Source organism: Vicia villosa, unplaced genomic scaffold (assembly GCF_029867415.1).
Source record: "Vicia villosa cultivar HV-30 ecotype Madison, WI unplaced genomic scaffold, Vvil1.0 ctg.001287F_1_1, whole genome shotgun sequence".
Classification (NCBI taxonomy): Eukaryota; Viridiplantae; Streptophyta; class Magnoliopsida; order Fabales; family Fabaceae; genus Vicia; species Vicia villosa.
The window spans coordinates 285,688-357,776 of record NW_026705561.1 but is presented as its reverse complement, the minus strand read 5'-3'; the positions used below and the strand labels follow the sequence as shown (position 1 = coordinate 357,776).

General features: G+C 36.7%; 5 protein-coding genes across 7 annotated transcripts; 1 reads left to right on the top strand and 4 right to left on the bottom strand.

The window, feature by feature from the left end:
- Positions 1 to 3,975: 3,975 nt before the first annotated feature.
- LOC131634392 (syntaxin-121-like) lies at positions 3,976 to 6,093 on the bottom strand. Its single transcript, XM_058905056.1, has 2 exons — positions 5,413 to 6,093; positions 3,976 to 4,686 (listed from the first exon to the last, which is right to left on the bottom strand). The coding sequence occupies exons 1-2, from the start codon at positions 5,978 to 5,980 to the stop codon at positions 4,244 to 4,246; spliced, it is 1,011 nt and encodes a 336-aa protein (XP_058761039.1). The 5' UTR covers positions 5,981 to 6,093; the 3' UTR covers positions 3,976 to 4,243.
- A 9,506-nt stretch (positions 6,094 to 15,599) lies between these two features.
- LOC131634396 (DExH-box ATP-dependent RNA helicase DExH1) lies at positions 15,600 to 35,409 on the top strand. Of its 2 annotated transcripts, XM_058905061.1 has the most exons (16): positions 15,600 to 15,978; positions 16,088 to 16,233; positions 27,045 to 27,144; positions 27,231 to 27,440; positions 27,557 to 27,652; positions 27,933 to 28,208; positions 28,782 to 28,985; positions 29,094 to 29,249; positions 29,991 to 30,083; positions 30,775 to 30,989; positions 32,991 to 33,150; positions 33,389 to 33,662; positions 33,744 to 33,936; positions 34,049 to 34,235; positions 34,444 to 34,812; positions 34,910 to 35,409. In XM_058905061.1, the coding sequence occupies exons 1-16, from the start codon at positions 15,691 to 15,693 to the stop codon at positions 35,036 to 35,038; spliced, it is 3,096 nt and encodes a 1,031-aa protein (XP_058761044.1). In that variant the 5' UTR covers positions 15,600 to 15,690; the 3' UTR covers positions 35,039 to 35,409. The 2 variants fall into 2 exon arrangements, with proteins under 2 accessions (XP_058761044.1, XP_058761045.1); XM_058905062.1 differs by lacking the exon at positions 15,600 to 15,978 and having other exon boundaries at positions 16,094 to 16,233; positions 27,041 to 27,144.
- Positions 35,410 to 40,158: 4,749 nt separating this feature from the next.
- On the bottom strand, positions 40,159 to 42,967 carry LOC131634393 (uncharacterized). Of its 2 annotated transcripts, none has more exons than XM_058905059.1 (2): positions 41,631 to 42,967; positions 40,159 to 40,530 (listed from the first exon to the last, which is right to left on the bottom strand). In XM_058905059.1, the coding sequence occupies exon 1, from the start codon at positions 42,786 to 42,788 to the stop codon at positions 41,643 to 41,645; it is 1,146 nt and encodes a 381-aa protein (XP_058761042.1). In that variant the 5' UTR covers positions 42,789 to 42,967; the 3' UTR covers positions 40,159 to 40,530; positions 41,631 to 41,642. The 2 variants fall into 2 exon arrangements, with proteins under 2 accessions (XP_058761042.1, XP_058761041.1); XM_058905058.1 differs by having other exon boundaries at positions 40,159 to 40,525; positions 41,631 to 42,966.
- Positions 42,968 to 47,091: 4,124 nt separating this feature from the next.
- On the bottom strand, positions 47,092 to 47,454 carry LOC131634388 (uncharacterized). The gene has a single exon (XM_058905054.1). The coding sequence runs from the start codon at positions 47,452 to 47,454 to the stop codon at positions 47,092 to 47,094; it is 363 nt and encodes a 120-aa protein (XP_058761037.1).
- Positions 47,455 to 50,443: 2,989 nt separating this feature from the next.
- LOC131634387 (uncharacterized) lies at positions 50,444 to 51,279 on the bottom strand. The gene is made up of 2 exons (XM_058905053.1): positions 51,163 to 51,279; positions 50,444 to 51,046 (listed from the first exon to the last, which is right to left on the bottom strand). Exons 1-2 carry the CDS (start codon positions 51,277 to 51,279, stop codon positions 50,444 to 50,446), a joined length of 720 nt encoding a protein of 239 aa, XP_058761036.1.
- Positions 51,280 to 72,089: the final 20,810 nt, after the last annotated feature.

The window sequence follows — 72,089 nt, the reverse complement described above, 5'->3', positions numbered from 1 at the left end:
ATTGTTGGGTCAGGTTTCCGAAGCTCCAAAATCGTGAGAGAGAGAGAGGGAGAGAGAGAGAGAGGGAGAGAGAGAGAGAATGAGATTAGGACAGATTAGGTTTCCTCTTTAGCAAATGTCTTATATATGCCTAATTTTCACCGTTAGATTAAGATGTTGATCCAAGGGTCCATAATAATCTATGAATGGTGCATAGATTTTTATCTATGCACAGTAACTCGACCCATTAAAAAGATTAAATTTTAGCTTCAATATACATTGGAACCCTATAAAAAATGCTTACACACAGTCAAAAGAGCAACCAAAATTCTGCAATTCAAAAGGCAAATTTAAAAAAATAGATAAGGTTGTAAACCAACTATTTACAAGTTAAGTTTCGTAGAACTATACCAATACTGGCACCAAAAGTGTAGTTGTTCAATTTCAAATCTATACTTTTCAACTATTTTATAGCATTCATAAGTTGGGTAGCCAAAAAAGCATCATGCAAACACATAAACACTATTTTATAACCATCCTGAAATATTAAATAGTAGAATTTAAAAATAACAAAATAGGGAATGCTAAGTTATTACTATTACTTCTATATTCACCATTAATGGAATGCTAATGTTAGGTTTCTCACCCTTTTTTTCACAGTAATTATTTACCAACAGACCAGAATATTTTGATTTCTTAAAGTCTTTGTTAACCACAACTCAAATTTTGATTTCTTAGGGTCTTTGTTAACCACAACTCAAATTTGTATACATTATACATGAGTATCTAGATCTACCAATTTCAAATCAATAACTCCAATAATTTAACACTACCAATTTCAAATTTAATATCATACTTCTTAAAATATGTTCCATTGTGAATTGAAACATGCTGAAACATGTTAATTGACATGATAAAAAAAGTTATCATGCTAAAACATGTTAATTGACATGAGAAAAAAAATCTATCAGTGAAGTTATAATCAATAATGATTTAAACACATATAATCTAAAGAAAAAAATTTCAATTTTCACATAAAAACATTTCTACCATATCAATCCAGTTAAACAACAAAGTTGAATATTGATCCAAACACATAAAAACTTCACATTGAATTCAAACACATACAATCTAAAGAAAAACATTTCAATTTTCACAAAATAATTAGAAAGTCAGATAAATCAGTAACATCATAAAAAAACTCTGTAAGAAATAAAAAAATAGAAGAACAAAAGATAAATAAGTAACATCATAAAAAGATACTATACATACAAGCAACTAATTTAGCTATAAGTTAGGGTTTGATTACCTTTGGATAATCTGAAGTAAAATGAATCAAAACCAAGAACACACAACCTGAATGGATGGCCTTGAGTAATATTGAACTGAAACCAAGTAAAAATGCACCAGATTTGAGTGTAACTTCGCAGATCTATGAATCCTGACATGAACAACAAACAAAAAAATTGGGATTGCAATAGTTCATGTCCTTGTTGTTGTGGCTTTGCTGGTTCTCTTTCCATCTCTAACGATTTTTGTTGGTCGATTTTCCCATCTCTAAGGATTTGTAGGTTCTCTTCCCATCGCTAACTATCCTTCCACAACAACAAACACGAGATTGCTGGTAAGTTTGGAGTTTACCTATAGTGAGAAAATCATGGAATTGAAGATGGTGTTTAGGAATTTTAGAGTTACTGTTGAAAGGAATTTAGGGTTAGGTGAGAGATGGAAAGAAAGAAAATGAATTTAGGGTTCTGTAATGGTGAGGGATAGTCTTGAGCTTTGAGACAGAGATATTGTAAAAGACAAATCACATAATAAAATGTCACATACGCTAAAGTTAACATTTTCTCCCAACATTTAACGGAGAGGGTTAAGTTGGATAACGGAATTGTTGTTAAAGGACCAATACGTAACGTTTGTTAAATAAGGGACTAACATGAAACTTTAAATTAAGTTAAGGGACGAAAGGATGTAATAAGCTTTTATATATATATATATATATATATATATATATATATATATATATATATATATATATATATATAGTCTCACATGATTGTCTAATATTGTAAAGGAATAGCAAGTGAAAAAATCTCGCATATGAACTCTAGTCGTTGTTACAAAATGTGCTAGTGATGAATACTTTGAACTTATATTTAATTTTTTCGTTATAATATACTCATATTAGAGTATTGTGATGTGTAGTTAAATATTTATTTTAAAGAATGGGGTGTATTAAAATCATGAGGTGTTAGAGAGTAGATTATATATTATACTCTATTAGAGTGTTGTGATTGCGTTTTTTTTCTATATGTCAATTTTTATCGACATCTAGAATAATAACTTTTTTGTTCGATCTAGGGATTTAGGTTCTTAATGCTCTAGGTTTCAGTATTGTCTAATATTCCACATCGTAAAAACATGGTGGTGTTGTGAAAGTGTTGCAGTAGAAAGGTTTGTGCCATGAAAATATTGTTTTAGAAAGATTTGGGTAGGAAATATTGTACCTAAGTGAGTATATTGTGACATCACCTCTCTTTTTTAATCTCTCTAGTGCATGTTTTACGATATAGATATAGATACAGTGAAATCGCAAGTTTCATAGTGAAGGTTATAAGTTTGAGAAAATTGATGAAGAAATTATTTTTTTACTTGTATAAAATTTAAATAAAAAAATGTTGATACAATCATGATTACAAAAGTGTTTATTAGTATATATGTATTGATCGACATTGATGCAAGATATACTGCAAAATTATGTTGGCGGTGGAAGATCTTCTTGTCAACATGAAAGTTAGACCATAACTTTTCAACCTAATTTTTAACATAAAATTTTTTTAGAGCGATTTAACTTTAAGTGAAATATACTCTTTTAATGGAATATGATGATTCTTTTATATTGTGATTGTCACTACAAACATTGTGAAAAATTTTAAAATAGTGTAACTTCAAATAATTAAACTCTTTATGGTGAAATATGGAGTAGTTCTTTCAAACTATGATCGTTAATTAGGATAATAGAAACAAATGTATTATTTTCAATCGTGAAGGAAATTATTAGTGTTGGTTGAAAATGTCTCAAATCGCCTACAGGTTATATATGAATTATTATTATTCTAATAGAATATATATCAATCATAATTTAATATCACGTTCTTTATACTTTTTTAATGGTGCATTTTAAAATTGTCGATATTAAATTATACCGTTTTTTATAAAGACGGATATCTTTGAAACTATACGGGCATTTTTAAAATTCATGGTATAAAATACATGAGTTTTTATCAGAAATTTTAAAATTTCTAATAAAAATTCATGAAAGTTAAAAAAATTATCAAAAAATTTCGATCAATTTACAAAAGTTAAGATTTTTTTACCAAATATTTTAAAATTCTTGATAAAAATTCATAAAAATTATGATTTTAAAATTGTAAAAGATAATCTAATCAATTCACATAATAGGTAGGAGTGTCAGATATAACTGGAGTGACGGGTTAAATTCAGTTCTAGATTTTATGTTATGTCGTGTTTTGTGTTGTGGTGCTATGATTTTGTATTTTTGAACTTCTATACTTTTTTATTATTATTTGCATATCTTGTGTATTGAACAGATTTTTTTTCTTAAAGGAAAACATTTTAATATCTATTTTTTTCTGGGGTAATAGCTAATAAAAACATAGATATACAACCGATAAGTCTGAAATTTGAATTATAATAATGGCGTAAAACCTATCACTATCCTCATTCCCCTTGACCCTTTTTACATCTGCACTGCCAGTGACAAAATAATTACATTGATGAACACTGTCATCTCATAATTTGTTAAGTTCGATATGGTTTAGCTCATAATTGCAAATACAGTTATGAAGTGCATAATTAATCTATTCATCAGTCGGGAACAGTTGCAATATTGCTCCACCTCTTAGTTCAATCGAGCCTCATAAATTGTAAAAGCAAAGATAAATTATTTAAAGGGATTGTACTACGAAAAGATTCCATGAAAATATCAGTCAGCAAGGAAACCAACTGATTAAAATTCAGACCAAACATGATACTTACAGAAAAAGAATGATATTCAAACTAATGACTTCCAAAAAAATAACTCCTCAACAAATCCATCAACCATTTCCTTTCCCAATTACAATATCCAAATTCATCATCCAACCTTTCTATAGACAGACTCGCCCTTCCTAGATCCTTAGAACATAATGAAACCAATGTTCATCGCAATCTATAGACAGACACTCTTAATCCCTAACATTTAAGTAGTAGCCGGAGGCGAAGGAGGGGGAGGAGATGGGGTTGTCTGCGCTGGAGCAGGCTGACTATCCCCACCGCCGCCATTATGTTGCCACGGTTTCACAACGGCAAGAACAACAATCAAAACAATGATCAGAAGAAGTATAATCAGATAACAGGTCCATTTCCTTGTGTTTCTCTGGTGCTTCCTTGCAGTCACTAAATGTTCAGTTCCAGTATGCACAAACGAGCTCGCCCTTGCCACATGGCTCTCAATATCATCCAACTGCTCACCTTGAAATTGTACCAATACCGTCATGTCGAGAAACACTTGGTGCAACGCCAGTAGATTCTTCTCCAACTCTTTCACAGCATCATGCCTCTCTTGAATCTCATTGATTGTGTCAATAATTTGCCCCCTGCCTTGTTCTTGAATGGCTTTCTGAAGAAAAGTCTCACTCTCACCTGCATCAGAGTGAAACTCACGTCAAATTTGATGGCAAACTTAATTAAAACTTAAAATCACTAGAAACATATACTCACACTAGTAAACTCCATTAAGGAGAATCACCAGCACATGCAGAGACATGGACACCAAACACATCAATATCTATAATAATTTTAAAAAATAATAAATGAAAATCACATATGTTAGACACCAGACACATCGTCTTCGAGGCGGTAGTAGAGAGATATTCTCCATACTTGCATAGCTATAAACTAATTCTTTACTAATTCAATTTTTGTTTTTCAATCCAAACACTTATACATGATTTAACCCATGGTCAAGGTTTTAAAAAGAGTCCAGGACCGCGAAAATGGTATCTGCATAGCAGAACAAATTATAGTTAACAATGACCGCATTCAATGATGCAACACCTATATCGATTAATGTAGTGACACCTATATCGACCAAAATCGCAAAGGCCTTAACGCGACCGGACACTGTCGTTTTTTAAAATTCTGCCCATGATTATCTCCTTCCTAGAAATTACACTTGAATTTGAAACACCAATTGTTTTTTTCCGATAAAAAATAAATTGTAATTAATTTATACTGCGACCGCCACAATCACAATCAGTGTCGCAATATTTGTACTGAAATTGCGAAAACCTTTGATGCATATCATGCTAAGAGTTGAATCAAACATGAAGCTGCCGTAAACACGATTTTAAAATTTTAAAAAATTACCAGTGGAGATCAACAGATCAAGCGTCTTATCATCGGGATTCTCGCCGGTAACGGTGAAGTAACGCCGTTGAACAGTCTCTCTATATTCCGAAGAGATAACTTCACGGAGACGGTTAAACGTCTCCATAGAATCCCTAAGCTTCTTCTTCAAACCGTTGACCACAGAACTCCTCGTCCGGTCTGAAGACGAACCCGGTCCACACCCAGGCAAATTCCGGTTCGCAGCATTAGATCGTTCCAGCGCCTCCAATTTCAGCTTCACCATCTTCGCTTTCTTCAACGCCACCGAAACGTCTTCGTCCATACGAGAACGTAGCTCTTTCACTCCCTTAGCATCGTGAACCGTTTTGCTCTGTTCGTGACTCTTGTTTAGTTTTTGTGAGATTTGTTCGAGCTCTTTTAGATCGTCTTTGACGCCTTCGACGTCGTCGAAGAATTTGTCGAGGTTTACTCGGGTGCCGGTGCCGGGACTTCCGGCGTCTGTCATCTCGATGACGTGGTGGCGATCCGGCGAGGATACTTCCTCGCTGTGGAAGCGGGAGAATGAATTGGTGAATAGATTGTTCATTTTATTTTTTAGAGATTGAATCTGAAAATTTTGATTATAAAATTGGTTGTGAAAGTGGGGAGAAGAAGTGGAAGAAAGACTTTGGAGTCAATGGAGTTTAAAATGATGGAGTTAGGTTGAATGGGTGAACTGTGGGTAATAGTAGCGCGTGCGTGTACGCGTGGCGTGTGTTTGGTTGTAAGTGGTAAAGAGAGGAAACTTCGTAACATGTTGAAACTTGAAACGGTTAAACTGCGGACGGAAGCGCGTGGAATGGTCTGTGTGATGAATGATCTTATTGATTTGTCTCCGTGTGATATAAACCAATTTGTTACTTTTTGATTTGGCGTAAAGAAAACTTTTCAAACGCGGGTTAATAAGGTGGGGGAAAAAATCCTTTTAAGGTAAGATTATTAATTCATCTTTATTCAAATGGATTTGGATCTTTTCTTAGACCATTTACAATATTGGTGTTGAAAAAATTATTCAATAGTTGAATAGGTGCAATGAGGTGTTGAATAATGAGTTGAAAATGATTTGGATTAATATGTGTTGAAAATATTCAACATGTTGAATGAGAAAGTGTGGGTCCACGTATATTACTTTGCAAAATTTTATTGGTTGTTGTGATTGTTTAAAATGGTGGGATTGGATGTTGAATTTTATTAAACAAAACCATTGTAGTGAGTAAAAATTAAATGAGTGTTGAATTATTATGTGGAAGAAAGAGAAGATGATGTGGAGAATAAAAAATGAAAAAAGAGGGTGTTGAATATGCAAATCATTGTACATAGCCTTAAGTAGTTCAGAATTTTTATAAGAATTTTGGTGTTTAAATCAATTCAATTGAATCATTCAATTCAATTGGTTGGACCAACAACCGCATGTGACTCTGGTCCGGTTAATTTTATAAAAGCGCAGATAGGTTAAAATTTGAGTAAAATTGAAAAAATCAGATTGAACTGTTCAAACCGTTTGAATCTAAGAACTCGAGTCAATTTTGTAAAACGGTCTGATATAAAGAAATGAATGTCATTCGAAAATTTTAGTTTTTTTGTATAAAAATTAAAAATTATTATTATGTTAACATCAATTGTAACGACCCGATTTTATTTTCCGTATTTAATCATTAGATGTTTTATTTATTTAATTATTACTTATGTGGTAATTAATTATTTAGTGTGTTTTGTGAGTATTTGAATACGTGTGATATTTGAATAAGTGAATAGGTGTGTTAAGACTAATAATGTGTTAATGGGCCTAGCTAATTAGAATGAGAAGTTTGGTGGGTTAAGTCCAATATAACAAGAATAGAGTTAGTAAGGGGTTATGTTAGAAAAACCTATAATTAGATAATAGAAAGAAAGAGGCTAGAGAGAAAAGAATAAGGAAGAGAAAGAGAATAGTGGAGTAGATTCTTGAAGAGGAAGGACTGGAGATTCAAGGTAATGGTGTGAACCTAAGCTATTATAGGTTTATATAATTGGGTAATGGTTGTTGGGTTAGTAAATGCATGATTTAGGATTTGAGAATTTTGCTATTTCATGAGTTGTGTTGTGAAATTGATAGGATAATCCATAAATGATGTGAAACCTAACTTGTATTTATGATTCCATGCATGGTTCTATGAATGGATATGAGAATAACATGTGAATTGGTGAATATGTGTTGATTTTGGTGAAATCCTAACTTTGTAGAATTGGAAGTTGTGTTCTAAACATGTTTTTGATGATGATTGTTTTAATGGATGTTCAATACTAGTTATATATGGCTTAAATTGTTGTTTGAGAATGCTTTTGAGTGGTGGAAATGTGGTTACGCAAGTCTGATATCTCTGTTATTTTTCTGCATAATCACGCGTCCGCTGAGCGGAGCCGCGAAAACTGTTCACTTCTGGATTTAGTTCTGCGAAGCGCGCTTGAGCCCGCTAAGCGAACTTTGTTGTGCAGAATTTTATGAAACTTCTATTTATGATATCTTTTGATTTCTAACTCCTTTTTTATGCGCGATTTGAAGCATTAGGAAGCCAATGTTAATATCCATGTGATAAGATAGAATTGGGTGGCACTTATCGAATTAAGTATGATGTTGTTGTGTGAATAGCATGTAATTAATGTATATGTGAGTTATGAAATCGATTTGAATAACTTCGAGAACTTTCTTGAATTGGATTTTCTGATATTGTGATGTATTACGAAGTGAAATAATGTTGTATGATGAAACAACATAGTGACGTGATTGAGAAGTGACGAATTACTATAAAAGTAATGATGTTGTTGTTGCCATTGAATCTTGGCATTGAATTGATGATGTTTAGACGGTGTTGTTATGTATTATGAATGTTGTGTTTGTGGATGTGCATTATTGGGTCGCATTCATTGCATAAAAGAGATGATGGCCTGAGGCAAAAGCGACGATGGCCTGAATATGGCAAAGTGACGATGGCCCAAGAGGCAATAGCGACGATGAGAGTTTTACTCCAAATGGTACCACATGCATATGCATAGTATTGAGTTGCATATCGAGTTGCATATTGAGTTGCATTCGAGTCATTATGATGATGAAGTGATTGTTATACTGTGTTGATGATATCGTTGCGAAGTTGAAATCAGTTGATATGAATGGTTGAATTGTTATGGATGTGATATATGTGATTGAAACATATGTGATGTAGATGTGAATATATATGAATTAATGATATATGTATATATGTGGATATGTGAATCATGTTTGATTGATGATAATACATGTGGTGAGAGATGTGATTACTTGTATACCATGATATAATCAACATGATTCCAATGATATAAATATATTCTATGATATTTTATGAATTGGGATAGAGATGAATAGGTGCATTTGGTGATATATGTTCATACTTGCGATATGTCGGTGAATTATGTACATGCATATACAATTGGAAAACGTGTATACGTGATTATGTGAAGATAACTTGTATATTTGGAATATGGTTATGTTTGTATACAATTGTTATTTTATGAATGTTGTTGGAAATGATATGTACATAGAATCTATATGTTGGTGAAATATGATTATGTACATTGTTTAGTAATCATGTTTGATCACTTGGAATTGAATGAGCTAAACATGTGGATCTTGATATATTGTATATGAATGCATGTTTATGTGAAGAGTGATGAATTCTTGAAATGTATTCTTGTTGTGTTTTACATTTCCCACGTTATGTTTATTTATAATGATTTGAATTCTCACCCTTCTTTTGAATGTTACCCTTTGTTGGTAATGTGCAGGTATTCGAGAATTGAAGGTTTAGTTGTTGTTAGTACAAGTCGGGTTGTCGCTCTGATACGTAACACTCGGGGGGGGGGGGGGACGAACGCTAGTTGTTTGGTTGTTTGATTTTATTGTTGAATAACTATGTTGATACATGAAAAATAATTGTTGATGTTAAAATGGTTTTAAGCTGAAAGATGCTTTGTCATCAAGTTGATTAATGTAGTTCCGCTGCTTAATGTTAATAAAGTTGATTCATGTGGTTTTAGTTCATCCGAGTATTTGTGTTATGTATCTATGATGGCATGATATTATTGTTAAGTTGAATTGTAATACTTCAATCGTTTGTCGAAAAAGAATTTTATAACTCTGATTTCCTTGATAATTACCGGGGTAGAATTGGGGTGTTACATCAATACTTAAAATATTTTCACTTTACAAAAAAATTTCTTTAACACAAAAGAGCATCACAAGTTTCTAACCTATAACACCACATTATAGTTATGTTTCTTTAAGCGTACTATTATATTGTATAATTATTTCTATGATTGATCTCTAAGTTTGTAATGAATTTTTAAAATATTTAAAATAAATTTGTAAACATATGATTATGTGACTTATCTATAAATTTTAACTTTATATTCTTAATCTATGATATAAGAAAAATTGTTGTTCTGGAAATAATAAAAATACTCTTTTGTTATCTTAGTCTAAATTAATAATTTGGGGGCAAAAAATATGTTTTGTTAGTTTTTTCCAAATCACTTTACACTTTCCAATTCACTTTTCACTTTTTATTACTTTATTATTATTATTATTTTAAATAAATTACTAATAAAAAAATTTCAATAAATTATATTTTAATAAAAAGATTATTATGATCATCTTAAATGATTTTTAATATACATTTAAAATAATATTTAATTTTTAAAAATTAACTTTAGTAATTGAATATTAATAACAAAGAAATATTATTTGAAATGATTTTTATTTTAAGATACAATATTTTTTAAGAAATTAATAATAATTTTAGTTTTAAAAAAATTATTTCAATTAAAATGAATTTAAAAATATACTTGAAAAGGTATGTTATTGGATAAAATATAAAAATGTGTGTCAGTTATCATTAACTTTAATTTATATGATTCAAAATATTATTATATTAATATATGTCATTAATGAAGTTTATACAATTAAAATAATATTTGCACAATTAAATATTAGAAAAATTATTTGTTATTGATGTCATTTCACAAATTTATGTTATCAATATAAAAATGAGAAATATATATATATATATATATATATATATATATATATATATATATATATATATATATATATATATATATATATATATATATATATATATATATATATAATAATAATAATAATAACCCTACGATTTAAAATCAATGCTCAAATATGCATTTATGTGATATGTAATTAAACCAGAATTTATTTATTAATTATTGTCTCTTAAAATTTAAGTGAAATTTGAGACATTGATTTTAAATCGTAGGGTTATTCAAATATTTTTGTAAATAACCAAACACTTGGGCTCCAGTGGTAAAGGAACTCCTCCAAAGGACGTGTCCATACCTCAGTTCACAACTCTTGATTAATAGGGTCCCTTTCCCCTAGGAACCAGAGAGCTATAAAGCAAAAAAAAAATTGTAAGTGATACCTAAACAAAAATAATATTTGTATACGGGAAAAAATATATTATTGATCTAAATATTTTTATATATGAAAAATGGTATTTATGATCCAAAAAAAATTTATTCATAAAAGGTATACGGGAAAAAAACTATTATTGATCTAAATATTTTATAAACGATACCTAAACATAAATAATATTTGTATATGGGAAAAATCTATTAATGATCTAAATATTTTTATATATGAAAAATGCTATTTATGATCCAAAAAAAAAATTATTCAAAAAGGGTATATGGAAAAAAAACTATTATTGATGTAAATATATACAAAAATTTACAATTGATTAAGATATTTTTGTAAACGATACCTAAACATAAAAAATATTTGTATATGGGAAAAATATATTAATAATCTAAATATTTATATATATATATATATATATATATATATATATATATATATATATATATATATATATATATGTGAAAAATAGTATTTGTGATCCAAAAATTTTTTGATTCAAAAATAGTGATCTTACCTGGTAAGAGTGGATCGTCACAGTCAGATTCGATGGACTTGAAGAATTGGAGGGGGTGTACCTGCAAGACACTCCGATGTCAAAGTGAGAAAGCAAACAGAGAGAGCAAGCACAAGGTTTATGAGAGAGTGAAAGAATACTTGACCCTCTATTGAAAGAGGGTATTTATAACCCCCATCACTGGGCCAAGGTTCCCTAATCGGGCCAAATCCAATTGGAGGCCCACGTGCTAGGAAACTATCAGAATCCCCTGTGTTAGGACGAGTCAGCAAGTAACTTTGCGTTCTGGATGAGCATGGCGTAGGGTTCCGATGGAGTTGCCCGAATCCCTCGCAGTTGGTTTGACCACGTGGACTTACGTGGAGCTGACTTCATAACGGCTACTGGAAGTGTTGTTAGGCTTTGAGTGATTGGGCTTGTTCGGCCTGGGTAAGGGATTGGGCCTGTTCGGCCCTAATGTAAGCGTTGGGCCTGGTCGTCCCATACCAGAACAGGAGCCCCTCAATTCGTTGTTCCTGGTAAGAGCAAATTACTTTATCAGGTGTGTGGCCGAAGAGGCGTTCGTGGGGAACTTTCGCTTCCCACTGAAATGTTTAGCCGAGAGTATGCTCGTAGAGGGTCTTAGTCTCACAATTCTGAGAGCGTCCTCAGCGGATTTGTATCTGTGTATCGACCGGGGAGAGGGAGACCTCATTGGGCATATGGAGGTTATTATTGCCGAGGAGGTCAAGCATCAAACGTCGTTTCAATTAAAGAGGTGTCAGTAATTAGTTGACATATGGCAGCTGTCTAGAACGCCATCATTGCCTAGAGCCGCCTTTTGACCTAGGCAATAATGACACCCTTTGCGTTTCCCCGAATCCTTGCTATATAAAGGAGAGAAAGGCAAATCATTTTCAATTATTGGCAAAAAATCTCCAACCTCTCTGTTGTCTTCATGCTTTCGTGTTCAACAATCTTTATCCAAATTTCAACCGCAGTCAACATTTTCTCTTCACCAAGTAAGTTACTCCCTACCTTCTTCTCGTAGCTTTGTTGATTCGAATGTTTTCGTAGTTATTTCTAGGAAGTTAGATAATTTAGTGATGAATTTGCCGGATAGGGTATGAATACGCAAACATTACTCATATGCGTTCACCAAGCATTTCGTGAGTGAGACAAGGAAAAAATTTAATGGAAGCATAATTCTTCCGAGCGTCGCTTAAATTTGCCAGGGATAGCTGATGAAATCCCCACGAAGACACCAAGCGTTCTTTAAATTTGATGGGGATAAATGATGATTCCTCATGCGCGTCCCGAGCGTCTCTTAAATCCTCCGAGGTTAGCTGTTGGGTTTTCCACGACTATTCCGAGCGTCCTGAGACCATTGCATGATTTCCCTCGTGTTGCTTGTCCTCCTTGCCGTTTCACTTGACCTGCAGTGGAAGGGTGGATTTGATCAGTCGAATTCACTATTTCCTCTCCTTTTTAGGTAAATGGCCGATGACGCTCGGGAGGATGTCGTGCTCAAGATTTCAGAGGAAGACCAAAATAATGCTGGCCCTCCCGTCGATCAGGAGGTTCCCTATGTCGAGGTGGTGAAGCTGAGGAAGTTGGAAGATTGGGTGGCGGCTGGTCCTTTGAACATAGCCTCGCGCTTCTCGATGCATACGAAAGAGGCATTTAACATTGTCGAGGATTTTGACCCGCTAGAAAGGCCTCGTATTCGGTTGTTGGATGTGGGGAAAGAAAGGATGAGGGAGACTTCTAAAATCATACCTTCAGAGTTTTCGAGAATGATTCCTGTTCCGCTTCCTGTCGAGCTAGAGGCTCCGTTGACGAAGATCGTCCACACGTCGCCTGTCGTGGTGGAATGGTCGATGGTTGTCATTTTGGCGACGAAGTCGGCTAGGACTTGTTCTTTCAACGCTCTTTTTCTCTCATACTGGATGTCGAACTCGGATATCTCGAGGGACCATTTTAGCATCCTTCCCGCCATGTCAGGGCGGCCGAGTAGCTGTTTGATCGGTTGGTCAGTCTTGATGATAATGGTGTGAGCTAAGAAGTAATATCTTAATCTTCTTACGGCGTTGACTAATGTGAGGGCAATCTTTTCAATTTACTGGTATCTCACCTCGGGTTCTTGAAGGGCTTTGCTCGTGAAGTATACAGGCCTCTGCCCGTCAAGGGTTTCTCTTATTAGAGCTGTGCTAACCGCTTCGGCTGACACAACCAGATAGAGGTAGATCGTCTCTCAATTGTCTGGTTGGCTGAGCACCGGGGGTTACAAAAGGACTTATTTGAGGTGCGACATAGCGTTCTCGCATTCCTCGGTCCATTCAAACGTTGCCTCTTTGCGCAGGAGTTTGAAAAGGGGGAGTGCATGTTGGGCGGACTTCGCGACGAAACAGGATAGCGCTGTGAGCATGCCATTCAGGATTTGGATGGGTTTTTTGTGCTTGATGTAGGGAGTTTGGAGAATGCTCGGCACTTGTCATGGTTGGCCTCGATTCCTCATTCTGTCAAGTAGAAGCCGAAGAACTTTCCGGTTCGTACCCCGAAAGTGCATTTTTCTAGATTAAACTTCATTTTGCACTTCCTTGCTCGGTCAAAAAATCGTTCGAGGTCGTCAGTGTGGCTTGTTTATTCTCGGGATTTGACAATCATGTCGTCCATGTACACTTCGAGAGTGTCCCCGATTTCTCCTCGAAACACCGTGTTCATCATCCACTGGTAGGTGGCCCCGGCATTTTTGAGTCCGAAGAACATTACATTGTAGTAGTTGTCCGACTCGGTCAGGAAGGCCGTGCATTTTCTGTCGCATTTCGCCATGGGAATTTGATTATAACCTGAATAAGCATCCATAAAAGATAAGAGTTTATAGTCGGCCGAGTTGTCGACCAGTCTATCAATATTAGACAATGGATAAGCATCTTTGGGACAAGCCCTATTAAGATCAGTATAATCAACACACATTCTCCATTTTCCATTAGATTTTTTGACATGTACAACGTTTGAGAGCCAAGTTGAATACTTGGCCTCGGAAATAAAATTTGGCTCTAGGAGGTCTTTTACAGCTTTTTCGGCAGCCTCCGCTTTCTCGGGAGATTGCCTACGCCTACATTAAGCTACAACCCTAGTGGCCGATTTTATGCTAAGCTGGTGACAGACGACCTCAGGGTCGAGTCTGAGCATCTCCGCTCCGCTCCACACGAACAAATCAACATTCTGACGAAGACAGGCTTGCAGCTGCTTCTTGGCAAGATCGGAAAGTCCTGCTCCAATCTTCACTTTCCTGTTTGGGTCGTCTCCCAGAGGGACGAGCTCGAATTCGCCTTATGGGATTGGACAGACAGGATGGATGGATTTTTTTGGCTTCGGGGATTGCTTGGTCGTTTGCTGTAGCTTTCAGTTCATCCTCGGAGAAACAAGCATCCAAGTCGATGGAGTTGACGTTTGGCTTTGTCTTCTGCTCTTCTTCTGCAGTCTTGCCTGTCAATAGGGGTGGAAATAGGCTAGGCTTTATAAGGCCTGAGTCTGGCCTGCGGTAAACTTGAAAGGCCTGAGTCTGGCCTGTGGCCTATAATAGGCTCTCTTTTTTGGTCTGGCCTTTTTAAAAGCCTGGCCTGACCTGAAAGCCTATTTTTCATTATGGTTTTCAATTAATCAATATTATTTAAGAAACCTTATAAATCGTCTTATATATGCATATATATAGGCCGACCTATTTAGCCTTTGTTCTAATATATATACATATATAGGCTTGCCAATTTAGTTATTTTTTCCTAATATACATGCAAATACAAGCCGATCAATTTAGCCTATTTTTATTATAAATGAAAATATAGGCCGACCTATAAGGTTTCGTAGGTTTTTTTAATAGCATAAGTCTGACCTATTTTATTAAATAAGCTTTTAAAAAAGCCTAAGCCTGACCTTTTTGTTAAATAAGTCTGGTCTGACCTTATATAGGCTAGAACATAGACCCCTGTAGGCCGACCTGACCTATTTCTACCCCTAAAAATGAATAAGTGAGATGTTGCAGATTCGAACCTGCAATCATGCACCTAATATCTCTGTATAACTATCGATTGAGCTGACTTAATAAAAGACGAGCGGTGGTTCACTTTAGTAGATAGTGCATTTAACCATTTATTTTCAAGTTTCAACATGTAATGATCAATCCCACTCATTGAAGCGTTACACTATACTATACTTAACACGTTGCAAACAACACTAGCGAAGTGTGTCCACTTCCAAGTTCCAAGTTCCAACCATAACATTGTCTCTGCTATAAATGCTTCACTGCCTTTTCCGCCCTACTTTTCATTCCCATCACTTCTTCTCCATACACCCGCACGCACCCAAGCATTTCCTCTCCAACACTCTAATCTCCACTTCCGTCATGTCCTACCGCCCTAACTACCAAGGCGGAGGCCGTAGAGGCGGCGCATCATCCTCCGGTCGGGGTGGAGGCCGTCGTGGAGGAGGCGGCGGCGGGGGCCGTGGTGGTGGTGGACGCGGTGAGCAAAGATGGTGGGACCCTGTTTGGCGTGCTGAGCGTCTTAGACAACAACAAGCAGAGGTACATTTCACATTTGATTACAAATTTTGAAGATGAAAGTTCAGTACTGCTTTAGATTGTACTTTGATCAATTCCATTGCTAATAATTAGGGTTTTTATTGTGTTACAGAAGGAGGTGCTTGATGAGAAAGAATGGTGGGATAAGATAGAGAAGATGAAAAAAGGAGGGGAACAGGAGATGGTTATAAAGCGTTACTTCAGTATTGCAGACCAGCAAGCCCTAGCTGATATGGCTCATCAACACGAGCTTTATTTGTAGGTTCATTTAAATTCTTTATTGTTAATGTGTTTACAAGTCTAATTTGAAGCGGAAATGATGAGTTATATTTTTTATTAGAAAATTAATCAATGATTGTTGAATTAAAATCCTAATATCACAACCATATTCATCATGATGTACATGTTTCATGCATGTGTATAATAAACAATTTTGCCTAGTGGGAGAAAATCTTTGCCGTATCTTCTAATGAGTTCACTAAGGCTTTGTTTGGGAGTTTGAAGGGGAGGGAGGCGAGGGCTTTAAAAAAAGGAAGAAATTGAGTGAAAAAATAGAAGGGTTTTGGTGGGAAGGGTTTTAGAGGATTTATTTTTATTCAAAAACCAAAATCTCATTAGTTTGGAGGAACTACAAAACTGTAATGGAGGAGGGTTTAGACAAATGGTTCAAATCTAATTTATGTTGTTATATTATACCAAAATTTAAAAATATGTTAATGATAAGCACTCTTTTATCATTCTATGCAAAATATATATGTATTTTTAAAAACGTTAAAATTTCTCTATGTAAAAAGAAAATTTGTTTTTCGAAGCCTTCTCTTTCCCTCTCCTCCAAACTCCCAAACAAAGCCTAAGTGTTCCCTTCCCGTCCGGGGTAATGTCTGATTCCACTTCCTAAAGTTTTTGGCTCTAGTTTGCTGCAGCGTTACATTAGTTTTGTTGGGTGAATTAGGGGTGATCACATAAATTCTTCAGTCGGGATTTTCCTAAGGATCAGCCTCGAACCTCACCATACTTTACATTTTGGTGTACATTTGAGTGGCACTGTTATTTGATTGGCCATTCACAACTATTCCTATTCTATTTGTAAGTATAAGTCTATCACTCATGTTGATTAGTTTGTGATTGTTTCACTTGATCTTTCTACGGAGACATTCAAACAGTTGCTAGTACTGCCTCAAGGTTTTGATGAGTGCCATTTATTCAGCCAGTTCCTAAGGTTTTGATGGAATGTTTTTTATTTACTCATGATGCCAAGAAAAGTGAATTTGTTTTATGGCAGATGAAGAAGTATGGGATTCAAGAGTCTTGGACTAAATTATTTAAGATTAGTTACAAGAGTCTGCAAATGCATATATTGAAAGGAATGGTAAAAAAGCTATTGTATTTTATTCTTCAGTAAAGTCGGAAAGAATTGTTCCGAATGAATTTTTTTATTTCTGCTGAATATGGCTCATATAAATAGTGTTTACAGTATAACAACTTTACATAAATAGATTCATAAAATTAGCAACAACTTAATTAGCTTGATACTATCTAATTAAAATAATTAAATCTAATAACTACCGGAATAAAATAATTAATTAGCAATCCTAATAATATCTTCGACACCCCCCCTCAAGCTGGAGAATAGATATCGATCATTCCCAGCTTGACTAGAAATCCTTCGAACATCGTAGTAAACAGTCCCTTGGTGAGAACATCGGCGAGCTGCTCTGATGATGGAACAAACGGTATGCAGATATCACCATTTTCCAGCCTCTCCTTGATGAAATGTCGATCTATTTCAACATGTTTGGTCCTGTCATGCTGTACAGGATTCTGAGCGATACTGATTGCTGATTTGTTGTCGCAGTACAACTTCATCGGTTTATCTACTTCAACCTTTAGCTCCTCCAAGATCCTTCGAAGCCATAACAACTCACATACTCCTTGCGCCATGGCTCTGAACTCGGCCTCTGCACTGCTTCTAGAGACAACCGGTTGCTTCTTGCTCCTCCAAGTAACTAAGTTGCCCCAAACAAAGGAGCAATAACCGGTGGTAGATCTTCTGTCTGTAGAACTTCCGCCCCAATCAGCATCAGTGAAGATCTCCACTCTTCGACTTCCATTCTTTGAAAACATGATTCCTTTACCTGGACTTCCTTTCAAGTAATAAAGAATCCTATAAACAGCCTTGGAGTGCTTCTCTGAGGGACAATGCATAAATTGACTCACCAGCTTCTGATACCGATTTTTGTCCACAGGCTCAGCACCATCTTCTTTTTCAAGTTTTTGATTCGGGTCAATAGGAGTCGCCACTGGTTTACATCCTAGTAAACCGGTATCTTTCAAGAGATCGAGGACATATTTCCTTTGCGAGATAACTATACCTTTTGAGGATCTAGCCACCTCCATTCGAAGGAAATATTTGAGTTGTCCTAGATCCTTGACCTCAAACTGGTTGGATAAGAATTGCTTCAGCGACTCCAACTCTAGTGTGTCATCTCCTGTCATAATAATGTCATCTACATACACAATTAGAATGGAAATTTTACCATTATTGTGTTTGTAGAACATAGTATGATCGGACTGTGCCTGAGTGTAACCATGTTGTTTCACAGCTCTCGTGAATCTCTCGAACCAGGCTCTCGGAGATTGTTTCAATCCATATATGGATTTCTTTAGCTTGCAGACCTTGCCATTCTTCTTCAATTCATCAAAGCCTGGAGGAACTTCCATAAATACCTCTTCCTCTAGCTCACCGTTTAGGAATGCATTCTTCACATCAAACTGTCTGAGAGGCCAATCCAGATTGGCAGCTAGTGAAAGTAAGACACGTACAGTGTTTAGTTTGGCCACAGGAGCAAAGGTTTCCTCGTAGTCAAGGCCGTATGTCTGAGTGAAGCCTCGTGCTACGAGTCTTGCTTTGTATCTCTCGACCGAGCCATCTGCATGGTATTTGATGGTGAACACCCACTTGCTGCCTACAGATCGTTTCCCCTCAGGTAAAGGGGTTAGATCCCACGTGTCATTCTTCTTAAGGGCCTTTAACTCCTCAAAAACTGCCTCTCTCCATCTCGGAACCTCTAGAGCTTCATGTATCGACTTAGGTAGTTCATCATCCATAATCCTGGTTAAAAAAGCTTTGAAATCTGGTGAGAGTTTATGATAAGATACGAAATTGGATATTGGATGTTTTGTAGTACATGATCTGACACCTTTGCGCAAGGCTATGGGTTCAAATAATTCTGTACAAGGCTCTAAATTTGGAATAGAAATAGGGGAAAGAGGAGTTGTACCTTGGACCGTAGTTGAGTCTGATGGTTGGCACACCTCGAGGGTCGGTGGAACATTACTTGGTCGAGTCCGCCTTCTAGAATAAACACGAAGTTCAGTAGGTGGTTCCAAGTTATTTACAACCGATTTTGGCAAAGATATTTGTTCCCAAAAATTTATTTCATAGTCATTCTCCACTGGAAGAGAGGTTTTGTCAAAAAAAGGTTGTTTTTCAAAAAAGGTGACATCCATACTCACATAATACTTTCCAGATTTAGGATCAAAACATTTATACCCTTTTTGCGTTGGTGAATATCCTAGAAAAATACATTTATGTGCTCGGGGATCAAGTTTTCCTCTATTTTGGCCGTGTATATGAACAAAAACAATGCAGCCAAAAATTTTAGGTGTTAAATCAGTGAAAGATCTATTTTCAGGAAACATATTCTTTAGAGCTTGCAAAGGAGTGATATAATTAAGAACTCTTGTAGGCATTCGATTTATCAAATAAGACGCTGTTAGGAGTGCTTCATTCCAAAAACGATTAGGAACATTCATAGCAAACAGTAAAGCCCTAGCCACCTCTAATAAATGCCTATTTTTTCTTCCTGCTACTCCATTTTGTTGGGGAGTATCAACGCAAGAACTATGATGAATTATTCCTTTTTGTTTCAAAAAATCACCTAAGATAGCATTAAAATATTCTCGACCATTATCGGTTCTAAGGACTTGAATATTTGTTTGAAACTGAGTATTGATCATTGTGTGAAAATTTTTGAAAACAGTTGCTGCCTCAGATTTTTCTTTTAGTAGATAAATCCATGTGACTCTAGTGTGATCGTCAATGAATGTGATGAACCATCTAAATCCTGAGGCTGTTTTTACTCGCGAAGGACCCCAAATATCACTATGCACAAGAGAGAAAGGTTTTGATGGCATGTACTTTAAAGATGGATAAACAGATCTATGATGTTTTGCTAATTCACAAACTTCACACTGAAAAGAAAAACCATTTTTATTTTTGAAAAGATTGGGAAATAAATATTTCAAGTAATTAAAATTAGGATGGCCTAATCTATAATGCCACAACATTATTTCATTCTCACAAGACAAGGTAGTAAAGCATCTTGGTTTCTGAACTTGTTTATCTGAAGGATTTTCCGTGACCAGGTGATACAGTCCATCAACCTCCTTAGCATTGCCAATCATCTTCCCCGAACAAGGGTCCTGAAATTCAAATCCAGCAAATGTTATTGTAGCAATGCATTTGCAATCATGAATAATACGACTAACAGAAATGAGATTGCAAGAGAGTTTCGGGACATGTAGGACATTTAGTAATGTGAGAGATGGAGAAATAATGATAGAGCCTTTTCCAGCTATAGAGGTTAGGGAACCATCAGCAAATAAGATGAGAATATGGATGAACTACCGGTCATGTGATCTGTTGCCCCTGAATCTATGATCCAAGGGTTTGATTTAGAACCAGCTGTGAAAGCTGTAGGATATGTACCTTTCTGGGCTAATGATGAAGAGGCAATATAAGATGATGGGTTAGAAGTGTTGGATATGGAATGAGAACTCATTAGTTGATACAATTGCTCTAGTTGTTCTTTGCTGAAGGCAGACGGTTCTGAGGCAGGTTTCGGCTCTGCAGAAGCATCTTCAGATGAGGCATGGAATCCCTTTGCATCACGAGGATTCCGATTGGCTGAAGGGTACTCGGCTGGCTTCCCGTGTAGCTTCCAACACTTGGCCTTAGTGTGTCCTGGCTTATTGCAGTGCTCGCATATCGGCCGATCTCTGTCGTTCCGACGATCATTGCGACGTGGTGGCTGTCCCGAGAACAAGGCAGAGGACTCGGTGGGGGCTGTTGATTGGCCTCCAAGCATGACTGTCCGCCGACTTTCTTCTCGTCTGACTTCGGAGAAAACTTCTCTGGTGTTCGGTAGTGGATCACGACCAAGAATGCGCCCTCTGACTTCATCCAATTCCTTATTAAGGCCGACAAGGAATTCGAAGACGCGTTCTTTTTCCACCATCTTCTGGAATAGAGTCCTGTCCTTAGCACAACTCCATTCGTAGTCGTTGAACATGTCAACCTCTTGCCACAAGGTCTTGAGGTCGGTGTAGTATTGAGTGACAGTTTTCTCTCCTTGTTTTAGCCTCCATAACCGAGTTTTTAGCTCAAACCATTGCCCTGTGTTTCCGAGATCAGAATAGGTCTCATTCACAGCATTCCAAATGTCATGAGCAGTAGGTAGGAAGAGATAAGTTCTCCCTACACTTGGATCCATGGAATTTATGAGCCAAGACATAATCATCGAGTTTTCTGCCTCCCATCTTTCAGATTCATCTTCATTGGCAGGTTTCTTAGTGGTACCTGAGAGAAAGCCGAATTTTCCACGGCCACGAATAAACAATTTCACAGATTGTGACCACTGTAAGAAATTATTTCCATTCAACTTGTGAGAAGTGATGGATATGTTTTGGAAGGATTCATTGTGTAGGGTGAGAGAGCGAGTAGAACTCATAGAATCGATACCAGAGGTATCATCATCGGATGGTTTGGCCATTTAGGCTCTGATACCATAAAGTCGGAAAGAATTGTTCCGAATGAATTTTTTTATTTCTGCTGAATATGGCTCATATAAATAGTGTTTACAGTATAACAACTTTACATAAATAGATTCATAAAATTAGCAACAACTTAATTAGCTTGGTACTATCTAATTAAAATAATTAAATCTAATAACTACCGGAATAAAATAATTAATTAGCAATCCTAATAATATCTTCGACACTCAGCTCTAGACTGGTATATATAATGGTAATACAATAATGATATTAATTCTTTCTTTAATGGAGAATAAAGGGAAATAATACAAATAGAAATAATATATTCCAACACCCCCCTCAAGTTGGTGTATAGATATCTATCATGCCTAACTTGTCAATTAAATGCTCAAAGGTTGGTCTTGCCAAACTTTTGGTAAGGATATCCGCAGTTTGCTCATTTGAAGTCACAAAAGGGAGACATATGATTCCAGCATCTAACTTCTCTTTTATGAAGTGTCGATCAATCTCAATATGTTTGGTTCTGTCATGTTGAACTGGGTTATGAGCTATGCTAATGGCAGCTTTACTGTCAGAGTATAATTTTAATGGAAGCTCAATTTTCATCTTAAGTTCTTCTAGGACTCTAAGGATCCATAACCCTTCACAAATACCTTGAGACATAGCTCTAAACTCAGCTTCTGCACTACTTCTTGCTACAACTCCTTGTTTCTTGCTCCTCCATGTCACAAGATTACCCCAAACATAAGTACAATATCCAGAGGTTGATCTTCTATCTGTGACTGAGCCTGCCCAATCAGCATCCGTGAAGATACACATTTCTTTCACTAGTTTTCTTAAAATGTAAGCCTTTACCAGGCTTTCCCTTCAAATATCTCAGTATCCTGTAGACTGCCTCAAGATGTTCCTCGTAAGGAAAATACATAAATTGACTTACTACACTAACTGAGAAAGCAATATCAGGTCGGGTGTGTGACAAATAAATCAGTTTTCCAACCAATCTCTGATATCTTCTAGTGTCAACAGGAACACTACCTTCTCCCCAAAGTTTAGCATTAGGATCCATAGGGGTATCTGCAGGACGACATCCACTCATTCCTGTTTCTTTCAATGTCTAGAATGTATTTCTGCTGTGAAACCACAATACCATTCTTTGACCGAGCAACCTCCATACCAAGAAAATATCGCATGGATCCTAAGTCCTTGATTTCAAAGTCTACTGCTAATTTCTCTTTTACTCTTGCCATTTCAACTGTATCGTCTCCAGTAAGGACAATATCATCAACATATACAATCAGGGCAGCCAATTTCCCATCATGGGAGAACTTTGTGAATAAGGTGTGATCAGTCTGTCCTTGAATGTACCCTTGTTTCTTCATGGACTGAGTGAATTTTTCAAACCAAGCTCTAGGATACTGTTTTAATCCATACAAAGACTTATTTAATTTGCATACATTTGATCCAAATTTGTCTTCAAAGCCAGGAGGAATGTCCATGTATACTTCTTCTTCTAGATCGCCATTAAGAAAGACATTCTTAACATCTAACTGACGTAGGGGCCAATCCAGGTTAGTAGCAAGAGATAAAAGAATTCTTACAGTGTTCAGTTTTGCAACAGGAGCAAATGTCTCTGAGTAGTCTATACCATAGGTCTGAGTAAATCCTTTAGCCACCAAGCGAGCCTTGTACCTTTCAATTGACCCATCTGAATTATACTTCACAGTAAACACCCATTTGCATCCAACTGTCTTCTTGTCATTCGGTAGTGTCATAACGCTCCAAGTTTTGTTCTTTTCTAGAGCTTTCATCTCCTCAAGTACAGCTTCCCTCCACTTTGGAATTTCTAGAGCAACTTGTACATTTTTTGGAATTTCTACACTAGACAATTTTGAGGTGAAGAAAGACATAGATGAAGACAAATTTGAATATGATATAAAATTGGACATGGGGTGTTTAGTACACGATCTAACAGGTTTTCTAATGGCAACAGGATCATCTATATCAGGATACAAAATACGACTTTCAGAAACAGAGATGGACTTACCTTTCCTATTCTTAGGAGGTTGATCATTCCCCGATTCAGATTCCTGATAGTGTGGAGATGTGGACTCATCCATTCCTTTGTGGTTCTTTTTCACAAAAATCTTCCCTTTCCAAATCCCGTTTCCTAATTCAAATCTGTTTTCCTGAAGTGACTCATTATTCTGTGGCATTTCAATTAGATCATCACTATCATTGTTTTCAGGAATTTCATTGTTTTCACATGAGAAAATGTAGGCTCGGATTCGCTAGGATCGTTACTCATAACAGGAGTAGGATTAGATACAGAATCATGACCATTTTCTGTTGGTGCAGAAGTATAAGTCTCAGAACTTTGTAATACAGGCAAAGATAAATTATTTAAAAAACTCATGTCCTCAATTTGAAACAAGTCTTCCTTTATATCCCCCCTTGATGAGTGTCATCAAAAAAAGGTTTTTTTCAAAGAATGTAACATCCATAGTGACAAACATTTTTTTGGTTTTTGGATCAAAACATTTATATCCTTTTTGGGTTGGGGAGTATCCAACAAAAACACACTTTATAGCACGTGGTTCAAGTTTTCCAACATTCTTATGTTCATGAACAAAAGCTGTGCAACCAAAGATTTTTAATGTTAGATCAGTTAAAACACGAGAACTAGGAAAACATTCTTTGAAAGTATTAATCGGAGTTTGAAAATTAAGAATTTTGGAGGGCATTCTATTAATTAAATATGCAGCTGTTAAAACGGCTTCGCCCCACAAATATTTTGGTACTTTATTTGTGAAAAGTAAAGCTCTAGCAACCTCCAATAAATGTCTATTTTTCCTTTCGGCAACTCCATTTTGTTGAGGAGTATTAGGACATGAACTTTGATGTACAATCCCATTTTTTAGAAAAAAATCATCCAGGATAGTGTTAAAATATTCTTTGCCATTATCACTTCTAAAGACTTGGATATTTGTTTGAAATTGATTCTGCACCATTGTAACAAAATTCTTTACAGCCTGACAAACATCTGATTTCCCCTTTAACAAGTACACCCAACATACTCTTGTATGGTCATCTATAAATGTGATAAACCATTTTTTGAGAGAGTGTACTTGTACGGTTAGGGCCCCAAACATCACTGTGAATAATAGAAAAAGGTTTTGATAGTTTATAAGGCTGTATTGAAAATTGGGAACGATGATGTTTTGCAAACTCACATGCTTCACATTTAAACGAAGAAAAGTTCTTATTATGAAATAACTTAGGAAACAAGTGTTTTAAGTAACGAAAACTAGGATGACCTAATCTTAAATGCCATGTCATAATGTTGTCATCTTTATTATTCAAAACAGAAAAAGACTCAAAACAGGAACTTATTGTTTTTGAAAGTAGTTGTGATGCAGATCCAATGTCAAGGTAGTAGAGTCCTCCACTCTCCTTAGCACTGCCAATCATCTTCCCCGAGTTCAAATCCTGAAAGACATAAACCTTTTGGATTTTATTAACCAAAGAAATACGACTTTGCGCTAAAGTTAGCTCAGCACCAATCAAGAATCCCCAAGGAATGCCGAGAATTTTTGTTATACACTCGTTACAGTGAGATCGGAAAAAATTAGTTTGACAATTTATATCTTGGGCTAATTTACTGACGGACATTAAATTACATGATAAATTTGGAACATGAAGGACATTTTTCAGAGTTAACATTGGAGACAAGACAACTGGCCCTTTACCTGCAATGGCTGAAAAAGAGCCATCTGCACTTTTTATTTTTTGGTTACCTGCACATGGACTATATGAAGAGAAAAAAATAGATTCACCTGTCATGTGATTAGAGGCACCTGAATCTACTATCCAAGTATGACTGGGACTGACACTAATAAATGCAGAATTACCTTTTGTTGCTATAGAGCAAGAAGGAGTTGGAGACTCGAGGAGTTTGTACAGTCTGTCTAGTTGTTCTGTAGTGAGTGGAAGCTGAGGTGAAGAGATTTGCTGCCCTTGATCAGAATTACTAGCATGAAATGCACGACCACCTTTCTTCTTCCAGTTAGGAGGTTTTCCTTTGAGCTTCCAACAGGTTTCACGCGTATGCCATTCACGCTTACAGTGGTCACACCAAGGAACTTTGTCTACCCTTTTTTCCTCGTCAAGGTTCCTAGTAGCCAAAGCTACTGTCGGTTCAGCTACTGCTCCTGTTAAAAAACCTAACTTCCCTTTGCTATTCAATACCAAGCGAACTGTTTGGGCCTATTCATTATAGTTATTCCCATTCATCTTAGGAATATTGACCTTGAGGGAGTATGAGGAACCCTCTTGGTCATTGCTGCCTATATTGAAATAACTGCCATTGTCTGTGACACCCGATGTTTCGTTGCCGTTTCCGCCACCATTGCCATTTCCGCGGCCACCACCGTTACCGCGGCCGCCGCCATCACCACGGCCTCCGCCATCACCACCATCACCGCGGCCACCGCCACCGCCATCATTGGATCCGGTGTAGGCAAAACCTAGAGCGGGCCAATTCGTGCTGTGATTCGCCATAGGTGATTAAACGGGTATGTCAATCAGAAGCTGTTGTGGAAGCTTTACAGTAAACCTTAACCCAGAGCTCTTGATACCATATTGAAAGGAATGGTAAAAAAGCTATTGTATTTTATTCCTCAGCTCTAGGCTGGTATATATAATGGTAATACAATAATGATATTAATTCTTTCCTTAATGGAGAATAAATGGAAATAATACAAATAGAAATAATATATTCCAACAAAATTGATGATGATTTTCAATTCGTATGCCTTTATAAAAATGGTGATACTGTTAACCTTTGCAAAAGTTTGGCCATTCAGCAGTGATATTTAATTTTAGAGATAAAATAGTCCAGAGAATTAGATTTCCTGACTATAAAGTCATATTTGGTGTCGGTACTACAGACTGGTACTATTATCCAAATGATTACGTAGAAAGCTTGGTGCTGGCCAATCTCTAATTCTAATAGTTAGCACCTAGAAGGGTCATGCAACTGTATTGTACAGCATAACTTTCTGAGTTGACAGCAATGTAATTTGTGATGATAAAAATCATTTGTCAGTGTATTGCAATACTATCTGCATTTATTGATTCTACTTGTGAACATCTTAAACTTAATCTGTTATATATACTTTTATATTTCCTAACATTTTAAATTCTTCATTGCCTGATTTTTACTTGCGCAAAGAAAGCCATGCATATAATAAGGGAAAGACTCTTGTTGTTAGCAAAGTTCCTTTGCCTGATTACCGTGCAGACCTTGATGAGCGTCATGGATCAACACAGAAGGAGGTGGAGTACTACTTATTCTATTTCAATGTCTGATTTCCAATTTCTTGTTGAAAGTTAGCTAAAATTTTAAGTTCTGTTTTCTTCAGATTAAAATGTCCACAGACATAGAGAGGAGAGTAGGAAATCTTTTAAATATGTCACAGTCAACTGGGACATCTGCTGCTAGTCTGGCTTCTGTATCAACTGATATGGAACATAAAATATCAACAACGGCCATAAAATCTGCTTCACAGCAGACTGGTACTTCAACAGAGAAACTCAGTGTTGCACTCAAGGAAAGGCAGGAACTGGAGCAGGTACCAAAGCATATAGCAGGATTTTTGTCCATTATATTTTGTTTGCATCTACTATGCCATATATTTGACTGCTTTATGCTGTATTTTAAACTTATGCTGGGATTGGAAACATGCAGACACGGGATATTGTGCAGGAAATGAAATCATTTAGGGAGAAGCTTCCTGCATTTAAAATGAAGTCTGAGTTTCTGAAAGCCGTTCAAGAAAATCAGGTGCTGAAAGCTATTTTTTATCATTCGTGAAAAAATGACTTATTTACCATAATTTTTTTGCCAGATTCAGTTTGCTTTTCAGAAACTATATCCTTAGATCTCTATGGCATTTAAAAGAGGGCAGACCTTGTTGCTTAATATTTAACTGGATAAATTGTCAATTATAATATGATGCACAAATTGTTTGAACTCATTTTGATGCTTTGCTCATGTTCAGTCTATGGTTCTAGTTGTAGTTTCCAATCTAGAATAGAGTAAAATTTGGCTGGTGTTTGTGCAGGTATTGGTAGTTTCAGGAGAGACAGGCTGTGGCAAAACAACACAGCTGCCACAATTCATTTTGGAAGAAGAAATATCTCGTTTGCGTGGAGCTGACTGCAACATAATTTGTACTCAACCTCGACGTGTATCTGCAATTTCTGTTGCAGCTCGTATATCTGCCGAAAGAGGGGAAACTCTTGGCAAAACTGTTGGATACCACATCCGACTTGAAGCAAAACGTTCTGCGGAAACACGCCTTCTTTTCTGCACCACTGGTGTATTACTTCGGCAACTGGTATTATTAATTTCCCTAAAACTGAATATCCTGTTTTTAAGACATCAACTCCTGCATTCATAAAAGTTTAGATATGAACTGGAGTCTCCTCTCACAACTTAAGCTGTTGGTGATCAACATGGTATTGAAGCCTGAATAATGAACCAACTAGTCATGACATCATTTCTTGCCATAGCCATTGATCACTATTAAAAGTTGAATTTCAATATAAGTTGGAGTTGACACTTGCACTGCCGATGCATTGGTCCCATAAGGATCTTGTGTCCGGGTCATGTTAGTTAGATATAAAATAAATTAAGAGCCTTCACTTAATAGCTTCAGATAGTTGGTGGTTAACACTTTCTTCCCTGCAGATTGTGGTAGCGATGCTTGCATAGATATAGAATAGAGTATTAAATTCATACAGTGAAGAGGATAGGATGAAGTAGTTAAGCATTTAAAAGATTAGTGCTACTAAATTTCTATTTTAAATATGAAAGAGGAAAAATATGAAGTTAAGAACATCCTAGCATTATGTGGGATACTCATATCCAGTGGTGTTCACTTATCTTTTCTATCTTTGTTTTTGAATAGGTCCAAGATCCAGAGTTGACTGGTGTTAGTCATTTGCTGGTGGATGAAATTCATGAAAGAGGCATGAATGAAGACTTCTTAATTATAATTTTACGTGACCTTCTTCCCCGTCGTCCCGATCTGCGCCTCATTCTAATGAGTGCTACAATCAATGCTGATTTGTTCTCTAAATACTTTGCCAATGCCCCAACAATGCACATACCGGTATTGCATTCTTTTTAAATTTCATGTTATTGGATTCTATCTTTTTTATTTATTTAAATGCAAATAATGTTCCTTTATTTTATTTTATTCTATTCGGACATGTGTCAGGGATTTACTTTCCCTGTAGCCGAGCACTACCTAGAAGATGTGTTGGAGAAAACTAGATATAGCATCAAGTCGGAGTTTGACAGTTTTGAGGGGAATGCAAGAAGAAAAAGGAAACAACAAGATTCTAAGAAGGATCCTCTGATCGAAATGTTTGAGGCATGTATACTTTATATATTAATCCATGTATTTATAGTGTGTGATTTATAAGATACTTCGAAGTTTGAACTATGAACTCATATATTTTCACCAAACACGTTGCATGGAATTAGGACTCATTGACTGTTGTATACCATAGTATTGCAACCTTTGTCTGGATAATGACACACTCATTATTTTTCAAGGTTCTGTATTCAGTTCATGATAGTCCCCACTTAGTGGGATAAGACTTGGTTGTTGTTGAATTCAGTTCATGATAGTTGCACATTCAATATGGTGCTAATGTTGGGATCAATAAGTCACACTTTGATAATAGACATGTGACTTTGGTGGGAGTGATGAAATTTAGATGACAGACACTTTTGCGAATCATGAAAAAGGGTAATTTAGCTGTTGAATGTTAGTTGGGTCACTTGCTTGATTTTTGGTGAGTGATCTGTTTTACTTGTTTGACAGTGCTTCTGATGAGGCGTGGTGGGTTGGAGATTTATGGAGTGAAAGGCCTTCGTATAATATGCTCCTCTTTCGCTGCAACAAATCTTTCTTCTAATAACATCTTTAGTCATAAAAAATAGTAGTGAAAACTGGATAGAAATATGTTTAGATTTAAAAGTCTAGCCTGTGTAGCTAAAAATCTTAGTAGTCCTTTTTTGCAGTTTGTGATATGCCTTACATAAGTTTCTGTTTTCGTGCTGCTTCCTACAAATGAGCTCATCCCTTGCCATCTCTTTGTTCTTGCAGGACCTTGATGTGGATACTCATTACAAAAATTACAGCTTGGGTGTTAGAAAATCCCTTGAAGCTTGGTCAGGTTCACAAATTGATTTGGGTCTGGTATGTATTCTGTGCATTGTATTTTTTTGAATTAGCGGTATTGGTTGTTGGGCAAGTATCTTAGCTCAGTGGATAATTATCCGGTCTAAGTTTCACAATTTTGTCTGCAGCTAGTGTAGAAGTCTATAGGAGTGTGTTTTCTTACAAATAGATCATCTTATTTATACATACAATGAACACATTGCATATAGGAGCTAACCATGCACTGAATATAGAGGTAATTAATAGCCACTGTTGAAGTTATGGGCTTGTTTGGTGACCATAATAGAATAAAGATATATAGAATAAGATAGTTGGATTGGATAAGAGTAGGAAAGATATTCACATCCTCTAACCAAACTACAGTAGTTTAATCTTCTAAGTTGTGCTAAATATGCTAATGAATCTAGATTAGCATTCTAAGAGTTTGCTATTCGACTTCCCTCTTTGTCAATGAATTGTGTTTTTTATGTTCTCGGTTGCCATTTGTTTCATTTCTTTCTATCTATGCTAGTGAGAATCTAAATTATTGTAGAGAGAATCTGAATTTGTTAGGTCCTACGGATAGTGTATGCTAAGCTATTGTGTGCCAAGTGTAATCACTCCTATAGTACTTCCTTACTAGTGTGGCTCTAAGCTTTTAATGAAGTTTTCTAAGTTTGTTGAATCAGTTAAGGATGTTTATTTAATTTTGATTACTACGATGTTTCAGGTAGAAGCAACAATTGAATATATATGTCGGAATGAAGGTGGTGGAGCTATTCTTGTATTTCTTACTGGCTGGGATGAAATCTCTAAGCTACTTGACAAACTTGAAGGAAATAACTTACTTGGAAACCGTAGCAAGTTCTTAATCCTTCCAATACATGGTTCAATGCCTACCATTGACCAATGTGAAATATTTGACCGTCCTCCCCCTAACAAAAGGCAAGCATGTTTATCTTTGCTTATTTTCTCCATAGACAGATTTTTAATGTGATAATATGTTTAGGAACGATTGTGAGAAATTTATGTAAATAATGCTTTTGGCATATATTAAATATGAGACTGATGGAGCCTGAACTTAAACAAACATGGGGGATGTGTGAATGGAAACTCGTGAGTCGAATCACTTGATTATGTTTTCTGGAATTTTCTCTGTATAAATCAAACTATTGAACTACTGCTAAGTGCTAGCTTTTGAAAGTTCCAAAGTAGCTTAGCAAGTGAACCTCTAACGCATATAATTTATTTTATTTATTAGAAACTTAGTTGGAAAGAATTCTATGGTTTCAGTTCACCTGTCTTTGGTATATAGTAATTTGATAGAAGGCTGCAATTTTTTCAGCTTGTTTATTTATATTTGTCTGATACTGAATATCTTTAGGCATTGATTGTTGATTTTCAGAATTTAATGGCTAGTTTATGAAGTTCTGAATATATTAACTGCTTCAGGAAGCTTGTTCCCGAAATCCTTCTTTCAAAAAGTAAGAACTTGAGAATTGAAAAGGAAGAAAAACATTTATTATTGAAAACTGAAAGAAAATAGAGAATAGAAATCCCTCTAATGGTTTCCCCTTCAGTAAGGATCCTTCCTTTCAATCCGAATATGAAATGTACTCACACCTCAGAAGTCCTACATTATCAAAAGGAGTTCACTCATTGGGTTATTACCCATAGGTGATCAAAATCTTAATGTTAGGATTCCTTGAAGTGCCAGAAATCTAGTTCTGATTCCTCTTGCTCCATCTGATTGAACCATAATTATGTCCCTCAGATTAAATGCCGCTATTACTCATCTTATTTTCTACAATTCATTGATTTGTAAAAAAATTCATGGCGGTGTTTCAATCACCCTAAGGAATCTTCAGTGCCGTCTTAAGTGAGAAATTCCATTTGGAGTTTTGTTGAACAATGGATCCCCCTGACTGCGATTCACTTCTGTCTCCCGAACCTCAGTTATTTCCTGGATTACCACTGCTTGTCTCTTCTAAATTCTCTACTGTCGGTCCCTCATTTGCTTCTCAAATCACCTTGGAAAGGCCGAACATCTGTTCTTTCGGTGCATGTGGCCTGATAGCCATATGATGTGTCATCAAACGCGGGCTGCCAATACCAATATGTTGCACCCCAGGTGTTGGACAAAATCACAGGCCTACGCATAGAATGCTCTGTCGTTCGACCTATAGTGAAAATAAGAAACTGACTTCTTCTTGAGAGATACCCTCCTAAACTAAAACACATTTCTCAGGATTTTTCTTCCAATTCAAGTCTGTATTTTAAAAAAGCTACAGATAAGAAAAAGGATCCTAATTGATAAGTTCACAAACAACCATTATTCTAACTGACAAAAATCAAAAGTAGCAATTAATGATAAGGATTCTGTAACACAATCTTATCATGACAAAAAATTCAAATTAAAAAGAGATAAAGTGCATGTTTGGATTTGCTGTGAGATTGATGGAATTACAAAAATTCAAATAAAAAAAAACAGATAAGGTGCATGTTTGGATTTGCTGTGAGGGAATTACGGGGAAACACTAATTTTGGTTAACCCAACACTTTGGAGCTTCACAAAATCATGGCACGTTGCAGACATGATTTTGTCAAACTCACTTCTAATCTATGCAAACATAAAAGAACCTTAATCAGCAAGAGGCTCATTTGATCTAAAAACCTGCATGCGGCTGTTTGCATGACATGAATCTATTACTTCTTACAGTAACAATTCCAACCATTTCAACAGGGCTCTTATTCATGTGACGGATATATCAGTATCACAATACTGAGTGTTTTAATACATTGACCTTACAATTGACTTTATGTTCAGTAATTATTATATGTTAAAGTAAAGATGTGGTGTTTTGCTTGTATATATGTATATATATATTTGAGTTTGGTATCATTTTAGCATCTACATTTTTAATCGTTGTTATTTTGCCATTGCAGAAAAATTGTGCTAGCAACAAATATTGCTGAGAGCAGCATCACCATAGATGATGTTGTATATGTCATAGACTGCGGTAAAGCAAAGGAAACCAGCTATGACGCTCTAAATAAGCTTGCCTGCTTGTTGCCATCATGGATTTCAAAGGCTTCGGCACGTCAGGTATTAAAGTCGTGGAACAAACCTTTTTAACAACATAAGGTTTATTGCTCTCATTGAACATGTGAATCTTCAGGAAAAACTTGCAATATATCTTTATTTTTATATTTGCTGAATGATTAAATGTTGTTTGAGAGACTCTACTCCCCCTCTCATCCCCACCCCAAATCTATTTATAAAATTCAATAACACAGTATGAACATACTATGTTTTATTGTCATTAACGGGCAGACTATTTCAGAGACGTGGACGTGCTGGTCGAGTTCAACCTGGAGTTTGTTATAGGTTGTATCCAAAACTGATTCACGATGCTATGCCAGAGTATCAGTTACCTGAAATCCTCCGAACACCTTTGCAAGAATTGTGCCTGCACATTAAAAGCTTGCAGCTGGGAACTGTGGCATCATTTTTAGGAAAGGCACTTCAGCCACCAGATTCTCTTGCTGTTCAAAATGCTATAGAACTTCTGAAGACAATTGGGGCGTTAGATGACAGGGAGGAGCTTACTCCACTGGGTATATTGTGTTGGACATGCTTGTCTCAAGCTTTTTATTTTATGTCGTGGATGTTATCTGAGCTAATTTGATCTTTAACAGGTCGGCATCTTTGTACGGTACCTTTGGACCCAAATATAGGGAAGATGCTTCTCATGGGCTCTATCTTTCAGTGCCTTAGTCCTGCCTTAACTATTGCTGCTGCTCTTGCTTACAGAAACCCATTTGTCCTACCTATAAACAGAAAAGAGGAAGCTGATGCAGCAAAAAGATATTTTTCTGGCGACTCTTGCAGGTTAGTTGGTCATTGATATTGTATGAGAAATTTCCCTTCTCAATGCTCAGTCAGATTTTACTCCATTACCCACACTTGTGATTGCTTAATTATAAGTATATTTTTTATTCAGTGATCATATAGCCCTTCTTAAAGCTTTTGAAGGATGGAAGGAAGCAAAAAGTAGGGGGGCTGAAAAGGAATTTTGTTGGGAAAATTTCCTATCCCCGGTGACCTTGCGGTTGATTGATGATATGAGAACGCAATTTCTCAACTTATTATCTGACATTGGATTTGTTGACAAGTCGAGGGGTGTCCATGTAAGCCCTTGTCCTCGTCCTATCTAATTTTAGTTGAAGCACTTTCCTCCATATCCTCTTCTAACTTAGTCTCTGGAGATTTGACTCTTACCACTGAGCTCTCATCACATTTTTCTGTTTACTTCTGAACATAAACATCTATAAAGTTAATGGCAAAATTTTGAACAAGGGCACGGATGTTTATCAACCTTGTTGTATATCTCTGCAGGCTTACAACCAGTACAGTCACGATTTGGAGATGGTTTGTGCAATTCTTTGTGCTGGGCTCTACCCTAATGTTGTGCAGTGCAAAAGAAGAGGAAAACGGACAGCATTCTACACTAAAGAAGTTGGGAAGGTTGACATCCATCCCTCTTCTGTAAATGCTGGGATTCATCTCTTCCCTCTGCCTTACTTGGTATATAGTGAAAAAGTTAAAACAAGCAACATCTATATTAGAGACTCTACCAACATTTCAGATTATGCACTACTTCTGTTTGGTGGTAATCTCGACCCTAGCAAAAATGGCGAGGGTATTGAGATGCTTGGAGGTTACCTTCATTTCTCTGCTTCCAAGAGTGTCATTGAGTTGATAAAGGTAATTAATTTCCTTCAATCTTTTCCCAACCATTATAAATTGTTTCTGAGCTACATGCTTATACAACAAAACAATCTCATGGTAACTGAATATGCAGAAATTACGCGGGCAGCTTGACAAGCTTCTAAACAGAAAAATTGAAGAACCAGGGTTTGACATTTCTGGTGAAGGAAAAGTAGTGGTTGCTGCTGCTGTTGAATTGCTTCATAATCAAAACATGCGATAGTTTTTATTCATTTTTTTTTCTTACAGGATTTTGATAGTAGTTTTCTTTAGTAAAAAAGGACTTACAATACTCGACAAGGAAAGGAGGAAGGGGGGTAGAATTACATCAGATTTTTTCAGTTCATTTTTCTGTGCAGTATAGCTCTTGAAAAGTAGCCCGTGTTGCATGAAGGCTATATTTTGTAAGTTCCTTGACTGAGGCATTTGTATTGTGTTTGGAGTCACTTTTGAACAACTTGCCATTGTTTTGGATGTGTTTTCCACTGGTATCCGTTAGTATTACTGACCAGTTTTGCATTAAGTATATTATTATAATTAATTTTGTATTTTATACTTCCTCCGTTTTAAAATTACTGACCAGTTTTGCATTAAGTATATTATTATAATTACTTTTGTATTTTATACTTGCTCCGTTTAAAAATGATTGCCGTTTTATCAAATAATATTTGTTTCAAAATGACCGCTGTTGAAATGATTACTATTTTTTCAATTATGTTCCTTAATTATTATTCTATATACTGCCTCTAATATATTAATAAAGTTTAATAAAGTTAATTTAGGAAAGGTGTAATGTCTTTTAGAACAATATTATTACTACGTGAGTAAAAATTTTAAACGACAATCATTTTGAAACGGAGGTAGTAGGATATTTTAAATCGTTTGAATTTTATTTTAAATTATTTATTTTTGTTTTTTTTACTTGAAATAAAAATTAGACAGGACATTGAGGATCCAATTCATTAAAAATAGATAAAATATAACTTATTTGTGTCCAAAACATAGTCTGTTTAAATAGAATTTATTTGTGCACAAAGTTATTCTTCTAAAATTATTAACTAACATCCATTATTTATGTACAAAAACATTGTCATTATTCATTTTTATTCAAGAACAATATTTCACCTACGTTGACATTTGTTTCACAAGAAATTCATCAAAGGGGATATTGATTATCTAAAAAAAAATCATGAACAAGTAACTTGTTAAGGTGGCTTCAATAAAAAATGTACCAAATTCTAATAGACCAAAAGGAGCAGTTGTGTGCTCATATGAAAATGATAATTCTGCATATAGTAATTATAGTTATATGTGTGATGATACTTTTTCTCTGTGGTTCAAAAAATTTTACTTGTTTTTAAGCTTTTGGTGTTATGGTTATGTTATTTTGTTTATATTAAAGAATGATATTAACATTAAGATTTATTGAAGTTCATTGTTAAAAAAATATTTGTCGGCCTCTTTGATAATGATTAAATTTTTTGTAAATTAAGTAATAAATTAAATTGTAAAAAAGAGTTTGACAGACTGATCCGACAACTCTCCAATTTGTTAGTAAACGAGTGTGTTTGACTTTTGGACGCCTAAGCTGATCTGTCCGACCTCACTTTTGGATGGGCTTAAATGAGGCCGACCGCTTGATTTGCCACCCCTAATTCTAGCTAGATAAAAAAGATGGGGGTTGCTTATCACATCCTTAGTAGTGCTCCCACACCCCTGTGAAAAACCAAAATGCCCCTATAATATAAAAATTGCATTTTCAAATGCAATTCATACAGACCATATCCATTCGTAAGTGAGTCACACTATTAATTTATCAAAACTTAATACGGAGATACATCTCCATAAAAAATATGAAAGTGCACTTTCGTATTTTATCATAATTTGATTTTTTTCAAAATACAGAAGTGCACTTTCGTATTATGTTTGCATTGTTTAATTTTTTTTTACTTTATTTTGTTTCATTATAGGTATAATGGCTAACAACCAAGAACGATTAAGGTACAATAGAGTATTCCAACATGCATCTGTTTGCAGGGAAAGAGCCTGACCATCGTAATTATCGGTTGACGTCAGTTCATTTGATGCAAAAGCGTCCACTTTTGGAGTTCAGGTGTCTTGGACTTCGTTTTCCCTAGAGGCAAGTGTCACCTGCTGGGTAACCCCATCAGCCCATGTTGATACACCTGCTGCCGATGCTGCCCTTCCTAATGTCGTTTTATTTATGAATTTGAAGGATACCTTTTGACATGTCACTACTGCCTCGGCGTGTAAATCATGTTGCTAGACACATGTGAGACGGAGAGGTAAAATTTATCTGTATTTATTCTTTGAAACACATGTGTTCTAATATTTAAACTTTCTGATGATGATGTATTTTTTTTTAGTATTGTGATACTTTAAAATGCATCAACCATGGTAGGGAGATTGCGAAGCTGCACCATCCTGAGAAGCAATGGTTTCATGATCTCAAGTAGTTATATGGGCTGTAAAAAATTTGCATGACTGGTTATTAACCATGATATGCTGTCAGCTTTCGTTGCGAGATAACACTCATAAACATCATCTTTTCATCTTTCGCATGGTGAGAGGTCCATTATACTAGATGATGTGTCATCTATGGCACATCTTCCGACCAGGTGAAGATTATTACACCATTTTAGATGTAATAGATCTGAAGCACTGGAGATGATAGTGACTTATTTGGGAACTGACTCAGGTGATGCCCTGAAGAAGCTATATACATACCACTTGGTTGGGGCAGTGGAGGCCAATGGTGATGATGAATAAGTTTTGCATCATAGAGCATGTGCATTGAGATCATACCTCGTGTATTTAGGTGACACATCCATATTTGTACACAAAAGTGCTTATTACGTTGATAAGGTTTATCATATATACTTCATTAACTTCAAGAAAATTCATGAGTACAATCGAATGTCGTTACCTGTACTCGAAGTTAGTTGAAGCTTATCTTTGGAAGACCAGACAGATGACAAGAAGTTGCACGCTGTTTACGGTAATATATTTGCACATTTATTATCAGTAACATTTCATAAAACTTATGCTACGTCATTACTAATATTTCATATGTACCTTTTTTTAGCCTTGGATCCTCCAACACTTTCCTTGCATCTTTGGTTGGTCATATGTTGATGACTATTATGATGATCAGCCACGTGCTTGCGCATTTGTACTGCTCAGAGGAAATCAGGTGATCGAACCCTTCTGAGTGTTTCTTGACCATACTGGAACAGATGATACATGCTTTCCAAGCGTATGAGGATCATCGACAGACGTGACCCTTGGATGACATAGCCTTTTACCCATGATGGTTGGTTTGTCGATCACCTCTGATATATCCACATCTTCCTAAGCGAGTCATGTACCAATTCGAATCTTTATAGAGTGTTTTCAGAGTATGGTTCACAGAGATGTTGACACAATGTTTGATTATTTCTATAATCATCTGGTACTAGAAGAAGCACAAAGTATGTCAGCTTCTCAACCCCATGTAATAGTGCATACAACTACATGTAAATAGTAATGGTTTTTCAAAGTGTCACATCCTTACATTATACCAAATGCCCACAGAGATCCACCTAAAGCAACTCATTAGAAGATATTAGAGGAGAAATAAGTTAGGGAAGATCATGTCGTTGATGTTCTAGATTAATTATAGATTTTTTCTTTACCCACCTCCCTATGGGGGTCACCCCCAGCGAAAACCCCATTTTACCCTGCTTCGGAAATGTATTTCCGAAATATTTTTTTTTCTAAATTTTTCCAGACTTCGGAAGTGCATTTCCGAAAAAATCCCAAAAATTGGGATTTTGACTAATTCGGAGATGCATCTCCGAAACAACAAAAAAAATCTAAAAAAATCCCAAAAATTAATTTTAGGATATTAATTAATTCACATATCATAAATTTGATATAATATATGAGTAATGAATAATAATAATTATATATTTTGATATAATTTATGAGTTATGAATAATAGCTATTATATATTTCTATCCTGATTCATATTTTAAAATTTAAAATAATTTTAATTAAAAAAATTAAAATAATTTCACTTACAAAATAGGTTATAATTTTTTATTTATATATTTATAATAATTGTTATATATTTATAAAAAAAATAGTGTTTTAATTTATATATTTATATAATAATTATAGTAATTATTATATATTTATAAAAATTATTATATATTTATATATTTATATAATAATTATTATATATTAATTATAAATATATTTATATATTTATATAATAATTATAAAAATTAAAAAAATGAGTGTTTTAATTTATAATAATTATTATATATTTATATATTTATATATTAATTATTATATATTTATATAAGTTAAAAATTATTTTTAACTTTAAAATTGTTTAGGAAATTTTGATTCACCTTGATTTTATTGATTAACCTTCATTTTATTGATTTACCTTGATTTTATACCTATTAATTGTATTGATTCACCTTGATTTTAATTTTTTAAATAATTATTGAATTCTTTCGGAAGTGTATATCCGAAACATTCCAAGACCAATTTGGTCTTGGAATATTTCGGATATGCATCTCCGAAGACACCCCCTCCCAAAAAAAGTGTTTTCGGAAATGCATCTCCGTTTCGGAAATGCACTTCCGAAAACCCAAAAAAGGGGTGTTTTCGGAAATGCATTTCCGAAAACACCTTTTTTTTTTGTATTTTCGGAAGTACATTTCCGAAATAAGACAAATTTTGAAAAAAAAGCGTTTCGAAAATGTATTTCCGAAGTGAGGGTATTTTGGGTTTTTCACCAGAGGTGATCTAGAAAAGAGGGAGGTAGGAAAAGAAATTTCCTTAATTATAATATGTCATTTTAATCTTATTACCCGTGTATGATTTAATAGATAACAAATTTATTTTTATATAGTATACTTATTATAAATGAGCTATTACATCAATATATTTATTACATCTCTATATTTCTCAAAAAATGTCAAACCTTACATCAGTATACTTATTACATAAATATACTTCCGTAAATCTTACGAAGATAAATCTCTAGACTAATTTTTGACAATAAAAGTGTCACTCATTTAGGAAGGAATTTGATGTATATTGACTACATATGAAAGTATACTTTTGAATTCATGAACAATTTTGAATTTATAAGATGACTCTTCACCTCTAAGGATGGAAAGAGCAATCCAAAATGATAATACACCAAAGTTGGATCCTATGAACTTGTAACTCTTCCACGAAGTTGAGGCTTTCAAACATAGGCATAAATCCAAGAAAGCAGCCAAATACCTAAAGAGAAGTACTTGCAATCACACATCAAAGTCATTCAAAGTAAATCACTATTCTCTTCATTTTATTAACTCATCAAAGCACAACAATACACAGAATCATCCTCTTGAGTGTGTTGAATCCTATGAACTTGTAACTCTTCATATTACATTGCTTACTCAAACAATTCACACACATCATATTTTTCTAATCGTTAGAAAATCCAAGTACCAACAATCCTTACTCCATGTCCTGCACCTTCTTGTCATGCTTCATTTCACTTCAGTGATGATTTAAATTGGTCCTTTGCATCACCGTGCTTTTGTATTACGGCTTTGTGATTATGTGTTGATCGAAGAGAGAGACCCTCCATACCACGAGGCTTTGGATTTACAGTGCATTAACAAAACTTTTTAGGCACAAGCTGCAATACATCAAGAAACCAGTCATGAAGATAAATATTTTTGGCAAAGTTATGGCATATCAGATTTTTTTATAACATTCGGTACTAATACAAGTAAAAATGAAGGGAAAATTCAAATATCAATATGCTGGAAGAAAATGATGAAGGAACTGGATCATCATCATCTCATGCATGATCAAAAACAACAAAGTGAAAAAAACAAGTATTTGAAACCTTAATACAAATCGTTGAAGGTTAGGTTATTTTCATTGGTTAATTCAATTCAGTTGCGTATCTCAAGAAAATCTTAAATAGAACAAGCAATCAATCGAAACATACCAATTATTGTTCTCTTTATTTTTCCTTATCCTAATTAAAAGTACTTCTCACGTCTTTTGCAACATCTTGTAAAATGGTTTTGTTGCATAGGATCCAAATTCTCTTTACATTGCATAGTTTGAGGAATTTATCCCCAAAATTCTAATAGCTGATAATGGTTTGAGGCTGCAATTAGCAGCCACTACAACTGCTATTGTTGACAGCAGCTCGCAGACCAATAGCGTCGCGCCAAACCATATCCCTGCTACACTATTCTGTGCTATAGCGTGCTATTGACAACGTACGCCAAAAGGTTCAAATAACAAGCAGCAACCAAAATATGTGACAAAGCCAAATGCAACAAAATGATAGACTATGTCTTAAACCTCACTTCAAAATATTTTGAATAACTACAGTTCACAACCACAGTTGTAATCTAGCCTAAAACAAAGGCTTATTAGCTCTTGACAATTACACAACTATCATAATTACGACTGTATTTGTCACCAATATTTGCACTCTTGGTATTTGCAAAGTAACCACAACTCGAGCCACTGGTTGAAACTATTTTGAATCCAGCAAAGCAACCTATTCTAGTATATTTGAATGTATGCAATAGATTATTAGACTAAACAAATATGGAGAGAGAAATGACACTATCACAAAAAGAATTCATGTAGTCAAATCAAAACAAAATCAACATTTCTGCAAGTAGGAAATGAAACGAGTTATCTAAACTAATCAAACTGACTCTAATCAAGTATTCAAATCGAATAAGGAACGGAATAGCAAATTAAGAGTAAGATACCTGTAAATTTGTTCATATCATGCTAGCTTCGTTGTCCTTGTCGTGAGCAAGATTCAGTTTTTCTTCATAAAGCTTTAAGAGATAAGAAGACTCCTCCTTAAAAGGTTTTATATATTTGTCAATGAACGTTTCATCGGTGATTAGAAATGGAGAAGTTAAACTTGCTTTCTTTTTTCGCAAACCTTTCTTTAGAAGAAATTCCACAACTAAGGCCCTTGGTATGATCTTTCTCTCCATACTGGCCCCCAAAATCCTTGGTACTTTGGCAATGGCTATAGCATCCCAACCCAACCGATTGACCCAAAAGTTCATCACTAAATTTATTTTATCAACAGATGTCAACATACAATGAGGCTGCTTTCGAAATGCTTCTAGAACATCTTCATCCGACCAACCCCATTTCTTAAAGACATCAACTTTCTCTTTCCACCGGGCTTTCATTACCGTTCTTTTGGCATGCAATGCTACTGAGAAAATGGTTTGAGAAGGATTGAACCCCAAATCCTTTAATTCCTGGACCAGCTTTAGAAGGCCATTTGTGTTGAGTACCTTGCTATCCACCCGAAGCAATCTTGAAATGCTAGAGTCTGGAACTCCATTCTCAATCAACATTCTAATGTTATGCGACACAACATGGTGAGTAAATAAAAATGGATTTCGAATTGCATGAGTAACAATGCCCTTGTGAGATTGCAAGAATCTACTTAGAAATTCATAGGTTGGGATTATATGATTTTCCAGGCTTGGAGAGAGGAGCACGGGGCACCTACTGACAAGGTTAACAACGTCAGAGGTAGAAGCGCCTTTAGAGAGAAAAAATTGAAACTTTGGAAACACCCTTTTGGAGGGGTCACAAGAAAGTAGCCATGGTGCCTTGGCAACCATGTGACGTAGTTGGGAATCAGATACACCATGGTTTCTGAAGAAGTTGAGAACTAAATCAGGTTTCTGGGTTGTCTTGAAACGTAGTTCGTAAGTGGAGGAAAGTTTGGAAGCAGATTGTGGGGAGAAGCCGAGATTGTGGATGAGGTAGGAGACTGCAAATGGGGTTGATTTGGAAGTGGCAGTGCAGAAATGGTGAAAAATAGGGTTAGGGTTTGGTTGAGAAGTTAACGCTTTGAGATAGAGAAGAGTTTTGTGGCGATGAATAGTGAACATTTGAGAGGAATTAGTGTTGAATTGAAGTTGAAAGTTTAGAATGAAAAAGCAGAAACAGAAGGAAATTGATAGTATTGTATGTACCTTGTTGCGCAGAAAATCGATGATGGGAAGCTCTCTTCAACGTGGTACAGCTCTGGTGTGTTTTGGTTGTAAGAACAACTGAAGAAAAATAATTGGGATCACTTCTGCTCAGGAAAAACCCAAAATACCCTTCAAATAGATATCTTCGCACTCATCTCGATTGAGTCTTTTGTTTTATAAATGAGGAATATACTTCACATAACAATTAATTTTTCGTTTATATTCGGGTCACACTTGTTGAAATGTATATTCTCTTCGTTGTTAATTGAGGGTGAATGATAATAGAGCATCACAATTATTTGATTGTCTGATACAAATTTTCTAATATTTATTTTAGATCGACAGGATGAATGATCTTTGTTAGCAATTTTTTTTTGTTTAATTAGTATCGTGATCTCATAACATAATTTAATATTTCACTTTGGTCATTTATTTAATAAACATTAAGGGTATGTTTGGATTGATGGAATGGAATGGAGTGGAGTGGTATTTAATCATATTCAATTGTTTGGATTTATAAATAATGGATGGAGTGGAATGGAATATGATGGAATTCATTCCATCCTACACCATCATATCCTTCAATTTTCATTCCACCCAATTTGGGGGGTGTATGCAATGGAATGAACTAAAATATTCTATTTCGCTCCTCAAACTATAAAATATACACAAACAATGGAATGAAATCTCAATATCATTCCGCTCCGCTTCACTCCATTCCATCATGTTCCACTCCGTTCCGCTCCGTTTTAGTTCATCAATCCAAACATAGCCTAAAAAGCTATTTCGTTAGCCAACTTAGTTCATTATGTTGACTTTTAACTTTAAAAGTCTTAGATGAAACAATATTGTTGAGTGTCTATCATAGACTTTATTATTTTTTAATTTTAACCATTTGATCTTTTTAACAAATATCACACGGTTGAAAATTGATAATCTACTGAATGTAACAATGAACTATCAACACATAATAATTTTTATATAACGTTAACTTTTTCCCTCTTCTCCTTCATCAAATTCATAATCACATTCATCAACATTCATCTCAAAGCTAAAAAACTTATCTCAAACCCAAAAAATCAAAATTAAACTAAAAAATAAAATAAAAAACAACATAACAGCAACCAAAAATAAAAAATAAATATCAAATTCTAAATCAGTGAAACAAAAAAAAAATATAGAAAGAATGTGAAAAGGGAACGATGGGAGAAAAGAAAACATAAAGAAGATTAAATCTATTTTCTACTAAACTCAATCTCACTATTAAATCAAAAATCTAAAAATCAAAGAGATAAACAATGGAAGCTAGAAAGAGGTAAAAGAGAGAAAAAAAGACTCAAACTCACCATCTTCATCTCCGACCATCCACCGCAAATATGTGTCTTCATCAAAGGAGAACCCAACAAGTTGTTGCTACTGCAATTGCTCAACAATTTCACCATGCTCTATATCTTCATTCTTGATGTAGGAAGGCAGACGGCGCGTATCGAAGAAGAAATTGCGCGTCAAAAAGCATTTTCATATTTAAACAATTTTGCTATGTTCCACAGTTTCAAAAATTTCTATTTATTTGTTTTATTTATTTAATTTTGTTTTTTGGATTAAAGGCCCATAAGGCCCATTATGATTTTTTTGTTTTCTGTATTTAAAGGTCTTTGGCGTGAGCATAGGGATTATCTTTCATTATAATAAAATCCAAAATTTTCTTTTTCTGGTGGATTCTAGCTTATTTGACAGAAGAACCGTACAAGGAAGAGGTTGATCGTGCAAATCGACAAACCAACCACGACTATCGAGTAAAGGTTGATATTCCATTGTTCTACAAAGCATTACGAGTGAACGAGTTTCTTGATTGATAAATCGATGTCGATAAGTTCTTCGACATTATGGGCGTCCCTGAGAACAAGCAAGTTAAGATGGTGGCGATCTGGCTTAAAAGTACGGTTGTTGTTTGGTGGGATAAACTTGTTGTTCAAAGGCAAAGGAAGAGACCGGACATAACTTGGCGAAAAATGAAACACTTGATGCTGGAGCGGTTTTTATCAGAGGATTGTGAACATATTCTTTATAATATGTACATCGAGTGTGTTCATGGCAAGAGTGTAACACCCCAAATCTACCCCGCAATTTAATAGGAAAATGAGAGTGCAAAATCTCAAAAAACAACAACAACATTTGAGGCGTCACATATATCAACTTAAACGAATCACAAATCATGCTCATAAATCACGGATACATAGCACTTATATCGGAGGAAACTCATATATCATTAGTCATTCAAATTCAAATAACTTTATAACCTCGCAGCGGAATTTAAAGAACATCATAAATTCAAATCATAACATCTATGCCAATCATGGAAATCAACAAATCCAACATGTCTCAATCAAAGAGAACAATAACAAAACTCGATAAGATATAACAACAAAATCAAACATGCAAACATCCCCCGAGTGCTACGTATCAGAGCATAGACACGCCGACTCGAGCTATAAGGTAAACGGATACTCCACGTCGTAACCTGCACGTTACCAACAAAGGGTAAAATTCAAACAGAAGGGGTGAGATATAATTCATTATAAAGAAACGCATGATAATATTCAAAGCATGGTAAAGATCATACATATATCACCATTTCTCATCACATAACATCTTACAACAACTGTCATTTCTAAGCAACTTACAAAACGACAACAATGTCAATAATCAATTATGACAACATACTCAATACACAATTATAATATCAATGCATTACAATAACATCTCTTCATCATGTCACAACAAACATCTCATCATCTCAACAATTCAAACACAAATTAATGCAATTTAAATGTGATTCAAATGTGACTCAACTTATGCAAATTCATGTGGTACCATTTGGAGTAAAACTCCCACCGTCTCAAAATTTTCCATTGGGCACACTGTCGCTATTTGCCCTTAAGGTCACCGTCGCTTTTGCCATTAAGGCCACCGTCTCTTTATGCAATGGATGTGACTCAATGAATGCAACATCCACACAAAAACCACATTTACAACACATCACAAACATTGACTAAACATCATTACTTATATAGTAATTCACCACTTCACAATCACGTCACTATGTTGTAACATCATACAACAATACATCACTTCACAATCACGTCACTATGTTGTAACATCATACAACAATACATCACTTCACAACATCAAACAATTTCATTTAAAGAAAGCTTCGAAAAGGTTTTCAAATCATATTCATTATAAAGACATCAATTAAAGCTTCGCGGAGGTTCAAACGACATTTAAAAAAGAGTTACGGATCAAAAGATACATCATTTCAAAGTTTGAACAAGTTTTGCACAACAGGGTCCGCTTAGCAACCCTCCAGCGAGCTTATGGAAACTCAAATTCAATAACCCAGTTTGAAGCACGCTAATACAGACTAAAAACAGAAGCGAACCAAAATCGCAGTTTCACTTAGCGAGCTTGCGCATTCTAAAATTTTCCCTCAGCATCCGCTTAGCGAGCCATGGCCGCTTAGCGGACGTGCGATTATGTAGAAAAATAAGAGAACCACACAACAATGCGTAACCACACTTCCACCACCCAAAAATCATACAAATCAACAATTAAACACATATAATCATAGCATCTAACATCATTCACCATCAATCATCAATAAAAACATGTTTTCAACCAAAAACTCATGCAATTTCACTATAAAACCCTAATATTCTACAACATTCAATCCATGGTTCCTACATACAATCTAACTCATCCTAAACATCATCATACATCCCTTTAGCATGAAAGAACCTCACCCTTACCTTGGGTTTTGGATTGAAGACAACTCCAGCTTCAATCTTGGATTCTCATCTTCTCTTCTTTCTCTATTTTCCCCAAATGAGATTCTAACTTCTATTTCTGTAAAACTCTTGTTTTGTTAAACCCTTACTATCTTTCTCATAATGCTAATGGGCCATAATTAACACCTCTCAATTACTAATGCCGACTTAGACCCAATAACTCATAGCACTTACTAACTTATGTTATTTACTAAAAATACTCAATAAATAACACAAAATTAATTGAACACACAATTAACACATAAATATCAATTAATTCACATAACACACATAAAATAAATAATTAAAAGAAAAACAGTCGTTACAACTCTCCCCCACTTAGAATATTTCCGTCCTCGAAAATTACCTCAATCAAATAACTCAGAACACGATTATCGCATCTTGCTTTCCAATTCACACGTCATACTCTCTCCGGTATCTCCCGACCAAACTACATTCACCAAAACAATCTCTTTGCCTCTAAGCGTCTTCGTCTCGCGATCCTCAATCCTTATCGGCATAGTTTCCACCGTGAGATTATCCCGTACTTGCACATCATCCAAATGAATCACGTGCGAAGGATTAGAAATATACTTCCAAAGTTGCAACACATAAAACACATCGTGCAAATTCGAAAGATTTGGCTGTAACGCCACTCTATATGCCACATTCCCAACCTTCTCTGAAATTTGATACGGTGTAATAAAACTAGGAGTGAGCTTCTTTGACTTCAATGCTCTCCCCAACCCGGTCATCGGTGTAACTCTCAAAAATACATGATTACCAGCTCGAAACTCCAAATCTTTCCTTCTCTTGTCATGATAACTCTTCTGCCTACTCTGAGAAGTCTTCATCTTCTCACGAATCAACTTAACCTTCTCGATAGTCTCTCAAACAATCTCAGGTCCAAGCACTACACTCTCACCAGATTCATGCCAACACAACAGAGTCCTACGTCTCCGACCATACAATGCTTCAAAAGGCGCCATTCCAATACTAGAATGGTAACTATTGTTGTATGTGAACTCGATCAACAGAAGATAAGTATCCCATGTACCTCCCTACTCAAGAACACAAGCTCTCAACAAATCCTCCGAAGACTGAATCGTACTCTCCGTCCGACCATCTGTCTGAGGATGATACGCCAAACTCAACCTCAACTTAGAACCCAATGCCTCTTGCAAACTTTTCCAAAAATTTGAAGTGAACCTCGAATCCCTATCCGAAACAATACACAAAGGAACATCGTGTAGCTTAACAATCACACAGATATAAATCTCTGCCTACTTAGAAACTGGATATATGATGTTAATAGGTACAAAATGAGCCGACTTTGTAAGCCTATCAACGATCACCCAAATGGAATCATGGCCTCTCACAGTATTCGGTATACCCGTCACAAAATCCATAGAAATGCTATCCCATTTCCATTCTGGAACTTCCAATGGTTGCATTAATCTTGCAGGCTTTTGATGTTCAAATTTTGACTTCTAACAAGTCAAACATGCATACACAAACTGAGCTATGTCACGCTTCATTCCAGGCCACCAAAACAAGTCCTTCAAATCTTGGTACATCTTTGTAGCTCCTGGATGAATACTCAAATTACTTTTGTGAACTTCCTCAAGAATCGCTCTCTTCAAATCCACATCATCGGGAATGCAAATCCGATTACGGAACCTCAACACACCATGCACATCCAACTTAAAATCATCACTCTCAGCTTGATTGATTCCAACCATCGAATCTACCAATTTTACATTCAACTTCCGAGCTTCTCTGATACTATCCAGAAAATCATTATTAATCTTCAGCATACCCAATCTAACACTCTTAGGTGTCACTTCACATACCAAACTCATGTCTCTGAATTACTCAATCAATTCCAACTCCTTAACCATCATAGCCGACATATGCAACGCCTTTCGACTCAAGGCATCGGCCACAACATTAGCTTTTCCTAGATGATAATTTAAACCGAAATCATAATCTTTCAACAACTCTAACCACCTTCGTTGCCTCATATTCAATTCCTTCTGATCAAACAAATACTTCAAACTCTTACGGTCACTAAATACTTCAAATCTAGAACCATAGAGATAATGCCTCCAAATCTTCAATACAAACACAACAGCAGCAAGCTCTAAATCATGCGTAGGATAGTTCTTCTCATGAACTCTCAACTGCGCATAAGTAACAACTTTTTCATTTTGCATGAGCACACCTCCTAAACCCATCTTAGAAGCATCACAATAATCCACAAAAGATTCTTCCGGATTAGGAAATATCAAAATCGGTGTCGACGTCAATCTCTTCTTCAACTCGGTAAAACTTTCTTCACATTGAAGATCCCACACAAAAGCCTTACCCTTACAAGTCAACTTCGTCAACGGAAGTGCCAACTTATAAAATCCTTCAAGTAACCTTCTATAATAACCGGCTAATCCCAAAAAGCTTCTAATCTTGGTAGCCGACTTAGGAGTTTCCCATATCAACACGACAGCTAATTTAGACAGATTCACAACAATGTCATCACCAGAAATAACATGACCAAGAAAACTAACTTCTTTCAACCAGAACTCACACTTGGACAACTTCGCATACAACTTCTTCTCTTTCAAGACTTACAATACCAACTTCAAATGCTCAGAAGGATCTGATTTTGATTTAAAGTAAATCAAAATATCATCGATGAACACCACCACAAAACGATCCAGATACTCATAAAAAATATGGTTCATGTATTGGCGCATTAGTAACAACAAATGGTATTATAGAATACTAATAATCTCCATAACATGTTCTGAAATCCGTCTTCTGCATATCCTCGTCTTTCACTTTAATATGATGGTAACCCAACCTCAAATTAATCTTTCTAAACACACGAGCACCAACCAATTGATCCACCAAGTCATCTATTCTTGGAAGTGGATACTTGTTTTTGATTGTCACCTTATTCAATTGACGATAATCAATACAAAGTCTCATACTTTCATCTTTCTTATTTACCAACAACACTGTAATTCCCCATGGTAACACACTAGGTCTCACAAACTTATTCTCAAGCAATTCTTCTAGTTGCTTCTTCAATTCAGACAACTTTGATGCGGACATCATGTACGGTGCCATAGACAGAGATCTAGTACCAGGTACAAGATCAATAGAGAACTCGACTTCTTTCTTAGGCGGTACATCAGGAATTTCATCAGTGAAAACTTCAGGAAATTCACACACCACCTTCAACTCATCTATTATAGCTTGATTCTCAATAGACATCGATGCAAACAAATCAAACACTTGCACTTCTTATTTCATCAACATGCACAACTGTCTAGCTGAAAGAAACTCAATACCTTCCTCTTCAGGAGTAGAAAACCTCACCGACTTGTCATAACAATTAATGTGAACCTGGTTATGCTCTAACCAGTTCATCCCCAAGATCACGTCCAAACCTCTTAACAACAGGCAAACAAAATCAATAACAAAGTCTCTATCGAAAATCGACACGGGACACTTGAAACACACAAGAGAAGTAGTTAACGATCCCTTAGTCAGAGTATCGACAACCATCTCTCCGTTCATAGTAGACAAAATAAGACCCAATCTTTCAACACAGTCAGTAGAGATAAAACAATGCGTAGCACCAGTATCAATAATAGTAATCAAATGAATGCTATTAATGAAACATGTACCTCTGATGAGTGCATCCTCACTAGTGGCCTGAGTTCCCGACAAGGCGAACACCTATCCACTAGTTTGCTCCTTCTTAGGCTTCCGACACTTGCTTCCAATATGGCCTTCTTCACCACAGTTGAAACAAACCATTTGCTTGTGCTTGCAAGCAGGTGTCATATGTCCAATCTCACCACAACGGTAACACCTCATGGCATCAGCAGTACACACGGTGCTCTTATGGCCAACTTTGCCACATTTGAAGCACGTAATACCAGCAGGTGCATCTCCCCCACTAGTAATCTTGTACTCAATAGCTTTCTGCTTCCCCTTTCCTACTGGAGCATCATAAGGCTTGCCACGGTCTTGTTGACTCTTGCCCCACTTCTCACTAATAACTTGATAATGAGCATTGTTGTCTTCCTCATAAATCCGGAAACTATCAACCAAATCAGCAAAGACACGAATCTTCTGGTAACTAATCGTCTTCTTAATTTTCGGGCGCAATCCATTCTCAAACTTGTTACACTTCGAGAACTCACCAGTTGATCCATCATAGTGTTGGTAAAACTTAGCCAACTCTCCAAACTTAGCAGCATACTCCATAACTGACTTATTCCATTTCCTTAACTCAAGTGATCTCTTCTCCATTAGCCTCCAACCTCTGAAGAGTCTCTAGCCACCAGTCATCAGCCTCAACTAATAGCATGAGTCACATACCGAACCTTCTGATCTAGAGTACAATCCACCACACAGAAGATTCTCTCAATCTCCTTTAGTCATGTCAATACGCCATCAGAATCATGATTTCCCTTGAACACATGTGAATTATCCCTTTGGAAGGTAGTCAAATTACGAGAAGCAGCATTCTCACGAACATTAGGCTGATGTTCCAAAGCTTGAGCCATTGCTTCCAAAGCAGCAGCAATTGCAGCATCATTCCTCCCAGCCATCTCAACACGTCACTACAACATAAAACCAATTAGCATAAATAACAATACGAGTATTGTTAGACTACATTACGACACAACACATGGCCGGACGAATCAACCTGCTCAAATACCACTATTGTAACACCCCAAATCTACCCCGCAATTTAATAGGAAAATTAGAGTGCAATATCTAAAAAAAAACAACAACATTTGAGGCGTCACATATATCAACTTAAACAAATCACAAATTGATCAGTGGTTTTCACACATAGTTTTATCGTTGTTTTTAAGTATGTTTAAGTTTTGTTATTGAGTGTTTTATTTCTTTATTCGTCATTTTATGCTTTGGTTGCATGTTTTAATGTTTTCAGGTTCATATGGAGAAATCGGAGTAAATCAGTGCGAAACTCGGAAGTTTTAAGGAAGTTCAGAAAACATGCTACAGGAGGCCTGACACGGGTGGCCGTGTTGCCCAACACGGGCCGTGTCATGATGAGAGTTCAAAGAGGTGGAAAAAACAGTGGTGCAACACGGGTGCCCGTGTTGCTCAACACGGCCCGTGTTGCTAAGCCTGGGACTTGGATCTTGAAAAATAAATTACAGGGGACCAACACGGGTGCCCGTGTTGCACAACACGGCCCGTGTTGGGTGATGACGCTGATTTCAGTGATTTTTATTATTTAGTTCAGTGGTTGGCCTGCAGGGGTGTTTTTGGAATTTCCAACCAACTTAAGTGAGTCTGCACTATTTAGGAGGGTTTCCAAGATGAATTAGGGATCTTTTTGCCACACGAAGAATTGGAGGATTGAGAGAAGAAGCCTATGCAATTGGAGAAGAACGGAGAACTCTCATGAGCGGAAGCCATTGAAGATCAAAGTTCATCATCTCTATTGTAATGTCTTTATTTGATATCTTTGTAATTTCTTTGGATGATATGAGTAGCTAAACCCCCCAATGCTAGGGGGTGTCCCTGATTAACATTTGTGATGATTTTGAATTCCGAATTTCAATAACATATTTCTCTTTTACATTCAATTTAATGGTATAAGGTTTTTAATGCTTTCCTCGTCGGACCAACTGGATTGATTTATGACTGACAATTAGGATTGACCTCCATTGTTAGGGTTTTTATACCATTATATTATAGTAGATATCACCTAGGACTAGGGATACCCTATAGTAACCGGATTGTTCTTGATTATAATAATATTTGATTTGATCACTAATTTCGAAGGACTTTGGGATTAGGATTTCAATGTTCAAAAGTTTGCCCACTAAGGACTTAGGAGCAAATACCCTTAAGAACCGGTAATTGATAAGTTGAACTTTGTTAATGAAATAAGGGTTCAGAATTGTTACATGTTAATGCACACACCTACCCTGGCATGTTACTCATATTTGGCCAATTAAACCTTTTTAAGTTTATTTGCAATTTAATTTGTAATCACAAAAACCAAAACCCCAAGGCTTTTTGTTTAATTGAAGTGCGACTAACTCTATAATCTCACGCAGTCCTTGAGATCGATATTCGGGGAATTTTCCCTTTATTACTACAGAGGCAAAATAGTACACTTGCTATTTTACCGATCAAGTTTTTGGCGCCGTTGCCGGGGACTGCCGAAAATTGTACAGTTTTTAGTTTTATTTCAATTAGAATTTTGTTGCTCTGCGACTAAAATTTTATTTTCAAAAAAAAAAAAAAAGAAAAACATTTTTATATTATTTTTGTTCCTCATTCTAATAATTGTCTAATCTGTTTATGCGAGGCAAGGCCTCAGCAGAATTTCCTTTTGACGCAGAAATTGAAAGGACTTTTCACGCAAGGCGCAGACAAGCTCATCAAGCTAAGCTGGAATCTGAGGAAGAAGTAATTACAGTTCATTCTGGTTCAGACACTGAAAGTGAAGAAGAGATCATGGGCGAGGTACCACCACCAGAGAGACTCCTCGGAGACTATGGAGTTGCAAATACACCGGGGGGAAGACAAACAATTATCAACCAACCGGTGAATGTTCCTAATTTTCAATTGCACCCAAGCACCATCACTCAGCTCGAAAGAAAGCCTTTCACCAGAAGGGTTAATGAAGATGCAAACAAGCACTTACAGAGGTTTCTGACCATGAGTACAACTTTAAAAATCGAAGGTCATACAGAAGAGGCCAAGAAGCTGAGAATGTTTCCATTCACCTTGGCAGAAGAAGCAGAAGAGTGGTTTTATTCCCTTCCAGCGGGCAGCATTACATCATGGGGAGAGATGGAAAAAGCTTTCTTAAATGAGTATTTTCCCGCCTCGGTATTTATAAGGAAGAGGTATGACATTCTGAATTTCAAGCAGAAGGAGGGTGAGCCCTTAGGAGATGCATACAAAAGATTCAAAAGAATTCTAGTAGCATGTCCTACTCACAATATGGACAAGACTGAACAGATGCAAGTATTTGTCAATGGGCTCAGAATGAAAACAAAACAGTTAATTGATACAGCAGCTGGAGGCTCGACAAATTTCACAACAGCCTCAGGCATCATCAAAATCATTGAAGCAATAGCTGCAAATGAGCATTTGGAATTGTATGACAGGTGTGCTAGCAAACCGGAAGGAATCATTGATCTCAAGCTGGAGACTTCTAAAACTCGGGTTGAAGATGCGATAGCCGCAGAAGTTGAAAAGAAATTGAAGGCTATGAATATAGGTAAACAACAGGTGGCTCAAGTTCAACAAGCTCAACCTGTCAGCTGTGAAATCTGTAATGGCCCACACCAAACGGTGTACTGTTTTGCTACTCCCAAGCAGATTGAAGAAATCAAATTCCTAAGGCAAAACAACCCGTATTCTAACACCTATAATCCAGGGTGGAAGAATCATCCAAATTTTGCTTGGAAAGATCAACAACAACAAGGTACCCAGAAGGCAGAGTGGGAAGTGGCCATTGAAAGATTAGTTGGGCAGTGTTCTCAGTTCCAAGAAGAAACAAGAAACAACCACAGAAACACTTCGGCCTCAATTAAAAATCTGGAAGTTCAAGTGGGGCAGATAGCACAGCATCTCAATCTACAGGCAAAAGGTACCCTTCCGAGCTCAACTGTGAAAAATCCGAAAGACCAGGAGAAGATTAATGCTGTCACTACAAGAAGTAGGAGAATAGCAGAATCTGAAAAGGAAAAAGAAAAAGAGGAAATAGATGACCCCATGGTAATAGAGGTGGATGTGGAAATAAGAGAGAATCCAAAAGAGCCAGAAGTTGTGGTACCGCCGGTTAAACCAATTGAAGAAAAAAATAAGAAAGACGCTGAACCTGTGATAAAACTGCCCTTTCCCTCCAGAGTGACAAAGAAGGGTTCAAGAGAGAAAGACTTTGAGAAGTTTACTAAATTGTTCAAAAAGTTAGAGGTAAATCTACCATTCTTTGAAGCACTTGAGCACATGCCTTTGTACAAGAAATTTATGAAGGAGGTGTTGGGGAAAAAGAGATCACTAGGAGGAGAACCAAAAATTGCAACGGAAAAGTGTGGTATAGTCTCAACAGCAAGGAAGATCCCAATAAAGAGGAAAGACCCTGGGGCAGTGGCGATACCATGCACTATCAAGAATATAACATTTAAGAAGGTACTCCTCGATTTTGGGTCTAGTGTGAGTTTAATGCCTTTGTCCATTTTCAAAAAGCTTGAATTGGAAAAGATTAATGAAAGTAAGACCCAGTTAAGGTTCGCCGATCACACCGTTAAGAAATCATATGGGGTAGCTGAAGATGTACTAGTGGAAGTTGATAAATTTGTATTCCCTGTTGACTTCCACATCATGGACATTCCGGAAGACGAAGAAACTCCTATCCTTCTTGGGAGGCCATTTTTGTCGACAGGCCGCTGCAACCTCGACATTGAAAAAGGAACGCTGACGCTGAAATCTTTTGATGAAGAAGTAACGTTGAAGATGTTAGGAGTCAAAAGACAGAGGGCGGTTGTGAATGATCAAACTTCTGATGGTCTGACAGAAAGTGGGGAAAAGAACAAGAAGTCTAAACAGCTCCAAGAAAAAGTGTCAAGCATAGCCTCCCGGGTGGAACCATCTTATGTAGTTGTCAAAAATCTTAAGAAAGCTAAGGAAGTCAAGAAGAAGGTGGAGGAGAAAGAGCAAGGAAAGAAGAAGAATGTGGGAAGCAAATTAAAGAGAAAAGCGGTGAATGCTTTTCGTCTTCATGACTTAGTGGTTGCGAAAGTGACAAGCAACAAGGTTTGGAAAAGGAAATACCCTCCATAATAGAGGGTAATGGACCGTCGAGCCATGCGACGTTAAACGAAGCGCTTTGTGGGAGGCAACCCACGATTTTAATAGCTAATTTCTATGTTTGGTTATTTTATTTTCAGGAAATAAAAGAGGACGTCTCTGGTGAAAGCTTGGAAGTGATCATTAGAGTGCATTACCCTCTGTGAGTCACCTCTCTCAGGCTCGTTCTGAAACATTGAGGCCAATGTTTAGTTCAAGTTTGGGGGAGGCTCTTCTCTTTGCATTTTATTTTTATGTTAGTTTTATGTTATTGGTATGATGTGAAACCATAAAGTGAATTCTGCCCAAATTTTTACCGAAATTTTAAATTTTTGTTGAAGAAGTTTTGATCCTAAAGAGCGATCGGGAATAGTATATAGAGATGAAGCAAGGATTGTTTGAGGACAGGAAGTGCGGAATAATGTGACAAGAGGTTTGTTTAAGCACCCCTGGTTCCCTGAAAGAGATACGAGTCTAACGTGTAGATTTGCACCATAGTACTTGTCTCCTGAGAAGTACTTCTCGAGTAGTTTATTGATACAGTCTGGCATAATTCAGATTCACTTGCATGATGGCTGGTTGAGAAAAAAAAAAGAGATATAAAGTTGGCACCAAATGATGAAAAGGCGGTAAAAGGCAATCGGCTCGCTAAGTTGGGTAATCCTCACCCGGTTATTCAGCCCAAAGGAGATTGATCCCCAAACGTCGTCCAAAAGGACAATATATAACTGCAAGGTTTGAAAATTTCATCGGTAATAAAAAGTAGCCAATGCTGCTAGTTTGGTGCCAGAAAAAAATAATAAGAAGCCTTGATCCGTCTCATGCAGGTGATGAGTATTATAAGAAATGTAGTGCCTTAATATGATTGTCCAAATGAAAGAGGAGGAAAATCGGAAAGAGACTTAAGTGCAAAGCATAGTTGGAGAGGTATCCGAAACGGGAGCTTGAGGATTAATGTGGTAACAAAACTCGTCGCGTCATGTGAATTCCAAATCACTGTTTCTTGATCAGTACAGACGGATATCTCACGTATGAACACCGTGTGTTTTGAAGGTCATTAACTTTTGTAGTTGTCGCTTGAGGTCAAGCAACGGTTTAAGTTTGGGGGAGTTTGATCAGTGGTTTTCACACATAGTTTTATCGTTGTTTTTAAGTATGTTTAAGTTTTGTTATTGAGTGTTTTATTTCTTTATTCGTCATTTTATGCTTTGGTTGCATGTTTTAATGTTTTCAGGTTCATATGGAGAAATCGGAGTAAATCAGTGCGAAACTCGGAAGTTTTAAGGAAGTTCAGAAAACATGCTACAGGAGGCCTGACACGGGTGGCCGTGTTGCCCAACACGGGCCGTGTCATGATGAGAGTTCAAAGAGGTGGAAAAAACAGTGGTGCAACACGGGTGCCCGTGTTGCTCAACACGGCCCGTGTTGCTAAGCCTGGGACTTGGATCTTGAAAAATAAATTACAGGGGACCAACACGGGTGCCCGTGTTGCACAACACGGCCCGTGTTGGGTGATGACGCTGATTTCAGTGATTTTTATTATTTAGTTTAGTGGTTGGCCTGCAGGGGTGTTTTTGGAATTTCCAACCAACTTAAGTGAGTCTGCACTATTTAGGAGGGTTTCCAAGATGAATTAGGGATCTTTTTGCCACACGAAGAATTGGAGGATTGAGAGAAGAAGCCTATGCAATTGGAGAAGAACGGAGAACTCTCATGAGCGGAAGCCGTTGAAGATCAAAGTTCATCATCTCTATTGTAATGTCTTTATTTGATATCTTTGTAATTTCTTTGGATGATATGAGTAGCTAAACCCCCCAATGCTAGGGGGGTGTCCCTGATTAACATTTGTGATGATTTTGAATTCCGAATTTCAATAACATATTTCTCTTTTACATTCAATTTAATGGTATAAGGTTTTTAATGCTTTCCTCGTCGGACCAACTGGATTGATTTATGACTGACAATTAGGATTGACCTCCATTGTTAGGGTTTTTATACCATTATATTATAGTAGATATCACCTAGGACTAGGGATACCCTATAGTAACCGGATTGTTCTTGATTATAATAATATTTGATTTGATCACTAATTTCGAAGGACTTTGGGATTAGGATTTCAATGTTCAAAAGTTTGCCCACTAAGGACTTAGGAGCAAATACCCTTAAGAACCGGTAATTGATAAGTTGAACTTTGTTAATGAAATAAGGGTTCAGAATTGTTACATGTTAATGCACACACCTACCCTGGCATGTTACTCATATTTGGCCAATTAAACCTTTTTAAGTTTATTTGCAATTTACTTTGTAATCACAAAAACCAAAACCCCAAGGCTTTTTGTTTAATTGAAGTGCGACTAACTCTATAATCTCACGCAGTCCTTGAGATCGATATTCGGGGAATTTTCCCTTTATTACTACAGAGGCAAAATAGTACACTTGCTATTTTACCGATCAAGTTTTTGGCGCCGTTGCCGGGGACTGCCGAAAATTGTAGAGTTTTTAGTTTTTTTTCAATTAGAATTTTGTTGTTCTGCGACTAAAATTTTATTTTCAAAAAAAAAAAAACATTTTTATATTATTTTTGTTCCTCATTCTAATAATTGTCTAATCTGTTTATGCGAGGCAAGGCCTCAGCAGAATTTCCTTTTGACGCAGAAATTGAAAGGACTTTTCACGCAAGGCGCAGACAAGCTCATCAAGCTAAGCTGGAATCTGAGGAAGAAGTAATTACAGTTCATTCTGGTTCAGACACCGAAAGTGAAGAAGAGATCATGGGCGAGGTACCACCACCAGAGAGACTCCTCGGAGACTATGGAGTTGCAAATACACCGGGGGGAAGACAAACAATTATCAACCAACCGGTGAATGTTCCTAATTTTCAATTGCACTCAAGCACCATCACTCAGCTCGAAAGAAAGCCTTTCACCGGAAGGGTTAATGAAGACGCAAACAAGCACTTACAGAGGTTTCTGACCATGAGTACAACTTTAAAAATCGAAGGTCATACAGAAGAGGCCAAGAAGCTGAGAATGTTTCCATTCACCTTGGCAGAAGAAGCAGAAGAGTGGTTTTATTCCCTTCCAGCGGGCAGCATTACATCATGGGGAGAGTTGGAAAAAGCTTTCTTAAATGAGTATTTTCCCGCCTCGGTATTTATAAGGAAGAGGTATGACATTCTGAATTTCAAGCAGAAGGAGGGTGAGCCCTTAGGAGATGCATACAAAAGATTCAAAAGAATTCTAGTAGCATGTCCCACTCACAATATGGACAAGACTGAACAGATGCAAGTATTTGTCAATGGGCTCAGAATGAAAACAAAACAGTTAATTGATACAGCAGCTGGAGGCTCGACAAATTTCACAACAGCCTCAGGCATCATCAAAATCATTGAAGCAATAGCTGTAAATGAGCATTTGGAATTGTATGACAGGTGTGCTAGCAAACCGGAAGGAATCATTGATCTCAAGCTGGAGACTTCTAAAACTTGGGTTGAAGATGCGATAGCCGCAGAAGTTGAAAAGAAATTGAAGGCTATGAATATAGGTAAACAACAGGTGGCTCAAGTTCAACAAGCTCAACCTGTCAGCTGTGAAATCTGTAATGGCCCACACCAAACGGTGTACTGTTTTGCTACTCCCAAGCAGATTGAAGAAATCAAATTCCTAAGGCAAAACAACCCGTATTCTAACACCTATAATCCAGGGTGGAAGAATCATCCAAATTTTGCTTGGAAAGATCAACAACAACAAGGTACCCAGAAGGCAGAGTGGGAAGTGGCCATTGAAAGATTAGTTGGGCAGTGTTCTCAGTTCCAAGAAGAAACAAGAAACAACCACAGAAACACTTCGGCCTCAATTAAAAATCTGGAAGTTCAAGTGGGGCAGATAGCACAACATCTCAATCTACAGGCACAAGGTACCCTTCCGAGCTCAACTGTGAAAAATCCGAAAGACCAGGAGAAGATTAATGCTGTCACTACAAGAAGTAGGAGAATAGCAGAATCTGAAAAGGAAAAAGAAAAAGAGGAAATAGATGACCCCATGGTAATAGAGGTGGATGTGGAAATAAGAGAGAATCCAAAAGAGCCAGAAGTTGTGGTACCGCCGGTTAAACCAATTGAAGAAAAAAATAAGAAAGACGCAGAACCTGTGATAAAACTGCCCTTTCCCTCCAGAGTGACAAAGAAGGGTTCAAGAGAGAAAGACTTTGAGAAGTTTACTAAATTGTTCAAAAAGTTAGAGGTAAATCTACCATTCTTTGAAGCACTTGAGCACATGCCTTTGTACAAGAAATTTATGAAGGAGGTGTTGGGGAAAAAGAGATCACTAGGAGGAGAACCAAAAATTGCAACGGAAAAGTGTGGTATAGTCTCAACAGCAAGGAAGATCCCAATAAAGAGGAAAGACCCTGGGGCAGTGGCGATACCATGCACTATCAAGAATATAACATTTAAGAAGGTACTCCTCGATTCTGGGTCTAGTGTGAGTTTAATGCCTTTGTCCATTTTCAAAAAGCTTGAATTGGAAAAGATTAATGAAAGTAAGACCCAGTTAAGGTTCGCCGATCACACCGTTAAGAAATCATATGGGGTAGCTGAAGATGTACTAGTGGAAGTTGATAAATTTGTATTCCCTGTTGACTTCCACATCATGGACATTCCGGAAGACGAAGAAACTCCTATCCTTCTTGGGAGGCCATTTTTGTCGACAGGCCGCTGCAACCTCGACATTGAAAAAGGAACGCTGACGCTGAAATCTTTTGATGAAGAAGTAACGTTGAAGATGTTAGGAGTCAAAAGACAGAGGGCGGTTGTGAATGATCAAACTTCTGATGGTATGACAGAAAGTGGGGAAAAGAACAAGAAGTCTAAACAGCTCCAAGAAAAAGTGTCAAGCATAGCCTCCCGGGTGGAACCATCTTATGTAGTTGTCAAAAATCTTAAGAAAGCTAAGGAAGTCAAGAAGAAGGTGGAGGAGAAAGAGCAAGGAAAGAAGAAGAATGTGGGAAGCAAATTAAAGAGAAAAGTGGTGAATGCTTTTCGTCTTCATGAGTTAGTGGTTGCGAAAGTGACAAGCAACAAGGTTTGGAAAAGGAAATACCCTCCATAATAGAGGGTAATAGACCGTCGAGCCATGCGACGTTAAATGAAGCGCTTTGTGGGAGGCAACCCATGATTTTAATAGCTAATTTCTATGTTTGGTTATTTTATTTTCAGGAAATAAAAGAGGACGTCTCTGGTGAAAGCTTGGAAGTGATCATTAGAGTGCATTACCCTCTGTGAGTCACCTCTCTCAGGCTCGTTCTGAAACATTGAGGCCAATGTTTAGTTCAAGTTTGGGGGAGGCTCTTCTCTTTGCATTTTATTTTTATGTTAGTTTTATGTTATTGGTATGATGTGAAACCATAAAGTGAATTCTGCCCAAATTTTTACCGAAATTTTAAATTTTTGTTGAAGAAGTTTTGATCCTAAAGAGCGATCGGGAATAGTATATAGAGATGAAGCAAGGATTGTTTGAGGACAGGAAGTGCGGAATAATGTGACAAGAGGTTTGTTTAAGCACCCCTGGTTCCCTGAAAGAGATACGAGTCTAACGTGTAGATTTGCACCATAGTACTTGTCTCCTGAGAAGTACTTCTCGAGTAGTTTATTGATAAAGTCTGGCATAATTCAGATTCACTTGCATGATGGCTGGTTGAGAAAAAAAAAGAGATATAAAGTTGGCACCAAATGATGAAAAGGCGGTAAAAGGCAATCGGCTCGCTAAGTTGGGTAATCCTCACCCGATTATTCAGCCCAAAGGAGATTGATCCCCAAACGTCGTCCAAAAGGACAATATATAACTGCAAGGTTTGAAAATTTCATCGGTAATAAAAAGTAGCCAATGCTGCTAGTTTGGTGCCAGAAAAAAATAATAAGAAGCCTTGATCCGTCTCATGCAGGTGATGAGTATTATAAGAAATGCAGTGCCTTAATATGATTGTCCGAATGAAAGAGGAGGAAAATCGGAAAGAGACTTAAGTGCAAAGCATAGTTGGAGAGGTATCCGAAACGGGAGCTTGAGGATTAATGTGGTAACAAAACTCGTCGCGTCATGTGAATGCCAAATCACTGTTTCTTGATCAGTACAGACGGATATCTCACGTATGAACACCGTGTGTTTTGAAGGTCATTAACTTTTGTAGTTGTCGCTTGAGGTCAAGCAACGGTTTAAGTTTGGGGGAGTTTGATCAGTGGTTTTCACACATAGTTTTATCGTTGTTTTTAAGTATGTTTAAGTTTTGTTATTGAGTGTTTTATTTCTTTATTCGTCATTTTATGCTTTGGTTGCATGTTTTAATGCTTTCAGGTTCATATGGAGAAATCGGAGTAAATCAGTGCGAAACTCGGAAGTTTTAAGGAAGTTCAGAAAACATGCTACAGGAGGCCTGACACGGGTGGCCGTGTTGCCCAACACGGGCCGTGTCAGGAAGAGAGTTCAAAGAGGTGGAAAAAACAGTGGTGCAACACGGGTGCCCGTGTTGCTCAACACGGCCCGTGTTGCTAAGCCTGGGACTTGGATCTTGAAAAATAAATTACAGGGGACCAACACGGGTGCCCGTGTTGCACAACACGGCCCGTGTTGGGTGATGACGCTGATTTCAGTGATTTTTATTATTTAGTTTAGTGGTTGGCCTGCAGGGGTGTTTTTGGAATTTCCAACCAACTTAAGTGAGTCTGCACTATTTAGGAGGGTTTCCAAGATGAATTAGGGATCTTTTTGCCACACGAAGAATTGGAGGATTGAGAGAAGAAGCCTATGCAATTGGAGAAGAACGGAGAACTCTCATGAGCGGAAGCCGTTGAAGATCAAAGTTCATCATCTCTATTGTAATGTCTTTATTTGATATCTTTGTAATTTCTTTGGATGATATGAGTAGCTAAACCCCCCAATGCTAGGGGGGTGTCCCTGATTAACATTTGTGATGATTTTGAATTCCGAATTTCAATAACATATTTCTCTTTTACATTCAATTTAATGGTATAAGGTTTTTAATGCTTTCCTCGTCGGACCAACTGGATTGATTTATGACTGACAATTAGGATTGACCTCCATTGTTAGGGTTTTTATACCATTATATTATAGTAGATATCACCTAGGACTAGGGATACCCTATAGTAACCGGATTGTTCTTGATTATAATAATATTTGATTTGATCACTAATTTCGAAGGACTTTGGGATTAGGATTTCAATGTTCAAAAGTTTGCCCACTAAGGACTTAGGAGCAAATACCCTTAAGAACCGGTAATTGATAAGTTGAACTTTGTTAATGAAATAAGGGTTCAGAATTGTTACATGTTAATGCACACACCTACCCTGGCATGTTACTCATATTTGGCCAATTAAACCTTTTTAAGTTTATTTGCAATTTAATTTGTAATCACAAAAACCAAAACCCCAAGGCTTTTTGTTTAATTGAAGTGCGACTAACTCTATAATCTCACGCAGTCCTTGAGATCGATATTCGGGGAATTTTCCCTTTATTACTACAGAGGCAAAATAGTACACTTGCTATTTTATCGATCACAAATCATGCTCATAAATCACGGATACATAGCACTTATATCGGAGGAAACTCATATATCATTAGTTATTCAAATCCAAACAACTTTATAACCTCGCAGCAGAATTCAAAGAACATCATAAATTCAAATCATAACATCTATGCCAATCATGGCAATCAACATATCCAACATGTCTCAATCAAAGAGAACAATAACAAAACTCGATAAGATATAACAACAAAATCAAACACACAAACATCCCCCGAGTGCTACATATCAGAGCATAGACACACTGTAACACCCTTCTAAACCCCGCGGCAATTTTAAACAATTATATCAGAGTAAAACATAAACACAAGGGTGCCACAATTATTTTAAAATAAATAAACCAATCATGGTCAAGTCATGCTTCATTAGGAAACGATTTAACAAAAACACAATTATGTTTATCACAGCGGAATAAGAAACATCATCAACATAATCAAATGGAAATATAATCCAACACCAATTAAAATAGAGAATTCTCATAAATCTCTATAACTATCGTCCCCCAATGTTACAAGATCAGAGTATGACCGACACGACCTATCATAAACGGATAAACTCTACGAGTCATCCTCACCGAGCACTTATGTTGCTACTCCTCAATCTGAAAATGACAACATGTAAGGGTGAGTCTCATTCTCAATTAGTAAATATTATGCAATTCATAAGAAACAAGCATCATGATATACCGTTCACCCAATCATACATATTCAGATTCACATATATTATTCATCAAATCACACAATAATAGATTACAACACAATACACAGAAATCCATACATCATGTTATGACAAAATGCATATGACACAACTGACACTATGCATGTGGTACCAAAATTCGTGAATCACATTCACAGGACTTCTCTCCTCGATACTGCCCTTTAATGTCGCTCACACCCCACATGGGCACACGACTATCCTCACCGCTCACACCCCCATGGGCACACGATGACTTCTTACTAATCTCCACACAATGGGAATTAGCCACCAACGATCCACTCATCAACGGGATCCATCATCAAATGCATATGAATGAATGAAACACACATAACATACTTAATAACATCACCGAATCACGATGAACAACTCATCTCAATACCACATCACCGAATAAGTATGTACATGTTTTCAACATCATTCAAATAGTCATGCATTCATCACAACCACAATAACAATCACAACCAATTCATCATCACATCAAACACATTGTCACACTTATCTCATATGCACACAATGTTCAATTCTCATCAAGTAATTAAATCGAGTTTTAAAGAAATAAAGCCGGCCACTGCCCATATTCATCATCCATCATATAAAACATTCAATTACTTGCACAACGCCCAAAACGGCACTAAGAAATGATTCACGGATCAAAAGATACGTCATTTTAAAGTTTTAGAAAAATTCTCGTTCAGCAAGGTTTGTAATGCCCCAAACTGCTTTCGGGATGATCGACTGACCCCACAAACCAATACAGGTCTTTTCAGCATGCTTTGACCTCACTCGCACGCTTTCCGGGAAACTTCCCAGAAGGTCACCCATCCCAATACTACTCCAAGTCAAGCACGCTTAACTGTGGAGTTCTTATTGAATGGGCTCCCGAAAAGAAGATGCATCTTGTTGGTATAGGTAGTACCTATCAATCCTTATAAGCTTTCCTTCAACCATGCAGTCCCATACCTGTACGGCTTTAGGATACCTCTCATTCCGATGTGGCGACCACCCTAGCCCCAATTGGCCTCAGGTGTTACATGCGGTGTAACCACTCCTCTCCTTCTTTGGCCTCGGGTGTTACATGCCCACCAGCTTCCGCATGGTTCGTCCTCGAACCACATTGTATTGGGAGAGGTCTGGCTCTGATACCATTTGTAACGCCCCAGACTGCTTTCGGGATGATCGACTGACCCCACAAACCAACACAGATCTTTTCAGCATGCTTTGACCTCACTCGCACGCTTTCCGGGAAACTTCCCAGAAGGTCACCCATCCCAATACTACTCCAAGTCAAGCACGCTTCACTATGGAGTTCTTATTGAATGGGCTCCCGAAAAGAAGATGCATCTTGTTGGTATAGGTAGTACCTATCATTCCTTATAAGTTTTCCTTCAACCATGCAGTCTCATACCTGCACGGCTTTAGGATACCTCTCATTCCGATGTGGCGACCACCCTAGCCCCAATTGGCCTCAGGTGTTACATGCGGTGTAACCACTCCTCGCCTTCTTTGGCCTCGGGTGTTACAAGGTTCACTCAGCGACGTAAGGCAGAAGCGAATCCTTCAGACCTCCGCTCAGCGTACCTCTAGCGACGTCCAACAGAAGCAAACTATGTTGGGACCTCCGCTCAGCGGACCCCCTCCGCTCAGCGGACCTGCGATTTCATCAATTCTCAGGTCTGCGAGAGACCTGCGATTTCACACCCTTTTCACCCAAAAACGATTCCAAACATCACATACAGGCATATAATCATCATACATTCAATTATACACCACAAAACATCATTTAAACTCATTATTAACCAAATAGCTCACACAATTATCATCAATTCAATCCAATTTAGAACAACCTAACTTAACAACCCCAATGTCTAATTGAATCAAACCATACATCAATATTCCTATTACCTAAGACCACATAAGAGATACTAAAAGGAAGAGTCCCCCCTTACCTTAGGTTTGATCTTCGGTCTTCCCCTTTCCAAAGCTCTTCAGTTATTTTCACGTTCTTTCTCTTTTCCCAATTGCTGTAACCCTTCTCTTCCATAATTTCCTTCTATTTTAGGAGAAATAGAATAACTTTGGTTAATCGGCCTAACAAGTTAACACCTCCCTTTCTCACTAACCACAACACAGCCCAATAACTATTTTCCAATATTTCTCAATATTCCTCATAAAATCAATTATTCCAATTAAATAATTTTCCTACTTAAATTAAATAATTAGAAATAATTTTCGGGGTGTTACAACTCTCCCCCACTAAAAGAGTTTTCGTCCTCGAAAACATACCTCAAGTGAAGAGTTCCGGATAAGAGTCCTTCACCCGACTCTCCCGTTCCCAGTTAACACTTTCTTAGTCGAACCTCAAAATTCATCTGACATAACCAACATAAGCATGTCTCATGCATTCAATCTCAGCTCTTACGTCGCATTTGACCATCCCAAGGTATACCACTCGCTATATCTCCAAAGGTTAACGACAATGAAACGTCGAGGTGCGATCCATACAATACGCTCAATAACTGAATAATACAATTACACAATCCATGGTATGATCACGACTGATCCCCATTGCAGTAATGGATTCCATCTACCCACGTACCAACCTTAGACACACTCTTCCATTTGAGCGATAAAGTAATACTTACACTTTTCACCGACCGCTTCCTTCAAGAAACTCAATAATGATATTCCTATACCATTGAATTTCAACTATCTGACTCCTCTTAAGTCACACTAGCAATTACCCAACACATTTACATTCCGCTTGTGTTGCACTATTCTGATTACTCGTTACAACCATCATTACCAATTAGATTCCCGAGTTTTACCCAATCATGGCTCTCTTTACTCATTCGTTTAAGAATCATTCTTTACCATCCATGGTACTAATTTACCACTCAGCAATGCTTGCTCGCATCCAAAAACAAATCCTTGATTTACTCCCTCCGTTTAAACATCCTAACCATCAGAACGAGTACACACAAGTAATCATAATGACACTCATTAGCCTCAATATACCATTGCTTACAAAATAGATCGAACTGAGTCTCGCCCTTCTCTAAGGATTAAATCAACTTCGTCCTTCATAGAGTATAATTCCCCATTACATCTGGAATCTACAATAACACCTTACAAGAGCATAAGATTATTATAGCATCATATAGTATCAATTCATTGTCTTAACTTTGCCGAATACATACTCGTTAACTACGTACAACCATAATAACATATTCATCGTTTCGACAATTAATCAAGAGGGTTCTAATCCTTCGGCACGACATCCTTACATCTACGAGATTCTAAATCCAACATATAAATCAACACATATTCTCTACGTAGGCTTCCGACATATTAATTCCTCACTGCCCACGAGTAGTACTCCTAACACCACTCTACATCACACTTTCGCTGTGCGACTTCGATTACCCGTCTTAAGTTACCGTCCTATATGTTGCACCCTTTCATATTCACTTCTTCATATGCTCACACAACATGGTGAGTGATTATTCTCACGGCTTAGCATTCACCACATCTTATACCATTAAGGTAACAACAATTTCATCCCATCCATATGATTTCGTCTACTATCAACAAGAGATTAAGGGTGATCAAGTCCTCAATTTGTCAATAGATAGCCGACAACCATATTTAAGCATAAACTGCCGTTACTATATAATAGTGTCCTTTCTGAGTTTGCACTTAACTCATTAACATCGTCATAGTCCAATAATCCATTGCGGTATCTTCTTCTAGAATATTCTTTCAAAGCTCCAAAAACATCAAGAACACAAACCCGATCACCAAACCACATTATACTATGCTCGTCGATTCTGAATTCATCGCCTTTACCTCTGTAATTAAAGTCATCTTATCGATCAACTCAACATCAGTTGTCTAACCTCTTCTAATCTCGTCAAGAATACCTCTAGTCAGCTTTAGCATACCCAATCTAACACTATTAGGAATGCCGTTGCATACCAACTCAAATCTCGGAATTGTTCAATCAAATCCAATTATCGCACCATTAGCACAACATTTTCCTTACCAGGATGGTAATTTAAACCAAAATCATAATCCTTGAAAAAAATATACTCTAACCATCTCGGCTGCCTCATATTAAGCCCTTTCTGATCAAAGAGGTACTTCAGACCCTTATGATCACTAAACACTTCAAATCTCGAACCAAACAAATAATGTCACCGCAACTTCAAAACAAAACCACGGCTGCCAACTCTAAATCATGAGTCAGATAATTCCTTTCATGCACTTTGAGTTGTCTCGACGCATAAGCTACTACTTGTTGACTTTGCATCAACATACCACTCAAACCCATCAGTGACGCATCACAAATACGACTTCCACCATTATAAAGTTTAATTCACCTTTACTACTAATTCAATCCTCATTAAGATCCATCGACACTCAAATCATCTTTATTACCGAACATCTCCCCCACTTATTCATCACAACATGTTCTACTCAACTTCGTTTAAAGCAATCGCGGTAGTAGGCATCCCTATCCAACGATTTCACGCTTCCTTAACCGACCTCAGAATCTCTCCTCATAGGATCACTCTACTGTATTTATAACTCTCTCATACGGTAGAACATAATTTCTCCTCCTCGTAGGTTCAAACGGCTCATCAATTCGACACTCGGAACTCAAGATATGAATTTTCCAACATCGTCCAAAATGCAACATCGACATCATGCAGTGACACTCTATACAGTATCTCCAATACTTCTCGAATAGCACATTCAATTCCTAAAATTTCTTCTCAACCAACCCTTTTAATTATCCTTCAATTCGTCCAACTCTGACACTGATATCCCGTGCAATACCAACACACAAGTCTAGTTCTAAGAGCAAGCGTAACCGCAACTTCACCTCTTTCCAACATCATCCTATCACGATGAAATATGTTACAGCTGCTGCAACCATTTTTATAACAAAGTTCATATCGTTATCTTTCCGTCTCTTCAAACGGAACTCAAATCGGATATCCAGAACTCCAATTATGAATTTTCGAAGTTTCATAACGACTCAGCAACTTTCCTGCGTTTTGCTTGCGGAAATTTCACTCCGAAACTCATCCTCTTCAAATCAATCACATTCTATGCAGCTCCTTATCATATCTCTTCGCTTCCAAACATTCTTATAACTTGAGCAACACATTCCATCGCCGAAGTTCGTCTTCTGCAACATCATGAAACCAAATTCATGTACGCCATCATCAACCTTCTTATCCTTGAGATCATACTCGTCTCTTCACATTACTCGCGCGTCAAAACGTTCTCAACAACATCGATAACCTCTACCATCATCTCAATTACTTACTAGTAATCCTACGACAAGGTTTACGATAATACTTTCTTTAATCACCGCTTTAACCGCGACCTTTCACATAGGGCTACTCACACGACAACATCACAAACCATCAGTAGCACTTGAAGCATCACAACTTCAAAATTCCATTTTCCAGAAATAACCATCATCTACTCCGAGGCACTCCAACTGAAATAACAACCATAGTCTACATCCCATGTCACCTTCACTTCAGAAAACAATAACTTCACACTCTTGTACTGCTGCCCTCCGCATCACGCTAACATCTTGCATCTGAGACATATCCGAGAAGCATAGCTTCTCCCCCACTAGTTTCAATCCCACTTCTGCAGGCAAACAGTTAGAACACACTGAGTATCGACAGTGTTTCACACACATGACGCATACCGAAAGGAACAATTAACAACACGACTCTGGTCACATGATCGACTATGCTCTGATACCACTATTGTAACACCCTTCTAAACCCCGCGGCAATTTTAAACAATTATATCAGAGTAAAACATAAACACAAGAGTGCCACAATTATTTTAAAATAAATAAACCAATCATGGTCAAGTCATGCTTCATTAGGAAACGATTTAACAAAAACACAATTATGTTTATCACAGCGGAATAAGAAACATCATCAACATAATCAAATGGAAATATAATCCAACACCAATTAAAATAGAGAATTCTCATAAATCTCTATAACTATCGTCCCCCAATGTTACAAGATCAGAGTATGACCGACACGACCTATCATAAACGGATAAACTCTACGAGTCATCCTCACCGAGCACTTATGTTGCTACTCCTCAATCTGAAAATGACAACATTTACATTCCGCTTGTGTTGCACTATTCTGATTACTCGTTACAACCATCATTACCAATTAGATTCCCGAGTTTTACCCAATCATGGCTCTCTTTACTCATTCGTTTAAGAATCATTCTTTACCATCCATGGTACTAATTTACCACTCAGCAATGCTTGCTCGCATCCAAAAACAAATCCTTGATTTACTCCCTCCGTTTAAACATCCTAACCATCAGAACGAGTACACACAAGTAATCATAATGACACTCATTAGCCTCAATATACCATTGCTTACAAAATAGATCGAACTGAGTCTCGCCCTTCTCTAAGGATTAAATCAACTTCGTCCTTCATAGAGTATAATTCCCCATTACATCTGGAATCTACAATAACACCTTACAAGAGCATAAGATTATTATAGCATCATATAGTATCAATTCATTGTCTTAACTTTGCCGAATACATACTCGTTAACTACGTACAACCATAATAACATATTCATTGTTTCGACAATTAATCAAGAGGGTTCTAATCCTTCGGCACGACATCCTTACATCTACGAGATTCTAAATCCAACATATAAATCAACACATATTCTCTACGTAGGCTTCCGACATATTAATTCCTCACTGCCCACGAGTAGTACTCCTAACACCACTCTACATCACACTTTCGCTGTGCGACTTCGATTACCCGTCTTAAGTTACCGTCCTATATGTTGCACCCTTTCATATTCACTTCTTCATATGCTCACACAACATGGTGAGTGATTATTCTCACGGCTTAGCATTCACCACATCTTATACCATTAAGGTAACAACAATTTCATCCCATCCATATGATTTCGTCTACTATCAACAAGAGATTAAGGGTGATCAAGTCCTCAATTTGTCAATAGATAGCCGACAACCATATTTAAGCATAAACTGCCGTTACTATATAATAGTGTCCTTTCTGAGTTTGCACTTAACTCATTAACATCGTCATAGTCCAATAATCCATTGCGGTATCTTCTTCTAGAATATTCTTTCAAAGCTCCAAAAACATCAAGAACACAAACCCGATCACCAAACCACATTATACTATGCTCGTCGATTCTGAATTCATCGCCTTTACCTCTGTAATTAAAGTCATCTTATCGATCAACTCAACATCAGTTGTCTAACCTCTTCTAATCTCGTCAAGAATACCTCTAGTCAGCTTTAGCATACCCAATCTAACACTATTAGGAATGCCGTTGCATACCAACTCAAATCTCGGAATTGTTCAATCAAATCCAATTATCGCACCATTAGCACAACATTTTCCTTACCAGGATGGTAATTTAAACCAAAATCATAATCCTTGAAAAAAATATACTCTAACCATCTCGGCTGCCTCATATTAAGCCCTTTCTGATCAAAGAGGTACTTCAGACCCTTATGATCACTAAACACTTCAAATCTCGAACCAAACAAATAATGTCACCGCAACTTCAAAACAAAACCACGGCTGCCAACTCTAAATCATGAGTCAGATAATTCCTTTCATGCACTTTGAGTTGTCTCGACGCATAAGCTACTACTTGTTGACTTTGCATCAACATACCACTCAAACCCATCAGTGACGCATCACAAATACGACTTCCACCATTATAAAGTTTAATTCACCTTTACTACTAATTCAATCCTCATTAAGATCCATCGACACTCAAATCATCTTTATTACCGAACATCTCCCCCACTTATTCATCACAACATGTTCTACTCAACTTCGTTTAAAGCAATCGCGGTAGTAGGCATCCCTATCCAACGATTTCACGCTTCCTTAACCGACCTCAGAATCTCTCCTCATAGGATCACTCTACTGTATTTATAACTCTCTCATACGGTAGAACATAATTTCTCCTCCTCGTAGGTTCAAACGGCTCATCAATTCGACACTCGGAACTCAAGATATGAATTTTCCAACATCGTCCAAAATGCAACATCGACATCATGCAGTGACACTCTATACAGTATCTCCAATACTTCTCGAATAGCACATTCAATTCCTAAAATTTCTTCTCAACCAACCCTTTTAATTATCCTTCAA

Bases quoted from the DNA above. Each gene is read 5' to 3' on its own strand.
- LOC131634392 (XM_058905056.1), bottom strand. From the start codon at position 5,980: ATGAACAATCTATTCACCAATTCATTCTCCCGCTTCCACAGCGAGGAA. The intron at 4,687-5,412 runs GTAATTTTTTAA...ACTCTGATGCAG, and splicing joins TGATCTGTTGATCTCCACTG to GTGAGAGTGAGACTTTTCTT.
- LOC131634396 (XM_058905061.1), top strand. From the start codon at position 15,691: ATGCTTCACTGCCTTTTCCGCCCTACTTTTCATTCCCATCACTTCTTC. The intron at 30,084-30,774 runs GTATGTATTCTG...ACGATGTTTCAG, and splicing joins CACAAATTGATTTGGGTCTG to GTAGAAGCAACAATTGAATA. The intron at 34,236-34,443 runs GTAAGCCCTTGT...ATATCTCTGCAG, and splicing joins ACAAGTCGAGGGGTGTCCAT to GCTTACAACCAGTACAGTCA.
- LOC131634393 (XM_058905059.1), bottom strand. From the start codon at position 42,788: ATGTTCACTATTCATCGCCACAAAACTCTTCTCTATCTCAAAGCGTTA.
- LOC131634388 (XM_058905054.1), bottom strand. From the start codon at position 47,454: ATGACCGGGTTGGGGAGAGCATTGAAGTCAAAGAAGCTCACTCCTAGT.
- LOC131634387 (XM_058905053.1), bottom strand. From the start codon at position 51,279: ATGGCTCAAGCTTTGGAACATCAGCCTAATGTTCGTGAGAATGCTGCT. The intron at 51,047-51,162 runs GTATTGACATGA...ACTGGTGGCTAG, and splicing joins GAAATCATGATTCTGATGGC to AGACTCTTCAGAGGTTGGAG.